This window comes from Schistocerca piceifrons, chromosome X, assembly GCF_021461385.2.
Source record: "Schistocerca piceifrons isolate TAMUIC-IGC-003096 chromosome X, iqSchPice1.1, whole genome shotgun sequence".
Lineage (NCBI taxonomy): Eukaryota > Metazoa > Arthropoda > Insecta > Orthoptera > Acrididae > Schistocerca > Schistocerca piceifrons.
The window spans coordinates 972,226,517-972,298,605 of NC_060149.1; the positions used below are offsets into that span (position 1 = coordinate 972,226,517).

The 72,089-nt window shown below is 41.2% G+C and overlaps 1 protein-coding gene across 1 annotated transcript; it reads right to left on the reverse strand.

The window, feature by feature from the left end:
• Nucleotides 1–22,795: 22,795 nt before the first annotated feature.
• On the reverse strand, nucleotides 22,796–54,141 carry LOC124722826 (sex-regulated protein janus-A-like). The gene is made up of 3 exons (XM_047247949.1): nucleotides 53,556–54,141; nucleotides 45,886–46,021; nucleotides 22,796–22,888 (listed from the first exon to the last, which is right to left on the reverse strand). Exons 1-3 carry the CDS (start codon nucleotides 53,585–53,587, stop codon nucleotides 22,796–22,798), a joined length of 261 nt encoding a protein of 86 aa, XP_047103905.1. The 5' UTR covers nucleotides 53,588–54,141.
• Nucleotides 54,142–72,089: the final 17,948 nt, after the last annotated feature.

Below are 72,089 nucleotides of genomic sequence, written 5' to 3' on the forward strand. Positions count from 1 at the left end.
CCTGCACCTGTCGAGTCAGGAAGACGAAAGTTTTAAGGTCAGGTTGACAAAACAGATTTTTAATACTCTTGGAAACAACCCTAAAGTTTCTGACGTAGTTCAGGGGAATGACAAAGGGATCTTTGACAGGCTGGATTAAATCTAGGCGGCGTCTCAGACCGACCAGAGTTACAACTTTAAAGGCTTCTACGCTGAGCAAATACAACGGGCTGTTGGAGGAAGAATGCAAAGGCAGCTTCTAGTAATGGGCAATTGCTATTCTGCATGGTCTTTAAGGGCCATTATCAAATTTTAAAAAATTAAGAATAACAATAACACAGTACACAACAGGAAGGGTACAGCAGACTTTCCCTGATAGTTCCTTACATTACCTTTCCTTGATTTTTTTTTTTTTTTAAATGATAATGTTTCTAAGTCTTTCCTGGTTTCCATTGAAAGGTTTGGATTGTTTCAAAGATTAATTTACACATTTTTTAATATTTTAATGTATTCTAGGACAGGAACTCAAAGAGCACAAGTATAAAAAAACTGCATGTAGGACATTCATGTAAAGCTTCCCATTTTTAACTGCAAGGTAATGCCAGTCTATTTTGTTACAAGAAAATGAATCGGGACTTAGTTCTCCAGAGCTGATACTATTATAAGGAGTTGTGATGGAAGAACATGAGTTCCAAACAATGGATGCCTTGGATCTGTTTGCTGCTGCTTCTTTTTAATCTCTGCTGCTAATCCCATGAGTGAAAGATCTCTACCAATGAAAAAGTAGATTTGAATGACATCAAGTTTCTTCTCTTGTCGATAGTTGTTTCTACTGAAGAGAAATGAGTCTGGTCATCTTTGTCCATTTGCAGTAATTCAAAGGTGTCGTGGCACCTGACATGTATGCTTGAAAATAACAAACGATCAATATTTTAATTAACAAAAGTACTGACAGCAGTAAGCTGTATTTATCACAATTCAAAAAGTTTGTAAAAGCTGTGGACTCTTGTTTTATCATGTCAATCCATTTGTGCCAATGGCTAACAGAGTACCATTCACGATCATGTCAAGTGGCAATAACAGTTTGCTTGCATCATAAATATTGAGTGTCAAAAGTTAATTCTAACAATATGAAATAGGACAGATTGCTACTCACCAGTTAGAGCAGGCAATGGGCAGCAGACAAGCATACTGAAAGAAAAAGAAACTGTCAGATACTATATACTCAAAAAAACACTTAGGTACTGAACGAATTATCCAAATACCAAATAGGGCTGAAATCAGTAAATGTGACATACATGTGAAGACAGAAAAATAATTACAGTTTCAGAAAAAACTGGACGATTTATTCAAGAGAAAGAGCATCACAAATTGGATGAGATGGTCCACCTCTGGCGCTTATACAAGCTTGGCTCTGGCTGATTGAGTTGTTGGATGTCCAACAGAGGGACATCATGCCAAATTCTATTCAAATGTCACGGTAGATAGTCAAAATCTCGAGGTGGTCTAATGGCCCTGCCCATAATGCTCCTTACATTCTCAATTGGGGAGAGATCCAGCAACTTTGCTGGCCAAGGTAGGGTTTGGCAAGCACAAGGACAAGCTGTGTGCGGACAGGCATTATCTTGCTGAAATGTAAGCAATGTATGGCTTGCCAAGAAGGGAAACAAAATAGGATGTACAGTATTGTTAACAGACGGCTATGCTGTAGGGGTGACATCCATGTCACACCTACAGCATAGTCGTCTGTTGACCAAAAGGGATCTGTTACGAAAAGAAATCGCACCCCAGATCATCAGTCCTGGTAGTTGGACCGTATGGGATGTGACATTCACGGTGGTATCCCACCGTCTGGGGCGTCTTCAGACACATCTGTGCTGATCATTGGGCCTCAGTTCATAGTGGGATTCATCACTGAAGCCAATTATATTCCAGTCAATGCAATTCCAGACCAGGGACGTGCCTGGGGACACACCAGATAGCAGTGCGATACCAACCGGGGTGCTGGCTGCCATACAGCCAAATGAGGACTGATGGTCTACTGTGCCATTTCTTTTCATAACAGGACCCCTTTGGTTGTCATCTGTGTCACCATTACAACACAGATATCTGTTCACGATATTACAAACCCCATTTTGTTTCTCTTCATGACAAGCCATCATTTGCTTACATTTCAGCAAGATAATGCCTGCCCACACACAATTCGTCTTCATACTTGCCACACGTTATCTTTGCCAGCAAGGTCACGGGATCTCTCCCCAACTGAGTATGTCTGGGGCATTATGGGCAGGGCCACCCAACCAGCTCATGATTTAGACAATACAATGCGCCACTTGGATAGAATTTGGCTTGATGTCCCTCAGTAGGACATCCAACAAATCTATCAATGCCAAGCTTGTTCAAGAGTCAGAGGTGGACCAACTTGCTCAATTTGTGAAGCTCTTTCTCTTGAATAAATGATTCAATTTTTCTGACATTGTAATTTTTTTTTTTTTGTCTGTGCACGTACATCACATCTACATATTTCCATCCCACACAGATAATTCTTTCATGCTGCATAATGTTTATTTTTATCTTACGAGTGTAATGTAATGGACAGAGCCCACCTCAGCATAGGGAGTCTCTGCTGGTTGGGAGTGTGGAGGTGGACAGACAGAGAGAGGTGTACTAGGGGGACAGTAACAGTGTGTGAGGTTGGAATGGGAGCAGGGGAGGGCATTGAGGTGTGGGGCCACAGGAACGAAGCCTAGAAACTCTAGCTGCGACATATTCTTCACTCCTGTAAACCCCCGTTACCTAAACCTTTGCTAGTCTCTCTGTCTCACATATCTAGGCCTTTACCTGCTCCCACCCCAGCCTCACACCACCACACCTGCTTGATGAGGACTGTCCCATACTTTCTAATATCTAAACATCTTCCTTCAATGCGCCAGTCTGCCACTCAGTGTCTCCTCTAGGTGGGGAGCTGAAAGCTATCCTATTTCATATTATTGTTATTCCATCCCAGATTTCCCAATGCTTAAAAATTAATTTTAGGCTTGCCGTAAAGTATTACACAAACACTAAGTGGTTATTTTTTCTGATATTCAAATTATATTTTACTCTCATTTTTGTCCCTTTATCTAATCAACTTTGCAGTGTGACATTTCTGACAAAAGTACGAGTTATTCAGAAAGTAGGTAAAAAGTAGTGAATTCTTCCTTTGAATCACTCTCACTTTGTCTCAGGCGCGAGCAAATGTGTGTACCCGTATATGCGTTTAGCTGTATCAAATTATCTTCCCCAACACACAAAATGGGGGTCATTATTCAATTTATCTTGAAAGTATGTGTGAAACGCACTTTCCACAAAAATGCTCAGATGCATAACTCTCAAAATATGTGTTTGAACAATAGGTCTGGAATTTTTAAAGACAAGGTGAAGAAACCATTGGATTGTATAATTTTTTATTAATCACAAAGAAACAACATGATTCAAAGACATCAACAACAGCATTGGAAGTTCAAGTGAATTGTCTGCCTCCAATTCTGATCACAGAGAAACACTCCAATAGGAAAGAGGGCACAACACCCTGCTCCATTTTCAAAAGCTGCAATGTCAAATATTACAACCTGTAACAAAAAAAGGTCATGTGATAAATATTGTTTACATATCGATTACAGTAACAGAGGCATATATGGTCTAATAGGAAGGGGGAACAGAAGGGCAGGACATGGGGAACAATGAACAGATGAGATGTGAAACCACGGTAAGTTAATAGTGGCGATAATGCCAGTTAATGACATGTGTGGGAAAAGCAACCACTCTTGCAACTCAGAGCTACTCTTGTTTCTGCAACTGATCTTCCGTTCTTTCATTGTTCCTATATTTCTCATATTAATAATTCTAGTTATAGAAGGTTTTCTAACTAAAAGCTTATTAGCATTTTGTAATGAAACCGATAAACAATACAGTCTCATTCTCTAATGGAAGAACACAGTACATCGCGTTCGTAAATAACTTGATCCAACAAAACTTTTCATATGAGTATCTGGACATTCATTACATGTCATTTAATTTTAAGTATCAATACAAACACTTACATAAAACATTATTTACACTCAAAACCCATTATTCAAAACTGATGTCCATATGTGTAACTGTTTACAGTAGCAATTATTAATATAGTTACTATTGCTAGCTTTAATATGCATTGTTAAAACGTTTAGAACGTTAACTTAAAAATGAACTGTAAGCAAAATCTTTTCTGTTAAAAAGTTAATGTTGAAACCACTGGAGAAACATTATAATGTATTATTGTAGTCATCATGTACACTGAAATAAAAAAAAAAAAAAAAAAAAAAAAAATTTGCAACACCAATAAGTAATTAACGTAGAGTAATGAAATTTCAGGAACATATATGTCTAAGTAACTTATTTAAGTGATTAACGTTGCAAGATCACAGGATAATATAAGTGCGAGATACACCATTGCAAATGTGATACACTAATACATTGAAATCCAGTGTAACTGCCCGAATGTAAGGATGCAAACGTACATGCATTGTGCTGGATATGAGTTTGTGGGATGAAGTTCCATGCCTGTTTCACATTGTCATCAAAACAGGGATGGTTAATGCTGTTTTTGGGAGACACTGGAGTTCTTCGATGATGTCCCGTGTGCACTGAATTGGAGCCAGACCTGGTGTTTAAACAGGTCAAGGCAACATGTTGACATACTGTAGAGTATACACCCATGCCTCCATCTTTGCTACCCTCCCTGTTTACCTCTACCCTGTTGCTTCATAACCTGGGTTGTGAGTAACTGAATCCACTTTCTCTTCTTCCCCTTCTTTCCCCTCTCTCCTCCCCGATGAAGGAACAAAGTTCCAAAAGCTAGGATACGTAAATTTTCTGTTATGTTTTGTGTATCTATTGGATGTACTGGCCAGCCCCTCTATCTCTTTGTTAGTATTTGTTTCACGTCTTTATATGAGATTTTCCATCATCACAATAATGTTAGTTTATAATTTATGGACAGCCTAATCCATTATTTCCTGTCAAGGTTTGAAACTTTAGTAAATCATAATTTTTGTCTTGGTAAAATAAAGGTGATTAGATGTTTCCCTCATGCACATGTAAGAGACTGTCAGTTCACATCTACGTTTATAATCTGCAATCCACCAGGAGGTGCATGGTACAGGGTAAGTCCCATTGTACCAGTTATCAGGGTTTCTTGCTCTTTCATTCATGTATGGAGCGTGGAAGAATGATTGTCTGAATTTGTCTGAATGCCTCTGTGTGAGCAGTAATCATTCTAATCTTATCTTCACGACCTCTGTGAGAGCAATATGTGGGGGGCTGTAGTATATCCCTAGAGTAATCATTTAAAGACAGTTCTTGAAACTTTGCTAATACACTTTCTTGGGATAGTTTACAACTGTCTTCAACAGTCTGCCATTTCAGTTCCTTCAGTATCTCTGTGACACTCTCCCATGGATTAAGCAAACCTGTGACCATGCTGCCTTTCTTTGTATACATTCAATGTCTCCTGCTAGTCTCATCTGGTACAAGTCCCACACACTTTAGCAATAGTCTAGGGGGGGTCACACGAATGACTTGTAAGCATCTCTTTAGTAGACTGATTGCACTTCCCCATTATTATACCAATAAACCAAAGTCTACAACCTGCTTTACCCACAACTGAACCTATGTCATCATGCCATTTCATATTCCTACAAAGTGTTACACACAGGTATTTGTGCGAGTTGGCAGATTCCGACAGTGACTCACCAATATTATAGTCACAGGATACTAAGTTTACACATTTCTAAACATTCAGAGCAAGTTGCCAATCACTGCACCATGTTGAAATCTCATCAAGATCTGACTGAATATATATATGCAGCTTCTATGAAATAGCACTTCATTACAGATAACTGCATCATCTGCAAAAATCCTGATTTACAGCAAGGTCATTAATGGACAAGAACTGCAAGGGCCCCAACACACTTCCCTGGGGCACACCTGAAGTTACTTCTACATCTAATGATGACTCTCCATCCAAGGTAACATGCTGTGTCCTTCCTATCAAAAAGTCCTCAATCCAGTCAATAATTTCACTTGATACGCCATATGATCATACTTTTCACAGACAGTGTAGGTGTGGAACAGAATCAAATACTGTTAGGAAATCAAGAAACACTATCTACCTGTTGCCTTGATCCAACGCTTTCAGCAAGTTATGTGAGAAAAGTGAGAGTTGGATTTCATATCATCTATGTTTTTGAAAACCGTGCTGGTTGATATTGAGAAGGTAGTTCCGTTCGAGATACCTCATTATGTTTGAGCTCAAAATATTTTCTAAGAATCTACAACAAATCGATGTCAAGGCTACTGGATGGTAGTTTTGTCACTCCTACAACCCTTCTTGCAGACAGGTGTGATCTGTAACTTTTTCCAAAAACTGGGTAAGGTTTTTTGGATAGATTACAGTGAGAAGAGAGGATAACTCAGCCACAAATTCAATATTGAATCTGACTGCGATTCCATCGGGGTCTGGAACTTTGTTTAATGATTTCAACTGTTTCTCAACACAACTGACACTAATACCTATTTCGTTCATTTTTTCAGTGTACGAGGATTGAACTGTGGCAGTTCTGGGTTTTTATTTGCAAAGGAACATTTGAAAAACGAGTTCAGAATTTCAGCTTTTACTTTGCTACCCTCAATTTCAGTTCCTGTCTCACTTGCTAGGGACTGGACACTAACTTTTGTGCCACTAACAGCCCTTACATACGACCAGAATTTATTTGGATTTTGTGAAATGTCATTTGACAATATTCTGCTACAGTAGTCATTGAAGGCTTCATGCATTGCTCTCTTGACAGCCAAACATGTTTCATCCAGCGTCTCTCAATCTATAATCCTACACTTTGTTTTACACTTATTATGCAGTAATCTCTGTTCCTTTAGAAGTTTTCTTTACAGTGACTGTATACCACGGAGGTTCCATCCCATTATGAACTGTTCTACTAGGAACCTATCTACTCAGTGCATGGTCAACTGTTCTTTTCAAGTAGAGGAAGAGCACCTCTACATGCTCCTGACCTGTGCTGAAAGTTTCAAGTTCCTCACTGAGATAAGATATTACTGATTTCTACTTAGTTAACTGAACGCATAATAAGAGGGAAACATTCCACGCAGGAAAATATATCTAAAACCAAAAATTTTATGACTTACCATACGAAAGCGCTGGCAGGTCGATAGACACACAAACAAACACAAACATACACACAAAATTCTAGCTTTCGCAACCAACGGTTGCTTCATCAGGAAAGAGGGAAAGACGAAAGGATGTGGGTTTTAAGGGAGAGGGTAAGGAGTCATTCCAATCTCGGGAGCGGAAAGACTTACCTTACGGGGAAAAAAGAACAGGTATACACTTGCACACACACCCATATCCAACCACACATACACAGACACAAGGAGACATTTGTAAAAGCAAAGAGATTCGGCAGAGATGTCAGTTGAGGCAGAAGTACAGCGGCAAAGATGTTGTTGAATGACAGGTGAGCTATGAGCAGCGGTAACTTGAAATTAGCAGAGGTTGAGGCCTGGCGGATAACGAGAAGAAAGGATATACTGAAGGGCAAGTTCCCATCTCCGGAGTTCTGTCAGGTTCGTGTTAGTGGGAAGTATCCAGATAACCCGGAGGGTGTAACACTGTGCCAAGATGTGCTGGCCATGCACCAACGCATGTTTAGCCACAGGGTGATCCTCATTACCAACAAACACTGTCTGCCTGTGTCCATTCATGCGAATGGACGGTTTGTTGCTGGTCATTCCCACATAGAAAGCTTCACAGTGTAGGCAGGTCAGTTGGTAAATCACGTGGGTGCCTTCACACGTGGCTCTGCCTTTGATCATGTACACCTTCGGGTTACAGGACTGGAGTAGGTGGTGGTAGGAGGGTGCATGGGACAGGTTTTACACCGGGGGCTGTTACAAGGGTAGGAGCCAGAGGGTAGGGAAGGTGGTTTGGGGACTTCATAGGGAACTAAGAGGTTACGAAGGTTAGGTGGACGGCGGAAAGACACTCTTGGTGGAGTGGGGAGGATTTCATGAAGGATGGATCTCATTTCAGGGCAGGATTTGAGGAAGTCGTATCCCTGCTGGAAAGCCACATTCAGAGTCTGATCCAGTCCTGGAAAGTATCCTGTTACAAGTGGGGCACTTTTGTGGTTCTTCTGTGGGAGGTTCTGGGTTTGAGGGGATGAGGAAGTGGCTCTGGTTATTTGCTTTTGTACTAGGTCGGGAGGGTATTGCGGGATGCGAAAGCTGTTTTCAGGTTGTTGGTATAATGGTTCAGGGATTCCGGACTGGAGCAGATTCGTCTGCCACGAAGACCTAGGCTGTAGGGAAGGGACCGTTTGATGTGGAATGGGTGGCAGCTGTCATAATGGAGGTACTGTTGCTTGTTGGTGGGTTTGATGTGGACGGACGTGTGAAGCTGGCCATTGGACAGATGGAGGTCAACATCAAGGAAAGTGGCATGGGATTTGGAGTAGGACCAGGTGAATCTGATGAAACCAAAGGAGTTGAGGTTGGAGAGGAACTTCTGTAGTTCTTCACTGAGAGTCCAGATCATGAAGATGTCATCAATAAATCTGTACCAAACTTTGGGTTGGCAGGCCTGGGTAACCAAGAAGGCTTCCTCTAAGCGACCCATGAACAGGTTAGCGTACAAGGGGGCCATCCTGGTACCCATGGCTGTTCCCTTTAATTGTTAGTATGTCTGGCCTTCAAAACTGAAGAAGTTGTGAGTCAGGATGAAGCTGGCTAAGGTAATGAGGAAAGAGGTTTTAGGTAGGGCAGCAGGTGATCGGCGTGAAATGAAGTGCTCCATCGCAGTGCGGCCCTGGACGTGCGGGATATTTGTGTATAAGGAAGTGGCATCAATGGTTACAAGGATCATCCCAGCCACCCCATGTCCCATGCACCCTCCCACCACCACCTCCTCCAGTCCTGTACCCCGGAAGGTGTACACGATCAAAGGCAGAGCCACGTGTGAAAGCACACACGTGATTTACCAACGAAACTGTCCATTCCCACGAATGGACACAGTTTGGTTGGTTTAAGGATGAAAGGGACCAAACTGCAGAGGTCATCGGTCCCTTTTTCCAAAATACTAAAAATACCCACAGAGATTAAAAAATGTTCAACAGAACAGGAGACAGACGACACAGAACAAAAGAAACGTAGACAAGGACCAGACAAAACGAAATAAAATCACACGGAGTGCGACGGTGGTCAGCCGACCATAGGAACAAAAAGAAGGAAAAGTCAACCACCGAAAACACATTAAAAACTGAGTTTAAAACCGTAGGCCAAAGGCCAAAATCAACAAATAAAACACACGCATTTATATTAAGCGATAAAATCCCCCTGCCTGAATAAAACGCAAAACTAAGTCCGCTATGGCAGAGTCGTCAGTTAAAAGCGCAGGGAGCCTATCAGGCAGCGCAAAAGTCTGCCTGAGCACAGTTAAAAGGGTGCACTCCAACAGAATATGGACCACCGTCAAGGACGCCCCACAACGACAAAGAGGTGGATCCTCACGACACAGTAAATAACTGTGCGTCAGTCGGGTGTGGACAATGCGGAGCCGACAAACGACGACTGAGTCCCTGCGGGTGGCTCGCAGGGATGACCGCCAAACAGTCGTCGTCTCCTTGATACGACGGAGTTTGTTTGGCACGGGCAGGTTGCGCCATTCAGTGTCCCAGAAATCGAAAACTTTGCGGCGTAATAGTGCCCGCAAATCAGTCGCCGGGAGGCCAATCTCCAGAGGTGGTTTACTGGTGGCCTCTTTCGCCAGGCGGTCAACATTCTCATTGCCGGGGATCCCAACATGGCCTGGGGTCCACACAAAGACCACAGAGCGGCCGCTACGTGCAAGAGTATGCAGGGACTCATGGACAGTCATCACCAGACGAAAACGAGGGAAATACTGGTCGAGAGCTCGTAAACTGCTCAGGGAATTGCTACAGATAACGAAGGACTCACCTGAGCAGGAGCGGATATACTCTAGGGCACAAAAGATGGCGACCAGCTCAGCTGTGTAAACGCTGCAGCCATCCAGCAAGGAACGTTGTTCAGAACGGTCCCCTAGAGTAAGCACATATCCGACACGACCAGCAACCATCGAACCATCAGTGTATACAACGCCAGAGCCCTGATACGTGGCCAAGATGGAATAAAAACGGCGGCGGAAGGCCTCTGGAGGGACGGAGTCCTTTGGGCCCTGTGCCAAGTCGAGCCGAAGGCAAGGGCGAGGAACACACCATGGGGGTGTCTGCAAAGTGGCCCGGAAAGGAGGTGGAACTGTAAAAACCCTAAGCCCGGAGAGAAGCTCTTTGACGCGGACCGCGATCGTACAACCTGACCGGGGCCGATGTTCAGGAAGATTGACAACCGATTGCGGGAACAGGAGACGATAGTTTGGATGCCCGGGCAAGCTAAAAACATGGGCAGCATAAGAGACCAGTAAATGTTGGCGCCTCAATCGCAGTGGAGGGACACCTGCCTCCACAAGTATGCTGTCCACAGGGCTGGAGCGGAATGCTCCTGTCGCCTGTCGAACCCCACAGTGGTGAACGGGGTCCGGCAGTTGCAACGCTGAGGGCGACGCTGAGCCATACGCCACACTCCCATAATCAATCCGGGACAGCACAAGGGCTTTGTAGAGCTGCAGCAGCATATTACGATCGGCACCCCAAGTTGTGTTGCTGAGGCAGCGAAGGGCATTCAGATGCTGCCAGCACTGACGCTTGAGCTGACGAATATGTGGAAGCCAAGTAAGCCGGGCATCAAACAGCAATCCCAGAAAATGGTAAGTGTCAACAACCCTGAGCATGGCATCCTGAAGATAGAGCTCAGGGTGGGGATGGACAGTTCGACACCGACAAAAGTGCATAAAACAAGTCTTCGCAGGAGAAAATTGAAACCCATGAGCTAGGGCCCATGCCTGCGCCTTGCGTATGGCTCCCTGCAACCTACGTTCTGCAACACTAATGGTGGAGGAGCTGAACAAGATGCAGAAATCGTCAGCATATAACGTGGGTGATACAGACGACCCTACTGCTGCTGCAAGGCCATTAATGGCCACAAGGAAAAGGGCCACGCTCAATACTGAGCCCTGTGGAACGCCGTTCTCCTGGATATGAAGTGAACTATGGGATGTGCCAATTAAAACGCGGAATGTCCGAACAGATAATAGATTCTGAATAAAAATGGGGGGAGAGCCCCGGAGACCCCATCCGTGCAACGTGGCGAGTATATAGTGCCGCCACGTCGTGTCATATGTTCTGGAGAGGTCGAAAAAGATGGAGACAAGGTGTTGGCGCCTGGAAAAAGCAGTGCGGATTGCAGACTCAAGAAAGACCAAAGTATCGGCGGTGGAACGGCCCTGACGGAAGCCGCTCTGGCACTGAGCCAGAAGACCCGAGACTCGAGCAGCCAACAGAGCCGTCGACTCACCATACGTTCCAGTAGCTTGCACAGAGTATTTGTCAAGCTGATGGGCCGATAGCTATCCACAGTAAGCGGGTCCTTACCAGGCTTCAGCACCGGAATGATGGTACTTTCTCGCCACTGCGACGGAAAGACACCATCGCCCCATATGCGGTTGAAGATGACAAGAACACATCGCTGACAGTCCGGGGACAGGTGTTTGAGCATCTGATTGTTGACGCCATCTGGCCCAGAGGCTGTATCGGGGCACTGTGCCAGGGCACTTTGGAGTTCCCACAAACTAAATGGGGCGTTATACGTCTCAGGGTGGCGAGAACCAAAAGAAAGCCGTTTGCCTTCCTCCTGGCGTTTAAGCGCGCGAAACGCAGGCGGGTAATTCCCCGACGCAGAGTCCCGAACATAGTGCTGTGCGAAATGCTCGGCGATTGCATCAGCATCGGTGGATACCGCCCCGTTGACGGTAAGCCCTGGGACACCTGTAGACTGCTGTACTCCAAAGATGCGCCGAATCTTCATCCACACCTGGGAGGGTGAAGTACGGGAACCAATGGTGGAAACGTACCTCTCCCAGCACTCCTGTTTCCGCCTCTTGATGAGCCGCCGTGCCTGAGCACTGAGACATTTGAAAAAAATGAGGTTCTCCAAAGACGAGTGCCGCTTATGTCGCTGAAGAGCCCGCCGACGTTCTTTAATGGCTTCAGCGACCTCCGGAGACCACCAAGGCACTGCCTTTCACCGGGGGCACCCTAACAAACGAGGAATGGTACGTTCCGCAGCGGAAACAATTGCTGCAGTCAGTGTCTCAACCGCCACATCGATGGTACCGTGGGGGAGAGATGCAACAGTGGCAGCAGAGGAGAATGTTTCCCAGTTTGCCTTGCTAAATGCCCATCTAGGCAGGCGTTCATGGGATCGACACTGGGGTAGTGAAAGGAAGATGGGAAAATGGTCACTGCCACACAAATCGTCATGGACTCTCCAGTGGACCGATGGTACAAGCCCTGGGCTGCCCAACGACAGATCTATGGCCTAGAACGTGCCATGCGCCACACTGAAATGCGTGGCAGCGCCAGTGTTTAAGAGGCAGAGGTCGAGTTGGGAGATGAGATTCTCGACATCTCTGCCTTGGCCAGTAATCTTCGATCCACCCCACAGGGGATTGTGGGCGTTAAAATCCCCAAGGAGAAGAAAAGGCGTGGGAAGTTGGGCGACAAGTGCAGCCAATTCGGTCAGGGAGACTGTACCACCTGGAGGGAGATAGACACTGCAGACGGTTATGTCCTGGGTAGTCCTTATGCGGACAGCCACAGCTTCCAAAGATGTTTGAAGGGGCACAGGAGCTCTATATACAGAGGTAAGGACATACACGCAGGCTCCACCTGACACACTATTGTAAGTGCTACGGTTGCAGTAATAACCCCTGTATCCACAGAGGACAGGGGTCCGCATTGCCAGGAAACAGGTTTCCTGGAGAGCAATGCATAAAGCAGGTGTCATGCTTACAAGCTGACATAGCTCAGGTAGATGGCTAAAATAAGCACCACAATTCCACTGGAGGATTGTACAAAGCGTGTCCTGTACAAGCATTCAGGCACTGAAAATGCAAATTACTGGGCAGGGTCACATGCTGCCACCGACTGAGTGACGGACGTCGCTACGGCCATCATTTCTGAGGAGACGGCGAGACCCAGGTCATCAGGGGACGCAAAGAGCTCGACCTCATCCTCAGAGGCTGAGCTGACAGGAAGTGTTGGTGCGGGAACCACTGGGTCCTTATCCTTCTTGGAGAGCTTCCTCTTCTCTCTCTTGTCTTTGGGAGGAGGGTTGGCATGCTGGGAGGGCTTTTCTGACGCATTATCAGGAACAGAGGAAGAGCGTGAAGCCCTTCGACCAGCAGCTGGTGGCTTCTTCAGCCACTGGCTAGTGTCTTGTGAGACACTGGGGAAGTCCTTGGAAGGGACTCCCCCAAGGGATCCCTTCCGAACAAGTGAGGCCGGAGGAGGCTGTTAAGGCTCCGGCTGAGCAGCCGGAGAGAGCTGTCGCTTCCCCGGCTGAGGAGCCGGAGAGGGCTGTCGCCACTCTGGCTGAGAGGTGGGGACCGACGTCCCCGGTTGCTTGGGGCGCACTGCTCCCAAACTGGGTGTTTTGGGAGCAGTGGAAGAGAGAGTGGCCCCCACCGGTGGTGGAGCAGGCGAAACGTGACTGTTCGGTGGGCCAACTGTGAAAGGAGTCTTTGCAGGAACTGGTGGCTGCAGTGTTACAGCAGCATAACTCTTCAACATAGATGTGGGGTTGAGTCATTCTAATTTCTTCCTCGCCTCTTGGTAAGTTAAACGGTCCAGGGTCTTAATTTCTTGTATCTTCCGCTCTCGTTGGTAGGCTGCACAGTCTGGCGAGCAGGGAGAATGATGCTCCCCACAGTTAACGCAGGTGGGAGGTGGAGCACACGGAGCATTTGGATGCGAAGGTCGTCCACAATCGCGACACGTGGGGCTGGCAGTGCATCTGGAGGACACGTGTCCGAATTTCCAGCACTGGAAGCATCGCATAGGGGGCGGGACATAGGGCTTGAAATCGCACCGGTAGATCATGACCTTGACCTTCTCAGGCAAGCAGTCGCCCTCGAAGGCCAGGATGAAAGCACCGGTAGCGATCCTATTATCCTTGGGTCCCCTAAAGACACGACGAACGAAGTGTGCACCTCGTCGTGCCAGGTTCTCCCGTAGCTCGTCATCAGACGGTAGCAGAAGATCTTTATGAAAGATAATCCCCTGGACCAAATTTAGTGACTTATGGGGAGTGACGTTAACAGGTATGTCACCAAGCTTCTCACAGGCGAGCAACGCCCTTGACTGTGCAGAGGAAGGTGCTTGTATCAAAATGGCCCCGCTCCGCATTTTGGAAAGAGAGGCCACTTCCCCGAACTTATCTTCAAGATGGGTCACAAAGAACAGAGGCTTAGTCCCCAAAAATGAATCCCCATCAGTTCTGCTGCACACAAGATATCGCGGTGAATATGGCTCCTGTCTGTCCGCAGCCCTGCGTCCCTCCCAGGGCGTGGCTAGGGAAGGGAACGATTTGGGGTTATATGCCACAGCGTTAAAGTCTACTTTACCGCGCTTAGAGACGTTGGTGGTCGTGCTACCACCGGATTGAGATTGTACCCGCTTCATTGCGGGGTATCCGCCCCGATGCCACCCACTCCGACCAGGGGCTCTCCCCACGGGTGCCATCCAGCCACAGCAAAGGCCACCTAGCAGGATGGCCGTTGCCGGGAGTCCTGATGCCCCGGAGAGACGGGCATCTACTCCTTGGCTTACGTGGGGAGCCGGCAGCGCAGGCATCGGCAGTAAGAACCCTGTGTTGTCAGGGGCTACAACCTAGAGGGTACATGACGACCCCACCACAACGGGCTGGCTACCGTGCTGGATTTTGGGTGCCATGGGTAGTCCATAGTGATCGTGGGTGCAGATTATGATGCACTAAGGGCGTAACTTACACAATCCATCAGGTGTGTATGCCCAAAATGAGGGATGGAGGGGGCAGTTACGACACCCAGACGATAAAGATTGCCAAGGTCTTAGGGCACAGAGGACTGATGGTGCACCACGTAAGGGGTCCTTCCCCAAAAGGCTCTTACTTCTGTTGAATTTGGAAAAATGGAGGTCAAACCCTAATGGGGACCATCACATTAAAGGCCGAAACAGTTGAGACTCCTTTTAGTCGCCTCTTACGACAGGCAGGAATACCGCGGGCCTATTCTAACCCCCGAACCCGCATGGGGGAAATGGACACAGACAGACAGTGATTGTTGGTAATGAGGATCACCCTGTGGCTAAACATGCCTTGGTGCACGGCCAGCACATCTTGGCACAGTGTTACACTGTCCGGGTTATCTGGATACTTCCCACTAACACCAACCTGTCAGAACTCCGGAGATGGGAACTTGCCCTTCAGTATATCCTCTCTTCTCGTTATCCGCCAGGCCTCAACCTCCGCTAATTTCAAGTTGCCGCCACTCGTACCTCACCTGTCTTTCAACATCATTTTTGCCTCTGTACTTCTGCCTCGACTGACATCTCTGCCCAAACTCTTTGTCTTTAAATATGTCTGCTTGTGTCTGTGTATGTGTGGTTGGATATGGGTGTGTGTGCAAGTGTATACCTGTTCTTTTTCCCCCTAAGGTAAGTCTTTCCGCTCCGGGGATTGGAATGACTCCTTACCCTCTCCCTTAAAACCCACATCTCTTCGTCTTTCCCTCTCCTTCCCTCTTTCCTGATGAAGCAATCGTTGGCTGTATATCTATACACACACACACACACACACACACACACACACACACACACAAAGATGTAGTGACTTACCAAATGAAAGTGCTGGCAGGTCAAAAGACACACAAACAAACACAAACATACACACGAAATTCAAGCTTTCGCAACAAACTGTTGCCTCATCAGGAAAGAGGGAAGGAGAGGGAAAGACGAAAGGATGTGGGTTTTAAGGGAGAGGGTAAGGAGTCATTCCAATCCCGGGAGCGGAAAGACTTACCTTAGGGGGAAAAAAGGACGGGTATACACTCGCACACACACACATATCCATCCACACATATACAGACACAAGCAGACATATTTAAAGACAAAGAGTTTGGGCAGAGATGTCAGTCGAGGCAGAGGCAAAGATGTTATTGAATGACAGGTGAGGTATGAGTGGCGGCAACTTGAAATTAGCGGAGATTGAGGCCTGGTGGATAAGGGGAAGAGAGGATGTATTGAAGAGCAAGTTCCCATCACCGGAGTTCGGATAGGTTGGTGTTAGTGGGAAGTATCCAGATAACCTGGACGGTGTAACACTGTGCCAAGATGTGCTGGCCGTGCACCAAGGCATGTTTAGCCACAGGGTGATCCTCATTACCAACAAACACTGTCTGCCTGTGTCCATTCATGCGAATGGACAGTTTGTTGCTGGTCATTCCCACATAGAATGCGTCACAGTGTAGGCAGGTCAGTTGGTAGATCACGTGGGTGCTTTCACACGTGGCTCTGCCTTTGATCGTGTACACCTTCGGGTTACAGGACTGGAGTAGGTGGTGGTGGGAGGGTGCATGGGACAGGTTTTACACCGGGGGCGGTTACAAGGGTAGGAGCCAGAGGGTAGGGAAGGTGGTTTGGGGATTTCATAGGGATGAACTAACAGGTTACGAAGGTTAGGTGGACGGCGGAAAGACACTCTTGGTGGAGTGGGGAGGATTTCATGAAGGATGGATCTCATTTCAGGGCAGGATTTGAGGAAGTAGTATCCCTGCTGGAGAGCCACATTCAGAATCTGATCCAGTCCCGGAAAGTATCCTGTCACAAGTGGGGCACTTTTGTGGTTCTTCTGTGGGAGGTTCTGGGTTTGAGAGGATGAGGAAGTGGCTCTGGTTATTTGCTTCTGTACCAGGTCGGGAGGGTAGTTGCGGGATGTGAAAGCTGTTTTCAGGTTGTTGGTATAATGGTTCAGGGATTCCGGACTGGAGCAGATTCGTCTGCCACGAAGACCTAGGCTGTAGGGAAGGGACCGTTTGATTTGGAATGGGTGGCAGCTGTCATAATGGAGGTACTGTTGCTTGTTGGTGGGTTTGATGTGGACGGACGTGTGAAGCTGGCCATTGGACAGATGGAGGTCAACATCAAGGAAAGTGGCATGGGATTTGGAGTAGGACCAGGTGAATCTGATGGAACCAAAGGAGTTGAGGTTGGAGAGGAAATTCTGGAGTTCTTCTTCACTGTGAGTCCAGATCATGAAGATGTCATCAATAAATCTGTACCAAACTTTGGGTTGGCAGGCCTGGGTAACCAAGAAGGCTTCCTCTAAGCGACCCATGAATAGGTTGGCGTACGAAGGGGCCATCCTGGTACCCATGGCTGTTCCCTTTAATTGTTGGTATGTCTGGCCTTCAAAAGTGAAGTAGTTGTGGGTCAGGATGAAGCTGGCTAAGGTAATGAGGAAAGAGGTTTTAGGTAGGGTGGCAGGTGATCGGCGTGAAAGGAAGTGCTCCATCGCAGCGAGGCCCTGGACGTGCGGGATATTTGTGTATAAGGAAGTGGCATCAATGGTTACAAAGATGGTTTCTGGGGGTAACGGATTGGGTAAGGATTCCAGGCGTTCAAGAAAGTGGTTGGTGTCTTTGATGAAGGATGGGAGACTGCACGTAACGGGTTGAAGGTGTTGATCTACGTAGGCAGAGATACGTTCTGTGGGGGCTTGGTAACCAGCTACAATGGGGCGGCCGGGATGATTGGGTTTGTGAATTTTAGGAAGAAGGTAGAAGGTAGGGGTGCGGGGTGTCGGTGGGGTCAGGAGGCGGATGGAGTCAGGTGAAAGGTATTGTATGGGGCCTAAGGTTCTGAGGATTCCTTGAAGCTCCGCCTGGACTTCAGGAATGGGATTACCTTGGCAAACTTTGTATGTGGTGTTGTCTGAAAGCTGACGCAGTCCCTCAGCCACATACTCCCGACGATAAAGTACCACGGTCGTGGAACCCTTGTCCGCCGGAAGAATGACGATGGACCGGTCAGCCTTCAGATCACGGATAGCCTGGGCTTCAGCAGTGGTGATGTTGGGAGTAGGATTAAGGTTTTTTAAGAAGGATTGAGAGGCAAGGCTGGAAGTCAGAAATTCCTGGAAGGTTTGGAGAGGGTGATTTTGAGGAAGAGGAGGTGGGTCCCACTGTGACGGAGGACGGAACTGTTCCAGGCAGGGTTCAATTTGGATAGTGTCTTGGGGAGTTGGATCATTAGGGGTAGGATTAGCTGAGATGAAGTTAATGCTACAGTTGTACATCCAGAAGCCAAAAGAAGGAAAGCGTTGGGAGGTGGAGGAGAAAGTGGTATGTTATCTACAAAAAAATATAAATGTAAGTGGTATAAATGTCAACAACGTACACAAACAATAGTGAACCAGGGAAGAGCAACAAACATTATGATGCGGAATGTCTAGCAAGTAACACAGTGCCCCAGGTGTTTGAGGATTTTTTTTTTTCTGAGAAACTAATGGATACTATTATTGAACAAAGCGAAATTTATGCTTGCCAACATAACAGAATAAATTTTCTGCTAACCAAAGAAGAACTAAAATTATTTATTGGCGTACTACTTCTGAGTGGTTATCATAAGCTTCCCCACAAGAATAAGTACTGGGAACAGGTTCCTGATGTCGGTGTTCCTTTAGTCTTCAACTCCGGGTCAAGAAATAGGTTTTGGGAAATAAAGAGATTCATTCATCTCAATGACAACTCCAAAATAGACAGAAACGACAAGATGTACAAACTGAGGTTATAATTTGAAATGCTGAAATAGGAATTTGGTAAATTTGGCGTATTTCATTCAGAACTCTCAACTGATGAAATAATGGTACATTATTATGGCAAACATTCAGCTAAAATGTTTCTGAGGGGAAAGCCTATCAAATTTGGATATAAAATTTGGTGTCTTACAAGTTCCAATGGCTTTCTTTATAATTTTTCACCATACCGTGGCAAGACTGACAACAAACAGGAGCCCTTAGGATTGACAGTCTGTCACGCTGACCACTCAGCTACCAGGGCGGACAGCAAATTGATGGGAGGACGGGTGAGCACAGATGTACGACTAGATCCAGGAAATCATTTCTTTGTGCCAAGTAAAACACAGAAGAGATGTGCTTACTGCAAGAAAAAAAACAACAAAAATTTGTGATAGGTGCAATGTTGGTGTACATGACAAGTATTTTGCTTCATTTCATACTGAATATGCATTCCATAATATTAAAATATTCTTTATTTAATGTTTGTGTTGCTTCTTACAATATTATGCATGGAGAATAAGATTGTGAATCTGGATAGTGCATTTGGCCAATGTCCCAAAAATGGGACGTCTGTAGTTTTTGTTCTAATAAACTGAAACTTTTCAAAACAACTTTTTATTCAATTTATCACTCAATGTAACATATTTATGTATAAAAGTTTGCAAAAAAAAAGATCCAATAGTGTTCTGGCCGGTAGAGCGTTAAGGGAAAACCAGATGTAACACAAAATGTCTGGCAGAAAATCTGCTACAGGAACTACATCACAAACCCCGACTGCTCACAGATTATGCAAAGGACAATGGTAACTTCCGAAAATTCTCAAAAATACACATTTATTTGCATTGATATACAATGAAATTCAGGGGTGATGTATACTTTGGCTGAGCTGTGAACCACAAAGCATTGATTTGCTACGTAAATTACGTATACAAAACACTGGTAGCACTAACTTACAAAGTATAGTTTTGCAGGCATCTCAAAATTCTGAAACTAAACTATTTCTCACATAATTGGACAACAAAATAAGAGACAGACTATTGTGAATGAGGATGATAGGCATACTGTTCTAAAAATTTTTGAAAGAGCACAATTTAGTTTAAGCCTACAATTGACGCTAATAGTACTAGTTTATCACGGGATTCCCAAATGTTTGAAATTTCACAACATATCAGAATTCAAACAAGTATCGATACAATCAATGAAAAATTACGCAGAAGTGACATGAACAGCAAAATATACTAATATAGAACTTCAAATAGACACATTATCTAGTACAAACAGTCCCCACATAAGGGAAAATTCCTAAGTCAGCTTTATTTAAATGGGTAAATAAAATAAATAACAAAACTGGAAATTGTCCCTCCTCTTGCAATGGATTGCTACTGGACAACTGCTTTTGTACATTAAATGGAGAGTACAGTACACATCTAATTAACACCAATGGATTTATTTTCACAGAATAACAATCTTTGGATACTGTACTGCATAGTGTGGGAATTCTGAGACATTCTGGGTTGCTGCAGAGTGATTCATTTTCTAAAATAGACAGTGTAGTGGTGTACACTGTTAACACACTAGGCATATTACACGGGCCACTTGTTCACTCCTTTTGTACACACATCAGTTAGACTGAGGTAGCAATGGAGTTTAAAAGAAGACATTGATACATGGCACTGAATTTAAGATAGAAGTGAATTTAAAGCAGTATTTGGAATCTCTTCATGCAATAAACCAACAGTCTGCTGCTGATGTAATGATTTCTGAGACACACTCTTGAAGACTGAAGTCAATAATGACAGCCACTACTGAAGGAAACTAGCTTCACCTCTGGATAATGATGACTGAAGAGGACAGCTCCCCACTGTCTCTACCAACAAAATGAATGCAATCTTTGAATCAGATCAGAACTAGTTTGTTGAGTTCCTGCATGGCAATCTTCAGATCAGAAAAATAGTTGTGAAGATCAGAAAAATAGTTGTTAGATACAACACCTTTTAACACTTGAGTAAAAAAACTTGCTGCAAAATCCTGATATTAAACAGTTGAAAAATTTGATTCTCAGTGGTCAAAAGCAGCATACAATAACTAATGACAGAAAACAACTGTACCAATCTTAGAAACAAACATGTGATAGACCTTCTCAGAACACACCCATATGGCAAAAGTGAAAAAGAGGACACAAAAATTATTAATGTCATTGGATGAAAATGATACTTTTCAACTTAAGATAATATAGTTACTAAAAATATTTTTAGTTAAGCAACTAGTTTCAGCTCGAAAAGCCATTTTTTGGTTTACACACATAGCGAGGTCTCACAGAAATAAAAAGACAGCAAACTCACACTATGTGCTACTGTTCATCATGGCTTACAAATTACAGTAGAAATGCTACTGTTTGTTGTACTTTAAAAACATTTAAAATGGCTTTTTGGGCCAGAACTAACTGTACAGGGTGATTCAAAAAGAATACCACAACTTTAAAAATGTGTATTTAATGAAAGAAACATAATATAACCTTCTGTTATACATCATTACAAAGAGTATTTAAAAAGGTTTTTTTTCACTCAAAAACGAGTTCAGAGATGTTCAATATGGCCCCCTCCAGACACTCGAGCAATATCAACCCGATACTCCAACTCGTTCCACACTCTCTGTAGCATATCAGGCGTAACAGTTTGGATAGCTGCTGTTATTTCTCGTTTCAAATCATCAATGGTGGCTGGGAGAGGTGGCCAAAACACCATATCCTTAACATACCCCCATTAAAAAAAAAAAAAAATAAATAAATAAAAAAAATCAAAAAAAAATCGCAGGGGGTAAGATCAGCGCTTCTTGGAGGCCAGTGATGAAGTGCTCTGTCACGGGCTGCCTGGCGGCCGATCCATCGCCTCGGGTAGTTGACGTTCAGGTAGTTACGGACAGATAAGTGCCAATGTGGTGGCGCTCCATCCTGCTGAAATACGAATTATTGTGCTTCTTGTTCGAGCTGAGGGAACAGCCAATTCTCTAACATCTCCAGATACTGTAGTCCAGTTACAGTAGCACCTTCGAAGAAAAAGGGACCAAAATCTTTATTGGCTGAAATGGCACAGAAAACGTTCACCTTAGGCGAGTCACGTTCATACTGAGTTGTTTCCCGCGGATTCTCAGTGCCCCATATACAGACATTGTGATGGTTGACTTTCCCGTTAGTGTGGAAAGTTGCTTCATCACTAAACACAATCTTTGAAACGAAAGATTCATCTGTTTCCATTTGAGCAAGGATAAAATCACAGAAATCGATTCTTTTAATCTTATCAGCTGCAGACAGTGCTTGAACCAATTTCAGACGATAAGGTTTCATAACTAACCTTTTTCGTAGGACTCTCCATACAGTTGAATGTGGAATTTGCAGCTCTCTGCTAGCTCTGCAAGTCGATTTTCCTGGGCTGCGAACAAATGCTTGCTGGATGCGTGCTACATTTTCATCACTCGTTTTCGGCCGTCCAGAACTTTTCCCTTTGTACAAACACCCATTCTCTGTAAACTGTTTATACCAACGTTTAATACACCACCTATCAGGAGGTTTAACACCATACTTCATTCAAAATGCACGCTGAACAACTGTCGTCGATTCACTTCTGCCGTACTCAATAACACAAAAAGCTTTCTGTTGAGCGGTCACCATCTTAGCATCAACTGACGCTGACGCCTAGTCAACAGCGCCTCAAGCGAACAAATGTACAATTAAATGAAACTTTATAGCTCCCTTAATTCGCCGACAGATAGTGCTTAGCTCTGCCTTTTGTCGTTGCAGAGTTTTAAATTCCTAAAGTTGTGGTATTCTTTTTGAATCACCCTGTATAATTAAGGAGAGGTCTTATTAAAATACAACAGCTTAAATGGAAAAAATATCACCTTCATTCATTATGAAGGTTGTCGTAATGTCAGAGACATTTTGAATGTATCACACATATGTAAATTTAATTACCTGAGCAGATCAGTATCCTTCATCACTCCAAGTAATGTTGTAAACAGGATATGCAGTCTTCAGAATTTCTACAGTCTTGCTGTGGTCTGCCTTCCCAAACCCCTGAAATGAAGCAGTCCTTGGGTATTTTAAAACTAAAGTACAATTAAACAGTGTGCTACATATCACAATAATAATTAAACACTAAAACGAGAACTCTTAACTACAACTACATCATAAGTAAACAATGTGCTTGTACGTACACTAAAACTGCATCTAATACAGAGCACATGAAACCGTAAAGCAATCTGAAATTTTCTACACCACACATCACAACACAAAAGCAGCAGAAAAAGGGAGTGTGTAAAGACCATCAGAACAGATGTGCAAGATGCAGCATCAGAATTAATTTTTCTATTGATGGGTCTGGCATTGTACACAACACTGAAACACAAGCAGCAGTAACCGTGCAAAAAAATTAAACACGTACCCACAATCTGCAACTGTATTAACTGTGTTAAATGAAACAGGTAGGTCACAAAATGTGTGAAACACAGTCTGAAAAGTATAAAATAGGTGCGAGGGGTACAGAGGAATCATTTGGTCTGCTCCAAGTGCAAGGAATTGTTGATTTGAGTAATTATGACAACTGTCCTGGCAACTGGAAAAAGTCTTGTAAAAACACCAGGCTCACCACAATTCATGTGCTGCCGTAACTATACTCAATCAAAAGATACAGAAGCTGGTAATAATAATAATAATAATAATAATAATGTCATAAAATTATGGGACAGAAGATCCTCTCTCTCTCTCTCTCTCTCTCTCTCTCTCTCGCTACATATACAACTCTCTCTCGCTAAATATACAAGTGGAAGCAAGGATTGTGGCCTCAAAAGTAATCTGAAAGGTGTAAGAAAAAATCCTGAATCAGATTGAACAGCACAGTTGGTATCAGCCTTGTCCACGGAAGGCAAGGTTTCAGGATGTAGGCCTGGCCCGGCACATAGTTTTAATTTGTCAGGAAGTTTCATAATCATGGCTGCTACCCAGAACAACAGTAGCCATTTCAACCATAACACTTGTCCACAACACCACGCCCAAATTATTGTACACGGTTGTAAGAAGCATGATGATGATTTACAGGTATTAACATCTGGTGACATTTACTTCTGACCATCTAACAAGGTATTCTATAATTTGTGCCATGTAACCAAAGCAGAAACTGCTTTCCCATGGAGGAGCTTGGCGTATAACATTCTTAAAAGCTTTAAAAATACTTGAATTATAGGGCACACAACGTATGAACAGAAACTTCACTGTTCTTAAAATACTTTTTGTTAACTGTGGTCTGCAGCTTATACGAATTGTAGAAATGACATCATGTAACACTTTAAGCTGTTGATAATTTTTTTTTACGATGCAACCAGTTTTGGTCAAAGACCATTTTCGAGCACCTGTTGTTCCCACAGCATAGAAACAGGAAAAATTCAGGCAAAAAGGATATTTCAAAATTGTAGTAACAATACATACAATGCTTGTGGATATTTAATTTATATTTCTGACATTGTATTCTTTTGATATATAAAGTTTTTGCTGGTAATCAAATTCTGTAAGTGTTGCTTGTATTGTTACTATAATTTTCAAACATTCTTTTCATCCCAAATTTTCCCGTATCCGCGATGTATATACAACAGGTGCCTGAAAATGGTCTTCAACTGAAACCATTATGGTCTTCAACTGAAACCAGTCACACAGTAAAAAATTAAGTTGAATAACAGCTCAAGATGACACATACTGTCATTTCTACAACTCACTGCTTTTGGTACTACCTGTGAGTAGCTGTACACTTTGATGACCTCGGCACTGGGGTCACGCTGTATTCTGCCACCACCAGTGCACTCTGTATCAACGCCGAGGCCTTTCACCCTGTCCATCGTCTCATCGTAGACGTCCGAATGGAAGCCAACTCACTTGTATCCTCGCACCTAGTAACAGGAACCATAGTCAAACTTTGAACAAAATGTATCAAGAGTACTAAGCAAGAAGAAAACACAAAAGTAGCAACGTGAGTGGAAATTGTGGCATCAAAAATAATCTGAAAACATAACTTAAAGGAGCTGTTGTTATATCCACTATCTATAGGAAACACACACAGGAGCTTCTGTTTCTTTTTTTTTTTCCCCCCCCCCATACCTACTGCAAATGCAAATGAAAGCTTTTGTATATTCGGACATGTGTTCTCTCGGAAAACACTGAACATAACGTAAATCATCTAGCTGACAAGGTAGTTGGCAACATCAGCACATGGCTTTTGGAGAACGGATTAATACTTCACTGCCAACAACTGAACTCTTGTAAAATAGAAATAGTCTTGTCCTGAGCTGGTCGAACAGACATTTTAAATTCTTAAGACTGAAGATAGATGAAAAGCTCTCTCAGAAGTATCATGTTCAACACCTTAAGCAGAAAATGAACACTTCTGTCTTCACTATACACTATGTCTTGGACACAAACACAAAAGCTTGTTTACTTTTGCTCTGTTATCTCATATGGTGTTATAGTTTGGGGCAATTCTGTGCACTTGACAAGAATATTCTCATCCCTGAAAAATGCAGTCAGCAAGCTCTGCAGTGTCAGCTTGTGAACATTCAGGGTTGCCGCAAGTTTCCCCAAGTGACGTTCCCCGATTTCCAGCAAGTTTTAGCATTTTTCCCTGACAAATTTCAAGGTCTCAAGGGCAAGTAAAGACAAGTTCAAAAAAAAAAAAAAATTGTAAGGACTTCTGTATTTCTTCCCCTCATGAGCAAAAATCTTAAGTACTAATTTCAGCATCTTTTGTAATGAACAGTTTTTAGATGGAGAAAGAAAGACAATGGTATATAATATTCCATTAAGACCACTGATGTTATTTTATTTCAATAAAACTAAACATATTTGGTGACACAAACACGCATTTCCTTGGAGTCACAAGACAGATTTAAAATACCTACACTGATTTCAGAAATAACCTCAGAAAAAAGTAGGCCTATTGAAAGAAGTATATAAGGCAGGCCAAAATATACAGGTACATAGCATACAAACCGCCTGTGACTGCCACAAGTTGTTCTTCCTATCGCTCATACTTTCTAATATACAGGGTGTACATTACATCTGGGAACACTTTCAATTATTTATTGCACAAGAACCAAACATAGCACAGATATCACACACGTCATTTTGAAGAGAAACCCTGAAAGTTCTTTTTCATGTATACCACCACAGCATACTTTGGTGGTTTGCCGATAGCACCAGTCATAAATATGGCAAGTTCAGGTGCGGAGCGAACTTTCTGTGTGTTGGAGTTCGACAAAAAAAGTGTGTGCTACAGCTGTTCAATGGATGTTTAGAACAAAGTACGGTAAGAAACCACCAACAAGGAAGGCACAACAAATTTATTATGACGGGTTGCTTGTGCCCAGCACAGAGAACCAGACATCCCAGTGTGAGTGAAGTGAATTTGGATTGCATACGAGAGACATTCATAAGGAGTCCAAAGAAATTGGTGCGTCGTGCATCCCATGAACTCGAAATGGCTCCACTGACTGTGGCAAGTCATGCGACAGAAGTTGTCTATGAAACCATTCAAATTGGAGCTAGGGTAGAAGGTCAATAACGACGACAAAGACAAGTGTTTTGAGTTTTGTTCACAGTTGCAACAATTGAATAAGGACGGGGATGGAATTTTGATCGCTTAAGTTTTAGCAATGAAGCCACTTTTGACACTAATGGGAAAGTGTACAGGCATAATTGTCGAATCTGGGGTACAAAGCATCCACACGAATGCATTGAATTTGGGTGTGATTCGCTAAATGTAAATGTTTTTTTGTGCTTTGTCGTGTCGAAAACTGTACGGGCCATTCTTCTTCGCCAAGAGCATTGTCACTGGATATTCCTACTCGGATATGTTGCAGCAATGGCTGATGCCTCAGATGCAATTGGGCTCTCCGTTCATCTTTTAGCAGGATGGGGCTCCACCCCATTTTCATCGTGAAGTTTGTGGGTACCTGAATACGGAGCTGCCGCATCGATGAACTGGCCGTGCTACAGAAGGGAACAGCTGTTTCATGAAATGGCCTCCCTGATCACCAGATCTCACTCCGTGTGACTTTTTTTCTGTGGGGACACATTAAAGATCCGGTGTATGTATGGTCTCTACCACGTGATGTAGCGGAGCTCCGGGAGAGAATACGAGAAACAAATATCACAATTGACGATGCCATGCTGGGACAGGTATGACACGAATTCGATTACTGTATTGATGTCTGCCGGGTCACTCATGTTTCGCGTACTGAATGTTCGTAAAAAAGAAAAAGATATGTACATCCTGTATAAATTATTTTCTAAGCCCCAAAATGTACTAGAATAAATAAAATGTTTATAAAACAATGTACCGCATAATGTACTTGCAGTGAGAAAGTCACAATTCCTGAACTCCATCGCCCGTGGCCTCTGGCCTGCCGAGGAGCACCACAGTCCTGAGTCCGCGGATAAATCACGAAAACCCACTGCGTTATACCACACACAAACAGAGCCGGCCTGGGAGCAGATCGGCGAGACTAGATCCGATGGGCAGGGCTTGCACATTATTGGGAAACGATTGGCTTCAAATCGGCAGCCCCAATCCGTTAGAGAGACCCACAGAAATGGCCTGTGGTTTTGGCCCATCATGGAAGTCCATTCATGTGGCCAGCTTTACACAAGTCACTGACATTATGTTGACGAAATGAGATGGTGGTGATAAATCCATCAATTTGTGCAAATACTCTGAGAATTAATGCTAATGAAGATAGGTAGCAACTCACCGTAAAGACGATCGCTGAACCATGGACAGACACGTAGAAAAGACAATCACACTCTCACAACTAAATTTTCGGCCATAGCCTTTCTTAGAAAATAACACACACACACACACACACACACACACACACACACACACACACACACACACATTCACACAATCACTCAGACACAACTCGTGCACATATGACCGTTGTCTCCAGCCACTGGGTCAACAATCTCCAAGAATCATATCAAAACAAACCACCCCTCACGCCTCCCATCGGCAGCTACTAGGCTAGTGGCAAGAAGTGGTGGCAGCACTGACTGCAAGCTGAGGGGAGTGGTAGGAAGTGGAGAAGCAGTAAGAATGAGGGAGTAGGGAAGCGGTGCATGTATTAAGCTGCATCCAGCCAGCGACGATGCAGGAAATCCCAGTAAACAAACTGTTTCATCTACTGAGACAAAAAACAAGATTTCTCCAGGTTTTTTTTTTTCCAAATTTCCCAGCAGGGCAGAAAAAAAGAGTGATACATGTAAGTATTCAAATCCACACACAAAGGTTACCTTGTGGTATGCTACAATTCTGCACAAGAGACCCTCACAATACATGAGAACTTCTCTATGCAACATGTAATTTATCCTAATTTCTCTTAATTTCATATTTTATTAATTCTGTAATTTTTTGTTTATAAATTTTATATTCAGCTTTCTGTAAACTAGGTACCACCTCATCCCACGAGCTTTGGCTCAAAGTCTCAAGATACGTGATAAAAAAAATAAATGTCAATCCCAAAACCTCACACGCCAATATAATGATCTGCATGCAATCATTCTGTTGATAATGGCACATTAAATTTGGAAAAAAAAAACTGATGCCCTTGATAATTCAAAGCTGTCATTTAAAGTCACAATTGTATGTATTATAGAACACTGTACAGGAAAAATGGAGTTGTAAATGTAGCTGTGTTTTAGTGAAAACGACGTTTTTTCAAATGATGGAGAACCAATGGAATACTTGTTGGTAACATCTGCTCTATACCATAAACCAGCACAGTACGGCACTTTATGAAGTTTAGTCAAAGGCCTGTTTTGTGAGATAATTTCTGTCTGGAAGTTGAATGCATTGCTTCCGTCACCAAAGCAGGCGTAAAAAAAAAAAAAAAAAATTTGCATTCAGCCCCCTCACATCATTACATCATCAGTGCAAACCAGACGATATTTCTCGTGTAAATCTACACGGCTATCTGGCAGTTCACACTTAAGGATACAGGGCATTTTTCCAGCTCAATATTATATTTCTTTCAGGCACTGTTTATAATATATATGTTTCAAGATTTTTTGTTGATATCAGGTAATAGAGCACACTTTTTAAACAAATTAGAAGTATTTTGAATATTTTTGAACCTGCTTAGAGTTATTTAAAAAAAGTAACAAGGAAATTCTTCCTCAAACTGAGGTACCATTTAATCCAATGTTATACATTTGAAGGAGACCAAATTTTTACCAGACATTCATGACATGGCTGAGATACTAGACCTATTTAATTCCACCTATTACGTATATTACAAGGACAAAAAAGTATCACATCTTACATTTTAATATTTATAATTTTTTCCAAATAAAAATGTTATTTTTTCTATGATTTAGCTGATTCTGCAATAAAGCTTAGGTCTACTACATAAGTATGGACTACCAAAAGTTACAGAAAAAATTAGAGCAATGCTTTATAAACTTTAGGAAATATTTGTACCTGAATTCTGAAGAAAACAACTAGCGGGAAATTGCGAATGAACATATGAGTCCAATTAAACTGTGCCTCAGAACATTCCTGAAGCATAGTCTACATCCTGCAGCCTTTCTTCATCTTCAAGCTTCCTCTTGGCATTCCTTTTAGCACTTCTTGCTTCTTTGGTAACTTGAAGAGCGAATCTTTCAGCTTCATGCACCCGTTGTCTGTCACGCAGAAGAAATTGATCTTTCATATTAGAGCCACATTTTATGCCTAAATTTCTCAGGACTTCCTACCTTCCTATCACTCCGTCATTGAAACATAGCACACCATCTAGTACACCAACTTTTAATGTATTTAGTCCTACAAAAACATTCTTGAGTAATCTTTCCCGTATGGAATGGTTGAAACTTTCATTTGTATTCTGAGTGCCCCCATGAAGACATTTACTGTATTTACTCGAATCTGAGCCGCACTTATTTTCCGGTTTTTGTAATCCAAAAAACAGCCTGCAGCTTAGAATCGAGTGCAAAGTAAGCAGAAGTTCTGGAAACTGTTGGTAGGTGCCGCCACAACTAACTTCTGCTGTCGAATATATGTAGCACTACACAGGCATGCTTTGCAGGCACAAAGATAAATACTGGCGCCAAACCCTCTGCATGAGTGCATTAAAAAAAAGGGGGGGGGGTGGCAGACAAGTTTTTCCTCCGTCTCGAGTTTCGACCACTGCATTTTCATACATTATCCAACGAAGTAAATACAAATTCCGTATTGTGCACCTTTGAATGTAGCAGCATTTCAATGCACTTCGAAAATCCGACTGGCAAGACTGTTTGGGATGTTTGTCAATATGGCCAACTCTACGTTCTGAATTTTTTCCTAACTGTGAGAAGAGATGGTTCCTTATAGGAACTTTTATGAATTGTGAATAGCATGCAGTATTCTCTTCACATAAGAATAATTAGAATATAAACATTTTGCCATGTATTCTTTCGTGTTTGCTGCTAACTCATTTAAATCCTGTCTGCCTAATAAACTACGAAACTAGAGTGAGACAACAGCAAATGCGGAAAAATATAGATATCATCCCATGTTTATATTTGTATTATTCTTATGCCTAATAGTGATACAGTCAGAAATGAAGCACGGCAATTGACTAGATTTTTAAATCTAAGATGACTAATTTCAGTGCAGAATGTAATGTACTAAAGAGGTGCCTGCAAAGATTTTCAAACGGAGAAAAATTTTCGCTAAACTCCCGTTCAGAATATCTTCTATCATACGCTGTCTATTATTTGGTTCTTGTTGATCATTCTCAATGAAAGCAGGAGTGTAGGTAACAGCAAATAGCTGTCTCTTGCCATTGTTTCGCTAACGAAGTACGCGAAAGAGGAAGGGTACCCGTATAATACGGACGGAGCGCCTGACGCATAGCAATGGCTACCTGGTAAAGCTTAACTACTGAGCTTACGACTCGAACCAAACTACTGTAGCTGTATCGTCATTCATTTGACCTAAATTGTGTCTCATATTACAATGGACCAAGTTTGTTTCGATTTGGAGGTGCGGCCTAAACTTTTCTCTCCCCTTGAGTTTCAAGTCTCAAATTTCAGGTGCGGCTTAGATTCGGGAAAATTTTTTTTCCTGGATTTCGAGTCTCATTTTTCAGGTGCGTCTTAGATTCGAGTAAATGTGGTACTAAGCAAAACGGGGTCCACTCAGGGCTCTAAAAATTGGTTTTATTTCATTCATAACAGGCTCAAGAAGATAATGCTTATGATATTTTGATAGTATATTTGACCACTTTCCTTTGCTTTTTGGTAACCACACCTAAGAATCTGCTCCTTTAGGGCAAAGTCCATGAACAGTGTGGTCATCTGTGGACAACTTATGAAAGTAGGTGGCCCATACAGCTTTCCTCATTGCTGTATCATCATTCAGAGGTGCATTTTGTCTAATGGCCAGTCCTTAATACCTCTGAAGGAGGTCTATTTCAGTTTCTGTCAATCTGTCTCAGCCAGACAGAGATTTTCAATCAGATAGCAATTTTCCTTTCATTTCTCTTCTTAGCTTCCTCAATCTAGCACCCATCCTCTTTTGCACATGTCCACAACACTCCAGTTTTGTTACGAAGCTATCACCATAAACATTCAACTCATTAATTTTATTGAAAGCTTTAGAGTACCCATCACCTAGGTACTTTGTATATCTAACGTTATAAACGGGCACTGACCTCTGAAATAATTTTAGAGCTCCATCACACTCCATACCTCTACTGTAACCATCATAATTATTATAACACTGATGTTCAATATGTCCTTCAGTGTTACTATGTCAGATGTGGCAATAATTAGATATGCACTCAACATCAACAACTTTTCCATTCTCCACAGAAGTAGCACTTAAAACACCATTCAAGGAACGATGTCCTCGATGTTGTCATGTCCCATCAAGTGCAACAGCAATGTCCCTTGTTTCACTAATATTAACAATTTTTTCTGCTGCACATTTCATAGATGCTTTAGACACAACCGTCAAGGCACCTAAAAGTATTCTTATGTACTTGCTGAACCTACTGGGAGGAGGAAGGTCAATCAAATGACAAAACGTTTGTGCAGCCTTTTTTTCCTTTTCCTATTGCACGCATTGCGTACACTAACCTCAAATTCACATCATATGAATTATGCACAATGTTCAAAGTCATTTTCGAGGTAGATTTATTGCAGGATCTACACAGACCAACTAATTTTGACGCTAAACCCTTCCTGCTACTTTGTTGTTCAGTTATTTCCAGACAGCCTACACCATCACATTGTTTACATTTTTCCACTTCCTTTATCAAAGAAGATAAGATACCCACACCAACAACAACAAATCCACTACAAACAGCGTCATTTTTAACACAAAAATTTGAATCACCAGGAGGCGTGCCATGTGCGAATTTCTTCACTGAAGAACTGACACGTAGGTTACTTTCAACAGTGTGGCTTGTTTTGTTTGTGAACTGGTTACCACAGAATTTCCTTTCATTGAATTTCTTGATGTGTGGCACACTAACAAATATGTATTTTCACAAATATATGTAGCGCTTGGGAAACAAACGTTTATTAACATGTGAACAAACTGCTTCAGAACACAAAAGTAAATACTCGCAAAGATAATCATTTACAGATGCTAGAAACCTGCACTGTTACCAACATATACAATGTATCATACACATAATCGCTGGAAACAGAAAGAAAGTGCACAGTTCTTTTCAAAATAATACTAGTTTCTGTAACAGAAATAAAGGGGGCATGGCAGTATACAAGGTGTGAATGTAAAGTAATGACACTGATGTGAAAAAAAATGTTGCTTACAGTTTTAGTCAATTTTCGTGTTGTCTCCTTCAAAGTTCCCTTCTGATTGCACACACTTTTTTTAGCACTTCTGCCATTGATGGTAACATTTCTGGAACTCATCTTCTGTAATATCCTCCAAGACCTTCGTCACAGCTTTTGGGACATCTTGTGTTGTTTGAAAATGGTGTCCTTGACCGCCATTTTGATTCTTGGACAGAGAAAAAAGTTGCACGGAGCAATATTTGGTGAATAAGGTGGCTCTGGCAGTATCGAAATTTGTTTTGAGGTAAAAAATTACTGTACTGACAGAGCAGTATGGGATGGTGCATTATCGTGATGCAGAATCCAATTATCAGCAATGTTATTATTAGACAAACCGTTCCTCGATTGATGTGCAGTTCTCCTGCAATCATTTTCATGGATAACCTTCTATCAGATTTTATGAGTTCATGCACCCTGGCCAAGTTGACATCCGTCCATGAGGTTGACAGTCGTCCACTGCAGTCTTCATCTTCAACATTTGTTCTGCCTTCACTAAACATTTTATGCCAATCAAAAACTTGAGCTTTTGACAGAACCTCCTCTCCAAAAGCCTTCTTAAGCTTACCGTAAGTTGTCATCGCGTTTTCACTCAATTTAATGCAAAAAGAAATGGCATACTGTTGCGCAATATTATGCAGTTCCATTTCCGTGATGAGAGACACTAACACGTGTTAACTTATTACAGCACAACTAATGACTGAGCAGTTGCTTCAACATGCCGCTTGAACTAGAAGCGGCTTATAGACCAAGGTCACAGATATTGTGCCTACGCAAGCCTGCAGGGGTGCCACATCTTGCAAAGAAAATCAGTCTCATTACTTTATTGTCGCACCTCGTACATGACCGTAACTTTAAAATTTGGTATGTATAGGTCATTTTTCATTTCAAACCCTACAGTGTATATATCAATGTAATCAGGAAAGACTATAGAATTTAATAAAGTCATTAAAAAAATTTTGATTTTTCCACCATTTATAAGTATCCTGTATCCTTAAGTGTTCGGCAGAGGATTCATCGAAAAGCCTTCAGACTATTTCTGTAACATTCCCCTCTTCAACAGCTTCTGTGGGAGCTCTGATTTCTCTTACTTTATCACGATAATAATTTCTCCTTATGTAGGTGGGTGCCAACAAAATATTTTGCCATTCAGAGGAAATTTCTTGAAAACATCTCATCATAACAAAAAACACCTTTGTTTTAATGACTGTCACCCCAACTTGTATATCATGTCAGGGTATATGCGGACAAGGAAAAAAAATTCCCAGATTTCTCAGTCAAAAATACACTTTCCCCCAAGTGAAAACATACTTTTTCCCTGTTAACTGACGGTATATTTTCTCTTGGAACTGTATAACTTATAAGTCCTTTGATTATGGTTTTATACACGGGCGTAGAATTTCCTGGCGCTTTAAGAAAAAAAAACACGCATTTTGGAAAGATCTTTGATGTGCAGCAACATGTATGCTGCATATTTTTGTATTAGGAAAGTATAAACTCGAATTCCACCAAACACCGCATGTTACTTTCCAAAGCATTGAAATGGAGATTGGGATGCGCTTTTGTAAGTTAGTCATAGCTCATTTCATGCGATTTCGCCAGCCGATCACAGCAGGTATTCAGAGCTTAGGACACGTGATGTAGTCAACCAACAGCAACATCACTGTTAAGTAGCGCGAACACACAAACAGAAAAAGTTAATGGCTCAAATTAATGTAAATAGTGTTGCTAAACGAAACGCAAAGCCTTCACATATAATATTGGTCTATCAGATTAATACGCTGCAAGAGAAGCTAAGCTTTCTCATAAAATGTTGGTCTTTTATGCGCGTATTACAATTTAAGATGTATCACACAAAGGTGCCAGTAAAATTTTTAATAACGACATAAATGTCTGATCTTCCAGGCTCAAAATTCATCTAAATGGCTCATCATCAAAGAGTTGATTTTTAAATGAGAGTCAAACACTTTGTGATTTAAGAAATTCATCGTACATTATCTCACATAGTTCTGGTGTAACTGCTAGAATGGTACTTTGATGGTAACGATTTTCAACCCACCATTCGAAATATTTTCCCACGACCTGTTAGAAATAGGTTCGTTTCTGCAGTTGCCAGAGAGCGCCAGATGACAGGCGTCACCGCGCAAGCGCAGCTACGATGTCGTAGGGAGCCCGCATGTTCGTACGTGTGAAACATTAAAAGATCTTACATTATGTAAGAAACAAGACATCAGAGGATACTCCAAGAGAATCGGAATTTCGTGACCCATACTAAAATGTTCACATTTAAAGTGCAAATTTGTATGTCCAGAATCCCACGACCTGTTATTAAGCTTTTCTATGTGGTTTTTGGGATGTAAATTTTCTTGGAGTACCAGTACTGTCCTGTCTCATGTTTGGTTCTTTATTATGGCGTAATGCCAAATGTGCTAGAAGTTGAAAATGTGCACTTGAAATGCAGCAAACACAGTGTGTGGAATTAAACACTTTGTCTCAAATATATTGTCTGCCTTAGTGGAAAAGATTAATGAAAGAAAATTTCTTTGGCAAACCAACAAAAATAACTTCATTGTTCTAAAAGGCAATTAACGCTTGACTGTCAGAAAGATGGAAATAAAATAAAATCTGCAACTAATAACACAGTTTAGCCTTCCATTATTATGTGAATGTATTTTAATTCACTTGATAGCTCCCGGCCACAGAAATCTGTTTTGTCTTCATTTGATGTGGGAGCAGTAAATGAAGAGGAAACACCAAAAACACTAAATGTAAAAATGGGTCACGTGTAGACTACCCACTTCCCAACTGTAATTCAGACTGTTCTGCGCATCAGTCCCGGATCTAGGGGGAAAAAGGGACGGGTATACACTCGCACACACACACATATCCATCCACACATATACAGACACAAGCAGACATATTTAAAGACCTATTTTGTGGGGGTGTTGTGAGGGTTTTTTTTTTTTTTTTTTTTTTTTTTTTTGTGGTTTTAGGGCGCAAAACTTCTATGGTCATTAGCGCCCAGCCCGTGACGTAGAAAACAGGAAAAAAACGAAATTTAAAATCAGCAGCAATGGGAACAAAGTCATAAAATTTAAGAAACTAAAGGCAGAAGGAATGCTTAAAAATCCACTATAGAAAGGGGTTGGTTGTCCCCCCAAAAAAAAGGCTTCAAATGACTGACGTCATTTCACTGTCACTGATAAACTGTAGAACGCGGTCAGCTGAGCGCGTGTCATCTGCTAAAATCGACGATAGATCAGGCGATAGTTGTAGACGGGAGCGTAACGGATTAAAATAGGGGCATTCAATTAAAAGGTGTCTGACCGTCCACGGCTGAGAGCAGTGGGGACAGAGTGGGGGAGGATCACCGCTTAAAAGATGTCGATGACTAAAAAGACAGTGCCCTATCCGGAGTCTAGCTAAAATTACCTCCTCCCGACGACGCGATCGGGAGGAAGAGGTCCAAGCGCAAGGAAGGGCTTTCACTTCCCGCAATTTATTATGGGGAAGTGTTGACCAATGCGCATGCCATAAATGAGCAACTTGGCGACATAAACCGCTCCGTAGATCGGTAAACGGAAGAGACTGAATAGCTGGCCGAGGAAGAGAGACTGCAGCCTTGGCCGCTATATCGGCCGCCTCATTTCCACAGATACCAGCGTGTCCTGGGAGCCAGAGGAACGCCACTGAGACGCCCCCCAGGTGGAGCAAGCGCAGACAGTCCTGAATCCGGTGGACCAGAGGGTGCACAGGGTAAAGAGCTTGGAGACTTAGGAGAGAGCTGAGAGAATCTGAGCAGATTACGTACTGTATCCGCTGATGGCGGCGGATGTAGTGGACAGCCTGGAGAATAGCGTAAAGCTCCGCAGTATAAACCGAACACTGGTCGGGAAGCCGAAAGTGATTTGGGGTGTCGCCAACAATATAGGCACTCCCTACACCTAACGATGTTTTCGAGCCATCGGTGTAAATAAATGTGGCTTCCGTCATTTGTGCACATAGAGCAGCAAATGCCCGACGGTAAACAAGTGTAGGGGTACCATCCTTGGGAAATTGACATAGGTCTCTGAGCAAGTCGATCCGGGGACGGAGCCAAGGCGGTGCTGTACCCCAAGTTGTCAAGAAGGTTTTAGGAAAGCGGAAGGAAAGAGAATGGAGCAGTTGACGGAAGCGGACTCCCGGGGGTAGTAGGGAGGAGGAGCGGCCTGCATACCCGACATCAAGGGAGGCGTCGAAAAAAAGGTCATGGGCTGGATTAGCAGGCATGGAAGACAAATGGCTAGCATAACGACTCAGAAGGACTGCCCGCCGATTGGATAGCGGAGGTTCAGCAGTCTCAGCATAAAGGCTTTCCACAGGGCTGGTGTAAAAAGCTCCAGACACTAAACGTAATCCACGGTGGTGGATAGAGTCGAGACACCGAAGAATAGACGGCCGAGCAGAGGAGTAGACTATGCTTCCATAATCCAATTTCGAGCGCACTAAGGCGCGATAGAGGCGGAGAAGGACCACTCGGTCCGCTCCCCAAGAGGTGCCATTCAGGACACGGAGGGTGTTAAGGGAACGCAGACAGCGAGCCGAAAGATAGGAAACGTGGGAGGACCAGCACAGTTTTCTGTCAAACATAAGACCCAAGAATTTAGCGACGTCGGAGAACAGAAGGTTGACAGGACCTAGATGTAAGGAGGGCGGAAGAAACTCCTTACGTCGCCAAAAATTAACACAAACGGTCTTACTGGGTGAGAAACGGAAGCCGGTTTCGATGCTCCACGAGTGGAGGCGATCGAGACATCCTTGAAGACGTCTTTCAAGAAGGCTGGTCCGTTGAGAGCTGTAGTAGATCGCAAAATCGTCCACAAAGAGGGAGCCCGAGACATCAGGAAGGAGTCAATCCATAATTGGATTAATGGCAATGGCAAACAGTACAACACTCAGCACGGAGCCCTGGGGTACCCCGTTTTCTTGGGAGAAAATACGGGATAGAGTAGTGTTCACCCGCACCCTAAATGTGCGCTCTGCCATAAATTCGCGAAGAAAAAGGGGCAGCCGGCCTCGAAAGCCCCAAGAGAACAGTGTGCGGAGGATGCCTGTCCTCCAACAGGTATCGTATGCTCTCTCCAGATCAAAAAATATTGCTACCGTTTGGCGTTTCCGGAGGAAATTGTTCATGATATAAGTGGAGAGAGCAACAAGATGGTCAACGGCAGAACGATGTTGTCGGAATCCGCATTGGGCTGGTGTTAAAAGACTGCGGGATTCCAGCCACCAAGCTAAACGGTAATTCACCATACGCTCCAAAACCTTACAGACACTACTCGTGAGAGAAATGGGGCGATAGCTAGAGGGGAGATGTTTGTCCTTTCCAGGTTTCGGAACGGGAACGACAATAGCTTCCCGCCATCGCCTGGGAAAGGTACTGTCGGTCCAAATTCGATTATAAAGGCGAAGGAGGTAGCGCAGGCTATGGGTTGATAAATGCAGCAACATTTGGACATGGATACCATCCAGTCCTGGGGCGGAGGAGCGAGAAGAAGAGAGTGCATGTTGGAGTTCGCGCATGGAGAAAACAGTATTGTAGCTTTCGCGATTTTGAGAGGAGAAAGCAAGATGTCGCACTTCCGCTGCACGTTTCTTCGGGAGAAACGCTGGCGGGTAATTGGAAGAGCTCGAAATCTCAGCAAAGTGCTGACCCAATGAGTTAGAAATTGCGACGGGGTCCACTAAGGTATCATGCGCGACAGTGAGCCCAGAGACCGGGGAGAAACTAGGCGCGCCTGAGAACCGTCGAAGCCGACTCCAAACTTCCGAGGAGGGAGTGAAGGTGTTAAATGAGCTAATAAAGAATTGCCAGCTTGCCTTCTTGCTATCGCGGATGACGCGACGGCATCGCGCACGGAGCTGCTTATATCGGATACAGTTGGCCAAAGTTGGATGGTGACGGAAAATGCGAAGAGCACGTCGCCGCTCACGTATTGCGTCACGGCATGCCTCGTTCCACCAAGGAACTGGGGGGCGCCGGGGCAATTCGGAGGTGCGTGGCATTGAACGTTCCGCAGCTGTGAGAATAACGTCGGTAAAATGTGTGACCTCAACGTCGACGCTGGGAAAGCGACGGTCATCGAATGTCGCTAGAGACGAAAAAAGTGTCCAATCGGCTTGGGCAAACTTCCAGCGTCGCGAGCGCAGATATGGCAGTTGAGGCTGCAGTCGAAGGACACATGGAAAGTGGTCACTCGAGTGTGTATCACCAAGGGCGAACCATTCGAAGCGCCGGGCTAGCGGAACAGTACCGACCGCAAGGTCCAAATGAGACAAATTTGCCGTGGAGGCAGACAAAAACGTGGGGACCCCAGTGTTGAGGCAGACTAGATCCGCTTGGTGGAAGACATCTAGCAATAGTGAGCCACGTGGACAAGGATGTGGAGATCCCCAAAGCGGGTGGTGGGCATTGAAGTCCCCAACCAGCAAATACGGGGGTGGAAGCTGATCAAGAAGATGAAGGAGATCAGCTCGTGCCAGTGGTGTAGACGATGGAATGTATACCGTACATAGAGAGAACGTGTATCCAGAAAGGGAAAGACGGACGGCGACAGCTTGGAAGGAACTGTTTAAGGGGATTGGGTGATAATGGAGAGTATCATGGAGCAGAATCATGAGTCTTCCATGGGCTGGAGTGCCTTCAACGGAGGGGAGGTCATGTCGGACGGACTGAAAATGAGGGAGAACAAAGCGGTCATGGGGACGCAGCTGTGTTTCCTGAAGACAGAAGATGACCGGCGAGTAGGATCGTAAGAGGATCGACAATTCATCCCGATTGGCGCGAATGCCGCGGATATTCCAGTGGATAATGGACATAGGGTGAACAGAAAATGGAGAAACGTGACCAAGGGTGCTGTCAACTCAACGACTGCTCAGAGCTTGCGACCGACAGCATGGAATGGCATTCAGTCGAAGGCAGAAGATCCTGATCCATAGGTTGGTCAGGAGCAGCTCCTGCCACCAACGATCGGCCAGTTGACCGGCCACCAGCAGTGCGCCTCGGCGACACGGAAGATGGCCGAGGGCGATTTCCGCCAGGTGGTGCTGTAGTTGGGACACGCCTTGGCGGAGAAGGAGAGGAACTGTGTTTCTTCGTAGCCTTCTTGGAGGTATGATGTTTAGATGAAGGAGGAACCGATGGTTGTGAAGTTGCAGTACGTAAAAACTCTTCACGAGAATGCTCTTTTTTCGAAGACTTTGCGTCTGACTTTTGGGCTCGAGATTTAGCCGAACCCGACAAAGGGTGAGCCATAGAGTGGGCAGGCGAAAGTGGTGAGGTTGAACGGGCGATCTTTGCGCTGGCCGATCTGACGACCGTGGTACTAAATGTGAGGTCGCAAGTCTGCGTGGCCGCCTCCTTTGTTGGCCGAGGAGAAGCAAGGACAGTGCTGTATTTTCCTTTCTGAGGCACGGTGGGCTGTCGACTAGCGAGTAACTTTCGAGCAGCAAAGGTCGACACCTTTTCCTTCACTCTTATTTCCTGGATGAGCTTTTCATCCTTAAAAACGGGGCAATCTCGAGAGGAAGCAGCGTGGTCACCCATACAGTTGATGCAGTGTGGGGATGGAGGTGGACAAGCACCCTCATGGGCATCCTTGCCACACGTAACACATTTGGCCGGATTGGAACAGGACTGGCTGGTGTGATTGAACCGCTGACATCGATAGCAACGCGTAGGGTTTGGGACATAAGGGCGAACGGAAATTATCTCATAGCCTGCTTTGATTTTTGATGGGAGTTGAACTTTGTCGAATGTCAAGAAGACAGTGCGGGTTGGAATGATGTTCGAGTCAACCCTTTTCATAACCCGATGAACAGCTGTGACGCCCTGGTCAGACAGGTAGTGCTGAATTTCTTCGTCAGACAATCCATCGAGGGAGCGTGTATAAACGACTCCACGCGAGGAATTTAAGGTACGGTGCGGTTCCACCCGGACAGGGAAGGTGTGGAGCAGAGAAGTACGCAGCAATTTTTGAGCCTGGAGGGCACTGTGTGTTTCTAACAACAGGGTACCATTCCGTAATCTGGAACAAGACTTTACAGGACCCGCAATTGCGTCGACACCTTTCTGAATAATGAAAGGGTTGACCGTGGAAAAGTCGTGACCTTCGTCAGACCGAGAAACAACAAGGAACTGTGGCAACGATGGAAGAACCGTCTGTGGCTGAGACTCAGTGAACTTACGTTTGTGAGCAGACATAGTGGAAGGTGAGGAAACCATTGCGGAAGAATCCCCCATGATTACCGGCGTCTCCGATGGCGCGCTCCTCCCTTGTGGGGGCCCTCACCGAGGGCACACCCGCCTTAGGTGATTGTTCACACCTCAGGTCACACCTCCCGACAACCGGACGGAGGGACCAATCGGCACTTTCGGAAGGTATCAGCTCGGGTAATCACCCCTCCCTGGGCCTGGCCTTTACCAGGGGGTACGTACGTGTCCTACCTGTCTACCCGGGGCGGGGAATTACGCGTTACCCCGTCACCGGCTACGCATGGAAGTGCGTGGGTCGGCCTTCAGACACGCACAGGGAGGAAGAAAGAGAAAGGGAAAGGAAAGAAGAGTGGGTCTCAAACGCCGCAGCGGAGAAAAGGGTAAAGAGAAGAGGTAAGGAAAGGAGAAGGACAAAGGAAGGAAGAAGACATACAAGCAAGGAAGAAGAAGAATGCGGTACATTTACAAGCGTCCGTCTCCGGACGTAGGCGCAAACCATACTCCCAGAGGGGGAGAAAGTGAAGGAAAGAGCCAGAGGTGAGGGAGGGGGGGTGAAGACAGGGGATGGGGAAGGATGCGGAAAGGGAAGGTATGCAGCCCGGAAAGGAAAGAAGGCCACATTAGCTCGGGGCCCCGTGCTCGCTACGCACGTATCCACAAAAGGGTTGTGGATCCCCTGGGGGGTGTTGTGAGGGTGACATGGTATTAGAAGGTGGAAAGTGTAACATGAGGTTGAAATGAAAATGAAAGATAAAAATATATGGGGAGAGATAAAGGTGAACTAGAAAGCAACTGGAAATCTGGTATGAAAAAAGGCGAAAAAGTGTTGGTTAAGTTGATCCTGTGGTGAACTTGGGTTGGTAGACAGCGATGTGCATAAAGGTTAGGTGGTTGTGTTGCCGCTAAAACACGTTAAAGGACGGAGAAATTCGGGAAAATTTCAAAAAAACGTGTAAATGTATTAAAAGGAGTGGTGTTGTGGTGAAAGATTACGAAAATGGGGCTAACAATTGTCTGACGAAGAAATAATGACGTTAAAACCTGTGGGGAGCGGCTAAAAATGATCAGTGATGTGCAAAAATGGAAGTGGAAATAAAGTGAAAGTTCTTAGAACTAGCCGAAATGGTTGTTTAATACGTGAAAGCAGCTGTTATTGAACTAGAAACGGTGGATTTTATAGCAGCAGTAGTGTTGAAAGCGGAAAATAAAATTTTTTTGGTTATGTTTTGGAAGTGGGTTACATATTATTGAGTATATATAGGCGGGATAAAATTGTATAGTAGATTACGGTAAAAAGGGGAAGGTGAATACAAAGTGAGACTACTGGTAAAAACAGAAAGAGAAAATAAAGGAAAATAAGACGACAGGAAAGATTTCGAAATGCAACAGCGACAATAACAAACGTAATTGTTGGCTTCAAATTAATGATATGGTTATAATAGAGGGAAACATTCCACGTAGGAAAAATATATCTAAATACAAAGATGATGTGACTTACCAAATGAAAGTGCTGGCAGGTTGACAGACACACAAACAAACACAAACATACACACAAAATTCAAGCTTACGCAACAAACTGTTGCCTCATCAGGAAAGAGGGAAGGAGAGGGAAAGACGAAAGGATGTGGGTTTTAAGGGAGAGGGGTAAGGAGTCATTCCAATCCCGGGAGCAGAAAGACTTACCTTAGGGGGAAAAAAGGACGGGTATACACTCGCGCACACACACATATCCATCCACACATATACAGACACAAGCAGATATATTTAAAGACCATTTTTTTTTGTGGGTGTGTTGTGAGGGTGACATGGTATTAGAAGGTGGAAAGTGTAACATGAGGTTGAAATGAAAATGAAAGATAAAAATATATGGGGAGAGATAAAGGTGAACTAGAAAGCAACTGGAGATCTGGTATGAAAAAAGGCGAAAAAGTGTTGGTTAAGTTGATCCTGTGGTGAACTTGGGTTGGTAGACAGCGATGTGCATCAAGGTTAGGTGGTTGTGTTGCCGCTAAAACACGTTAAAGGACGGAGAAATTCGGGAAAATTTCGAAAAAACGTGTAATATATCTGCTTGTGTCTGTATATGTGTGGATGGATATGTGTGTGTGTGCGCGCGAGTGTATACCCGTCCTTTTTTCCCCCTAAGGTAAGTCTTGCCGCTCCCGGGATTGGAATGACTCCTTACCCTCTCCCTTAAAACCCACATCCTTTCGTCTTTCCCTCTTTCCTGATGAAGCAACAGTTTGTTGCGAAAGCTTGAATTTTGTGTGTATGTTTGTGTGTCTGTCGACCTGCCAGCACTTTCATTTGGTAAGTCACATCATCTTTGTTTTTTTTTATTTTTATATATATATATATATTCCAAAAATATGTTCATTTTGTAGTGCACGTCTTTCTGAAGGGTCTGATGCATGCAACATGTGTGTTTGAGGAAATGTAAGACATGTCATAAGTGTGCCAAAGTGCAGTGTCTCGTCTCCTCACACAGCATTCTCCTATCGCACGTCACTGTACTTCGCTCTGTGGAATTGAAATGTGTATATTTTGTAATGGATGCCATCAAACCATATTCAGGACAGTGGAAATTAAAATGTCCTGTGGTGCCTCTCCTGTTTACAGTTGGCCGGTTTGACATTCTGTCCCTCTTTTTTTAAAAAAAAGAACTCTTCAGAAAATGTGCACTCTTTGTTCCCTATCAGCTAACAACTTGCTGCTTTGTGTGACATAAAATTAAATATAGGATATATAAACCCAGTAAAGACATGAGACAAGCAAGACAATACATGTTTCTTCAATCCTTAGCTCCTAGAATTTTTTACCCTCTAATCTTGGTACAGCTTTACATGGAGTGCTTTCCTTCTGTGAAAGAATCTATTACCTCATCAAAGTTCGTCAAACATTTTGCTACACGAAAAGTCAAAATGTCGTTGTCTAATACTGAAAAAGCTGTTAATACAAATAGGACCCAAGACTGGGGTTGTTTCCCGATCTGATTACACCTATTTTGTCACTGTCTGCTAGATAAAACAAAATAGGCCTTTCTAATACTACAACAATTGTAATACACACTAAATAAATGAGACTGTTTTGGCACAAACGGTCTGTTTTGTAAGGACAGAAAATAATTCACAAAGTACCAATATCAAATGCCTATTAGGCCAACTACAAGCAAAAAGCTTTACGTTAGGAAATAGTTTCACACTTCATTCATACACTCCAGTTCCTCAAGCACGAGATCGAAAAGTAGTAGTATGAAATTTTTATACGAACTTGGAATCGTCATATTGTTCCATAATTTGTGTGATGCCCCCATTTCTTCTCCTTCATCATTCTAACAAACAGTCTTGTTATCGCTAATTCTGTAGCTATTCCTGCCAATGCCAAAGCTTATTTGCAGGTTAACTTCATTAACTCTACCAGAATCACCGGTTTAGCTATCGCGTGATTATTCTCCGGTTAGGCGTTGTTACATGGTCGTACAACACATTTTCCGTGCTTCTTCCAGAACAGAACTTACAGTAGCTGCTACCTGGGGACTGTACAACTCGCCCTTACTAGTATAGCGATCTGCCCAAAAATTTTTTGTCAAAATTTCATTTTCTTGTATACACCGCGAAGGTAATACGTAATCATTCTTACGTGTTATTCGTTTATTTCCACTCCTGTAGTCTGAATCTATGGATTCCGCTAGTAATTACAACAACGCTCATCATTCGCAAACACAATCAACCACACAATCAGACAGCGGTTGGTATTCATCCGTTCAGCCTTACTTCGCTCAGCTCTGTCAGATTCCACTGACAGAGGAAACATGTACACTACGCACGCATTCACAAATCAACTTACGATTCATTCAAAATCAACTTAGAATGTGTTAAAAATGTTCAAAAACCGACAGGGATGAGTTTCAAAGTAATATGAATAATCGATAAACTAACGAACTAACGTGCGCTGGATGCGAGTCGCTTTGTGAAATAAGGTTTCCTCCCCCCCCCCCTCAAGAATATGAATTTGCCCCCCCCCCCCCCCTAGATTTGGACCTCCTGCGCATGTATAAATCTAGCGGCTTGGGCGCTCCAGTAAAATTTTTCCCGGTAGCATCTAGCTGCTTGCTGCGACTGCTTACACAGCCAACAATTTCTGTAGCCAGAAGCGGGAGAAGGTACTACTCAACTGTGCATGCGCATGATCGAGCTCGTAACTGCTAAAATGAATTTAATGTAAACAGTTGTGACGTCACGCTCAGCGGAGGCAATTTGCTGTTACGAAGCATTGCACAGTCTTCCTAAAGCCTTTGACACATTTTACTGTTGGCGGACACTTGTATGAGCACTGTTTTGTTGCTGTATATGGTGCATTTCCCTTGAAAGTTAAGTTTTATTTTCGTTTTTTCTCTTGTTCATGTTTTATTGCTGCAGTATTGAGACACAGTAATATCCTTGTTAGAGTATCGGTTCTTACCAATCAAAATTACAAAAATTTAACTGAAAACAAAAACAATGAAAAATTTCCCGGGTTTTTCCCCGGATCTTCCGGGTCGTATACACCCTGCATGTCCATGGCGCACTCCCCCTTCTTAGCTATAAAACAACATAAGTTGCTCTTCTTTGAATGCTTTTTTATGTCCTCTGTCAACACTATCTGGCAAAGATACCATAGCACACAGGGCCATAACTGTAGTTCAACAGTGTTTCAGTGAAAATCTTTTGTGCGTTTTCAGTTGTATCGCCATCCACCATCTCACTTCCAATTTAACAGTAAACACTGAAACACTATGTTATGCAGATAACAACCAACCTTAGGCTACAATTCCCCATTGCAAGTCACCGACATCAGAAGAAAAATTCAACTGAGAAAACTGAAAAATGATGCTAACGACTGTCTCTCAAATAATAATGTATCACAAAGTTGACCAAATATTAGTTTACCAGTTACTGACCACTAATTTGCTCGGTTCTTTGCCATCAGGACCCTCTGGACCAAAGACACGTATTAGAACATACTTAAATGTTCCTTCTGGGTCGATATCCACATCATGAACAGCGGCAAGCTTCTCTGCTGCTGTCATTAGTGTCCTGTTAAACAGATGTTAAAATTATTCCAGGAATATTTATATACAACAGGTGAGAGAAGAATAGTGCTGCAGTCACAATGTAAACAATACAATTCTGCATCTAGGATTTATACTGGAAACAATGTTTCCTTCAGAGAAATAATGATCTAATATTTGGATTTTGAAACGTGTGCCTATTAAGTAAATACAAGCATTCCGTGGATGATCGTACACCATCCAAACCATAAAACTATCAATTAATTGTATCCAAAGGGAAACATACTTGAGAAAGCCATAAAATTACAAAGAGAGACAACTGCATTCTCGTAGAAAGAATTCGCTGGGTGAATTCCTTCATGTTTGGTGGACTCAAAAATATTTTTTAAAAACATTTATTGGTTATCGTTTAGAAAGAGCAGCCATTTTTGTTTCAGGCTTTCTTACACTTTTATAAGCGTCTGTGGTTTTTTAAATTATTCAGTAATGGATTGCCCCAGACCTTTCATACAAGAGGTATTTATTTCAGCAGACACTGGGCTATAGATTAAAACCATGATCACCCTGCTGAATGTATTAGGGAATACACTTTTAATGTCTCAAAGTTGTTGGTTGTAAATTTAAAAAACCCATTTTTAATACTATCTTTCCAAAGAGTAGTTTCTTAGCCTTAATACATTTTGTGGTATTACACTACTCAGTACAGATACTTTTTTTTTTTTTTTTTTTTTTTTTAGAGAAACAATTATGACAAGCTTATACTTAGAAACACTTTAAAAACAAATCTTTTGAAGTTTTTCATTCTTTGGTCTGCAAATCTTTGTTAATGGACCAGATATAAATCTGAAAATTACACATTTAATAGACCTTTATGATATCAAACTTCTGTATAAATTTCAACCTTGAGATTCCATGGACAAAAAAAATTTCAAATATGAGTAAAAAATATGTTTCTTACTGTTTGCAATATCTGGGCTGATGGAAACAGTGTATAAATTACATAATTTAAAAATATCTAGGATAACTCTTTAAAAAATGAGACAATTCATTACATTATCCCGTTCTCAACTTGTTTGTTTTTGCTACGTTGTTTATTGAACAACAGAGATATTTCTTCACTCATGTTGGGCACAGAGTTAAATGTTCGCCTAGTCACAGTCATAAATTCCAGGGGAGAAGACAACTCCTTTAATGCATTTTTAACGGGCCTCTCGTGTTGATCCTTTTAAAATTTTTTAAATGGGGTTCTTGGTGCTGGTAAAATGTAACATCCATATCTTGGTTTTGACGAGCAATGTTACCAACTTTGGCAATCCACCACTGTTCATCATAGACACAAGCCACTATGTCCTTACTTTGAAGTGTCAGTGGTACAAGTTTTCCACAGTGATGACATTCACTATCAGAGGATGTCGATGTGAACTTACAGTTGAGCAAGTTGTATGACTGAGGTATAAAACAATGAAAAGATCGGGTGCCTTTAATCTTCTGACAAGTTTTGAATCTTTCCTCCAAGACATTGGCATAGAGTTCTGATATTTCCTCACATTTAATGAAACATCCGTAATCCCTTTTACCTGTTCTTTACAGAATTTGAACATTTCTTGACGTGTCCAGATTTGGTTCTCATAGGTCCGTTGCAGACTAGCTTTTGTGACAGCTCGCTTTGTTGTACCCTTTATGCCATCACACTCATTCTTCCCAGGACATGATGCAAAAAAGTGCTATTCTGCACCGAGCCAACAGTCTTTTTTTCTTTGAGAAAGGAGATATTAATATTTGTTTGCTTTTATATTGGCTTGCAGCACCATCAGAGAAGTTCATCAGTTTGTTTATGGAACTGTCGTGCTGTTTTACGTAGTTTGTTAACTGCAGGTGAAAAGCATGCACTGCTGTAGCTTTGTGCTCAAAGTAATCATTTGCAACACAAAAACTATGACTCTAGTCTATCTGGATCTTTATAACAGAACACAAATGGACAAACTGTGGCCTGTTTGTTTACCCAGTGGCGCCCTTGTATTTCACTTGAACAACAAAGGAATAGTTTTCAGAAAAGTCAGCAAGAGCAAGAACTATACATTCATCAACTGCCAAGGTTTGCTTTTGCCCTTCAGAAATTTATCCTGACTTTGGCAATTAAATGACACACTATTGAGTTTTCAAGGTTAGTAACCAACACTTAGAAAAACTATTCTCGTTATTTTGAGACTCCATTGCTCAACTGCACACTTCAAGGGCCCATTATTAACTAAGTGTGAGTGAACAGATGTTGGTGGAAGGGGGATGACAACACACAGATTTGTACAGGCTTGTCTACATCTACATGGATACTCTGCAAATCACATTTAAGTGCCTAGCAGAGGGTTCATCGAACCACCTTCGCAGTTCTCTATTATTCCAATCTCGTATAGAGCGCAGAAAGAAGGAACACCTATATCTTTCCATTCGAGCTCTGATTTCCCTTATTCTATTGTGGTGATCGTTTCTCCCTATGTAGGTCAGTGTCAACAAAATATTTTCACATTCAGAGGAGAAAGTTGGTGATTGGAATTTTATGAGAAGATTCTGTTGCAACAAAAAATGCCTTCCTTTTAATGATGTCCAGCCCAAATCCATTATCATTTCTGTGACACTCTCTCTCATATTTCGCAATAATACAAAATGTGCTGCCCTTCTTTGAACTTTTTCAATGTACTTCTGTCAGTCCTATGTGGCAAGGATCCCACACCGCGCAACAGAATTCTAAAAGAGGACGGACAAGCGTAGTGTAGGCAATCTCCTTAGTACTGCCAATAAATTGCAGTCTTTGGTTAGCCTTCCCCACAATATTTTCTGTTTGTTACTTCCAATTTAAGTTTGATATCATGAAGATCCATTAAGTGTGTAATTTTCAGACTTTTATCTGCTCTCCTTACGAAGATATTGTAGGTCAAAGAATGAAAAAATTCAAAAAATCAATTTTTTAAAATAGTGTACATTTTGTGTAAGCTTCTCACTATAAGAAGTAGTTATACTGTATAGTGTAATAGCACAATAAATATTAGGGCTGAGAAATTACTCTTACTTTGGAAAAATACAATTAGGATTGATAAAAAATCTACTCACCAAGTGGCAGCAGAACTCGCACATAAAAGACGGAAGAGGGGTGAAGGAAGAGAACTGGAGAGGTCTAGGAAAATTGGTAGATATCGGGAAAGTCACCCAGAACAGCGGGTCAGAGGAGACTTACCGTAAGTAATGTCTTTCCTTCTCATCCCGTACGGTAAGTCTCCTCTGACCCGCGGTTCTGGGTGACTTAACCAATATCTACCCCTTTTCCTAGACCTCTCCAGTCTTTCTCCTTCACTCGATTACTTCCCCTTCCACCCTTCTGCCTGAAGAAGGAGCCACTGGCTCCAAAAGCTTGCCAATTACAGCTGTCTTTTATGTATGTGTTCCGCCGCTGCTTGATGAGTAGAATTTTTATCTATCCAATTAAATAGTTTAAAGAATACGCTTTTTTAGCTTGCAATCAACAAGTTTGAGCCATTAAAAGTAGGGCCTATATTAAGGAATACATTCAGCATGGTTATCATGGTTTTTAATTTATAGTCCAGTTAATGATTCTTCAACTCAGTACTGAATAATTTAAAAAAAAAAAAAAGGAAAAGAAAAAAAAGAAAAACAGATGCCTGTAAAAGCAAAAAATAGCCACTGTTTCTAAATGTTGAGAATAAAATTTTTTAAAAAATGTCTTTAAACCCATTAAACATTCGGGAATTCATCCAGCAAATATCAATTTTTTTCTGAAATCAGTGCGCCCAACAACCTATATTTTTCTGTTGAGGCTGTCCGTTTTGAAGTATCGTATATTACTGCGTGTGCCAAAATGGCGAGAAATTTTCCAGATTTGAGCGACTTTGTAATGGAAGATTTATACCATGTTATGGAGAACACCCGAAGCTCAATACAATGGGCTAGGCAACAAGATCTTATGAAGAACGATATGGTGTGTGAAAATGGGTATTGTGTTGGATACAACGAGATGAAGCTGGAGAAAACTACAGGGAAAGATGGCGAAATTTGGAGCTGCTCCATTGGCAGGGACTGTAGAAAGAAATGTTCAATCAGGAAAATGTCATTTTTTGCTGGCAGTCATTTAGACATTTCTAAAATTTTGCAACTGTCTTACATGTGGGTTTTCGAACTCAATAGGCAAAAGTTTTTAATGAGGGAGCTCAAAATTGGCACTGAGCACACTGTGGTCGATTGGTGCCAATTTTGTAGAGATATCTGCCACGAATATTTCTTAATTGAGCCAATAGTTTTGGGCGGCCCTGGCCATACTGTTGAAATAGACGAGAGCTGCTTCGTCAGCACCATCGAAGTCATAGGTGCGAGAGCAATGGGTCTTTGGTGGTTATGACGTTGAGACAAAGCAAAGCTTTATGGTTGCTGTGCCACAACGTGATGCTACCCATTTGCTGCCAATTTTGCAACAGTATGTTTTGCTACTGGAACCACAGCAGTTTCTGATTTGTGGCAACTTACAACACCATAGGTAACTTGGGCTACAATAATCTGGCTGTTAATCATTCGCTTTATTTTCTCGATCCCTTTACAAACGCAACCACAAATCACATGAAGTCAGTCTGGCAAAAAGCTAAAGAAAAAAATCCTATAAGGCCTTTCAGAACTCACCGTGCTATGCTGAATAACTACCTGGCGGAATTTCTCTGGCGTCAATGTTTTGGGAAAATCCATTCCACAATTTTGTTATTAATTCCACCTTTCTTGAAGAGAGAGAGAGAGGAAAAAAAAAATTAAATTCCGTGCATACATATGCAATATGTCATTTTTGATCCAAAAACAAAATTTGAGACAGTTAACTGATTTTTTTTTTTTTTGCATCCAACTGAAAAATAAGTACTTTTTTGGTGAAGAGCGCGTCAGATATGACTGTAACACTCAAGTTTTGAAATAAAAAAATTTTTGGTATTCAGCGCATATATATGCTTATATCTTCAGAAATACGTGTTTCCTTCAAAAATAGGTACTTTTCTCGTGATCAGCGCATGTACTCCCTAGACTGCATAAGTGCCACGAAAAGCAGGATCAGATGTTTTCCTCGACCTATACAGCTGAAAGGAAGCCCAGATACCAAGGAACCAATAGCTACAACCCGAAGAGTGGAATCAGACATTTCCCTTGACCTATGTAGCTCAAATGCAGCTCTCAATACCTACCAGCAATAATAATAATAATGAAAACAATGTAAACTTCACACACCAACATAACTCAAAAAACACCACAAAAACCAAAACCTTCAACAACTTGAAAACGCAAAAACTTGTATATACACCAGATCAATTAAAACCAACCAAAGTACGATAAATGTAAAACAGACAGAACATCAGAATTACTACAGATTAAAACAAAAATAAAAGTTTATTACCAACAAAAGCATGCAACAAAATCACCTAGGTTGACCGCCGCTACCAGTACGTACGTACACGTACACACACACACACACACACACACACACACACACACACACACACACACAAAACTAATCAAACCTAACAAAATGCCACACACATAAATAACCATCACTGAAAAATGAAGATTTCCAAATCCACATTGCAGCACTGGCTACCCAGACTCAAATAAACCCATGTTACCATAGTGATAATGAACCCAATATCACATGTTAAACTCAACAAACACAAACCAATTCAAAAACACACACACAACACCATTATCTCATGGGTCAAAGGAGACAGGTGGAATAGAACACTTCCAATGGCCCCTTAACTTAGTTCCTACCTCACACAGACAGACAGGATGTGAGGACAAGAATGAATAGTTCTGAAAAATAAGATTAGTGTTTCACTTTTAAAAGTGTTGATCAGCAGTAGGGCCTCCTGGGATCTTGCTTCCTTGACTATCAGTAGTGACCAGCCATACTGTTTCTTTATAAAACAATTCCTTAATAACTTCATTGTTTAATATTTGGATTCTTGCACTGATGTCACCTCACGTGTAAGATTGTTCCCCCTATTGTTATCTAGACAACAAACTTCAACTCTAAGACATGATATCACGGTACATAAAAAGATTTTTACACGTTAGTCTGAGAACGTGGACAGTGACCAAGAAGGCATACCCTAAAATTGCACTTACTTTAAGTTTTCAAAATGTCACAACCCCTTTCTTCTGTCATTTATCACTCTTTAACCTCTGGCAACAATCTGTTAATATAAAAACTGCACTGTTTTTAGAGTTCATGTTAAACCACAGACCTCTCTATAACTGACTGGTTGGAGAAAGGCAAGACAAAGAACTGGTTATGAACTGTTGTGTCCAAATCAATCTTTGAAATGCCAACAACAGGATTAGTTAAAAATGTGATACCAAGCTTATGAACGACAACACCCTTAACGTGGTGGAGATATAAGACACAGAACTGATCAACTGCTCACATAACTAATAATACGAAAACATTAGCGAAATAAAATGCTAGAGACTAACAGGATCTCTGTGAGAAAAGGTAGTTTTGGGCCCATGATGTTCTTTCTATTAGTCCTTCAAATATATTAAAAACTTGAAAATACCAGACCACAATTCGAAAATGGAGCCTCACATAGGTACTTAAATGTATCTATGGAATGACCTACCTTAAATGTATCTGTGGAATGACCTACCAACCCAACCTATCCTAGATATATGTTTACACTAGTCTACAGATCAGCCTGTCAATGTAAATGAACACATATATACATCTTGTATGCCACAAGCATTCCCCCAGTCGAACACCATCTCCAGTAGGCCTAGACTTAAAGTACACCTAGCAAACAATACAGTCTAAGCTACCAGCCACAAAAAATAAACTTCATATTATGATCAAAACACACACTCAAAATATTTCACTGAAACAAACAAAATATCATAGATGCCATATGACATCACAGTTCATATAGACTACCTATGGCTCATGTTGTTCACTGGACTCCAAACACGTTTATTTTTTCACACACAAGCATTTATTGCTTAGTCCAGTTTCTTGAATAAGTATCATGAGGCTATCATGGTTAAGTTTGTCAAATTAACTCCCAAAAACATCTTTTTGATAGCAATATTCTTGAATACTGGTTGTTTCTCAGATTCCACACCCCCTTCAGAATACCAGCTTGGTGCTTTCTGGGGTTTAGATATTAGCTACACAGTCATGGTTACGCTACAATTAAAACAAAACTTATTCACAATTCCAATTACAATATCTACACATTTCATGTACCGGTATTCGTAAGTACAGATCTTTACATACTTGGTTTAGGTGAAATAATGCCAATGCGTCACAATTATTTCGATGTGAGCAATGAAACTTCACGTAAAACATGACTGCGATACAATGCATAATAAAATAAATATACCGAGGTCTAGAAATAAGCATGATTACACATAAAAGGGATGATTAATACAGTTCAATACTAAAAAATCTGTATTCAACAAAACCGTAGTCCTACAGAACTGGAGGGGTGCGACGGTAATGGTTTTATTTTATCAGTGAAATTACATACCAGTACTGGATGTTACTAATGCTCCAAAACATCAGACAGTATATACAATAATGGTATGCGACAACGAAGGGAGATTATTTTAGGACGTATTTTCATCAATTTTGAGATGTTATGACTCGTAATAGCCCTGGAGACGTCTTTTACAACAATCGAATAATTTGTAGCAGTACACCGATAAAAATAACTGCTTGCAACTAGCAAGTAATCGCGCAACGCGCAACCAAACTTCGAACACACAAATAACTTCTTAACCCGATACGATTACATGACAATGGACACCATACGCATACTCAAAATAACAAACCTAGATAAACACAGCACTGTATTTCGTACGCCTCCAAACAAACTGCTTTTCAGAGATTGTATTTTAATAACACACAGGAATCACTCAAATCAGCCATCCACTGGTTCACATCCAATAAATTACTGTGTAACTCAGAGAAAACACAACAGCTTCTCTTAGGGTTACCCAAAACCATAGAAAACAAAACTGTAAAACTATTAGGAATGCATATTGATTCCAAACTTAATTGGGAAGAACACGTAAATCAGGTTTGCAAAAAGCTTTCAAGAGTCTCCTATCTCCTTTGGAAACTTAGGGACATGATTAGCATGAACTTTCTGAGAACAATGTACTGTGGACTCTTCCAGTCACATATTACATATGGCCTTCTCATATGGGGGCACAGCTCTCACAGTAACAAAATTTTGTTGATGCAGAAAAGAATGCTGCGCATAATGTGTAAAGTCGGTCCCACGGAGCACTGTCGTCCTCTCTTTATAAGGCTAAGACTGTTGACCATTGTAAACTTGTATATTTATATCTGTGTGTTACACATTAAAAACAATGGTATGGAAGGTGTTGTCAGGGAAGAAATTCATAACTACAACACTAGAAGGAAGGCAGATTATGATATACCAAGACACAGACTAACAAAAAGTAGTAACTCACACAAAGCGAATACCTTAAAAATATTCAACAAACTACCGCAATCTGCTCGGGACATGCCCACAAAAATTCTTAAACAAAATTTGTACAATTGGTTATCTGACAATCCATTTTATTCTATGCAAGAATATTATGATCTGAGTAGCACAGAGATAAACCTGTAATTGCATAATTAACTTAATTAACTACTATGTATACTGTTACAAAATATTTCATATCTAATACCTTTGTATTTCAACTGTGTTAGGTAACTACTTTATTTGCCAGTGTTATGATGTGTTACGTAACTACTGTGTTTGCTACTACAATGTAACTCATTTTTGGTACCTTTGTATGTATCTGAAACAAGAATATGTATTAAGCATTGTAGTCACCTGCTTAAGGTTTATGTTATTTGTAAGTTACTCATATGCTAATTATATCTATGCCTTATATATAGTGTCTGGAATATTAATATTATTTTATGTACTGACGAAGCCTATTTCATCTTGCATGATCAATGGCTAATAAAGAATCTTGAATCTTGAATCTTGAGCGGATTTTAATAATGCCGACAACCAAAGACAACAAAGCAACAGAACTACGCACTAGAACAAGCCAGTTTATTTGATTAATTTAAAATGTGAAGGAAACAGCAGAGTTGTTATTTGCTGACATGAATCCATGGCTTTTTAGATTAAAGTACTGACTTCGAAAGTGGGGGCATTTGATGACAGAATGAAAAATCATTATTGACAAAGCCAATCCAATCCAATAGAGACCGTAGATCTTACACTAATAACTAAACAAGAAATTTCCAGAAACTTACCTCCGCTTATAAAAATGTCCACAGTGTGCGTTAGAAAAATGTGTAGAAGAATGAAACTCAAGGAGAAAATACGAATTGCTTTGGAAGTAAAGGATACTTATTATAAATGTCACTATCTTTATAGTAAATTTTGCATATGATTTTTTCGGCTTAATTCTTTGGTTGCTATTATTGGCTCATTGTAACACGAGAGTTTCTTATTTAAATTTGAACAAAACCATTAAACAGAGGCACATTTTCGAAGTGTTGTTTGACTGTTTTAGTCACGCAGTACAAAACACCTTCCTATACTCTTTACTAGTTTCAAAAAATGGTTCAAAAGGCTCTGAGCACTATGGGACTTAACTTCTGAGGTCATCAGTCCCCTAGAACTACTTAAACCTAACTAACCTAAGGACATCACACACACCCGTGCTCGAGGCAGGATTCGAACTTGCGATCGTAGCGGTGGTCTGATCACTGAAAATATTACTGCAACTTTTCTGAAGTGTATAATCCTCGACTCATTTGCCAGATTTATGCATTCTGTAATCTCACTAAATAACTCAAGGAAAATAACAGAGACAGTTCTATCCTTCTCCAATCCGTGCATGTATCATGTCTTCAGTGAATTCGGCACCGACAGGACATTACGAATTTTACTTTTTTAAATGTCCAACCACACATGCATATTTCCTTGTCCAGCAGTTCATTCGGTTGGGCAGTCTCCAGTATACGTTTCCTTCTGTGTTTTGATTGTACAGCACCAATCATTCACATAGATTTTAGCTTATTTTTTTGCCAGTGCACTGTTAGTATCTGCGAAAACAAAAACTGCTGCACAAGCTCTGCAAACAACAAATGTGATCTTACAAAACATCAAACAATGGTTCTTCGACAATAAAATGAAAACAAATGAAGAAATAACACAACAAAATCTTACATGTAGCCTTACAAATGTTGCATACCCCGATAATATGGAGGCTATCAAACTGCTGGGATTCCTGGTTGACAGCAAATTAATAATGAATGAACAAACAGTGTATGTGTGCTCCCAGCTCTCCGATGTACTGTCTGCAGAAAGTAAGTTGACACTCGGCGCCGTGGCTTATGGGAATGACTGTAAATGGGAGATGCCTCCACTGTCACTCGCTTCAGCCACCGCGCCGAGTGTCAACTTAGTTTGTGTGTACAGTAATATACCTTCTGAGGAGAACAGGTGTATTAGCTGACCCATACCTTATAACAGTGCATTATGCAATATTTAATAGCCACATCAATCATGGGCTACTGTTATGGGGATATTCTGAAGACTGCAAGAATGTGGCAGTGCTACATAAAAAAAGTAGTCAGAATCTTTGCATCAAGCTAAAGACTGCAGCACTGCAAGCCTATGTTCACCCAATTAGGAATAATGAAATCTACATCCATTACGTGTTTTTATACCACATCAGAGTAAAAGAAAACCAAGGTGTTATCTGCATGAGGCAGGACATGCATAATCATGAAAGGAACATTGATACAATGGTTGCTTTAAAAATATTCAACTCATTGCCCCAGAAGTGCAGTTCCTGTCACCAGGACCGTTCAAAAGGACAACTGCACAAGATATCAAAGAGTAATCTTCTCTCTCTCTCTCTCTCTCTCACACACACACACACACACACACACACACACACACACACACACACACATACACCGAAGCGCCAAGGAAACTGGCATAGGCATGTGATTTCAAATACAGAGATATATAAACAGACAGAATATGGCAATGCCTATGTAAGACAAGAAGTGTCTGGAGCAATTATCAGATCGGTACCTACTGCTACAATGGCAGCTTATCAAGATTTAAGTGAGTTTGAACATGGTGTTATAGTCAGTGCAAGAGAGATGGAATACAGCAGATCTGAGGTAGCGATGAAGTAGTGATTTCCCCATATGACCATTTCTCGAGCATATGGTGAATATAAGAAATCCAGTAAAACATCAAATTTACGACATCGCTGTAGCTGGAAAAAATCTTACAAGAATGGGAGAAACGACGACTGAAGAGAAGCATTCAGTGTGACAGAAGTGTAACCCCTCTGCAAATTGCTGCAGATTTCAATGCTGGGCCATCAGTGTGCAAACCATTCAATGAAACAGCATCAATATGGGCTTTCGCAGTCGAAGGCCCACTTGTGTATCATTGACAACTGCACAACACAAAGATTTACACCTCGCCAGGGCCCGTCAACAATGACTGATACCATGTTGCCTCTTTTCAAATTGTATCGAACGGATGGACATGTATGAGTATGGAGACAACCTCATGAATTCATGGACCCTGCATGTCAGCAGGCGACTGTTCGACCTGGTGGAGGCTCTGTAATGGTGTGGGACGTGTGTAGTTGGAATTAAATGGGACCCCTTATACTTCTAGATACGATTCTGACAGGTGACATATATGTAAACATCATGTCTACCTGCCTCCATTCATGTCCATTGTGCATTCCGACGGACTTGGAAAAATCCAGCAGGTCAATCCTACACCCCAAACGTCCAGCACTTCCGCTGGCCTCCAAACTCTCCAGACATGAACATGTTTGGGCATACCTGGGATGCCTTGCAACAAGCTGTTCAGAACAGATTCGACCCCCTTCTACTCTAGCAGACTTATGGGCAGCACTGCAGGATTCATGGTGTCATTCCTTCCATGACTACTTTAGACATTAGTTGAGTCCATGCCACGTCATGCTGCAAAACTTCTGCATACTCGCGGGGGCCCTACCCGATATTAGGCAGGTGTACCAGTTTCTTTGGCTCTTCAGTGTGTGTATCATATATATTTCCTTATATATATGAAAAATGATAAATAACTCTTGCATATTTAATCTTCACACAGTCCGTCCAATCATGACTGGTAAACGACGCAGATCCAGAAATTAAAAACATCAAGTTACTGGTATTTCTATAGATACGTTTACTTGGCACACCTTATGTTATGGAAGTAAGAGCTCTGGAAACCAAGGGGCTGTTAGTTCTGTTTTGCATATATATCTACTTGATTAGTTCTCATTAGTGGGAAAATAATATTGTGGAAATATGAAACCTACCACCCCAAGAAACGACAGTGAGAAGATGGATGTCATGTAAAAATAAGCAAACACTGCAGAAAGTGCTAGATTCCCAATTTCTGGAATAGACAGTAAGATTTATGGGTCTCTACGTCAGCGGAACATAACAAATAGAATAGTTTGGTAAATTCTATAAATGGATATAAGTCTGCCACAGCAGCCTGTATTCGAGATGACTGTAACTGCAAAATCATCTGAAAGGAAAAAAGATCAAGGTCAATTACAAATACACACTTTCTATCTAATCATGTGCTTCAGATGAAGGATGTTTCATTTATTTATTTATTATACACCTTTAAAAATGCAACCAACATAATCTTTTGTGTACACAGACATAGCAATACAATTACATAAATAACAAGCACAGACTAAAAAATATTTTACGTAATTACTATTCGACATTAAATTGTCCATCATACTGCGCATGATGTATTCTGTAGAATCACATACATAAGTTTAATGTAATGAAACTATATTACCGTCTGAGATAATTTTTAAAGCCTATTTCGAACTCTTCTATTGTATAAAATGCTTTATCTCTCAAAGCCACATCTGTGCGACGTCTTTAAACATATTGGTGACACATTGTGTACCTGTAGTGACAACATACTAAACTGTTTTACCCTCATGTATTTGTAACTGTCTAGAGTTTCCTTAAGTCTAGCGACTGTGATGTCTGTCTTCTGTTTTAGGTGTGTATTATATTGACGGACCACATGGCTACACCACCGCGGGGTCGAGGCACCTTGCCACAGTTCCTTCAGCTCCCTCCCCCCCCCCCCCCATCAGAGGTTCGGATCCTCCCTCGGGCATGGATGGGTGTGTTATCCTTAGCGTGAGATAGTTATAGATTAAGTAGTGTGTAAACCAATGACCTCATGACCTAAGCAGTTTGTCCCAATAGGAACGTACCACAAATTTCCAAAATAACATCAATGGGTAGAGTGTTTTAGTTTGTAATAATGCTAGTTTTCTTTTGTATGTATTAGACAACTTAATATGAAGAGGAATGTAGCTGTTGGTATTTTTTTTTTTTAATAGGGTTTCCAAGACTCATTATTTATAGCCCCACAGATGCATCTGAACTCCTTATTTTTGCCAAATGTGATCTTTTTTTGCTCCAGGGAAATTCCTCAATAACACAATGGCATGTCAATTGTGCTTGGAAAAAGGTATAGTATGCATTTAGCAATAGCTTATCATTAACACATGACCTTAGTTTACCTAACAAATATGTAACACATACTAAGTTAGTAGAGATATATTTGGTATAATTCTTCCATGTTAATTTCGTGTGAAGACAGAAGTCAAGAAGTTTAGCTGAAGCAGTTATTGCCATCCTCTTTAATTGATAAGGTAAAGAGAATATTTACAGTTTGTCAGTATTAATACAAAATTCAGTGAGATGGAACCACTTACTGGCTGCACTGAAATGATCCCTACTTTACTGCTTTAATGCTCCTCAATTTTTACCAGCTGAAACAACAGTGGTACCATCATAACATAAATTTTCACATACTAATCACTGGTTATGACATAACGTATCGTTAGTCACTAAAATTAGGAAGTATTATGTTATGTGGCTGGCATTTGGCTGAAATCAGAAATTAGTGGCTAGTGTTTGGTTGAAATCAGAAATCGGTCATGTGACATTCCCCACTCACTAATTTTGAGACACAGTATTGTATCCATCATATTTCGTTGTTTCCATGTTATAACTTGGATTTTTTGACAGTATGCAATTTGAAGGCAACGTCAAATAGAAGATTTATCACAAACACATCACTCTATATACGATTTGTTATAATTAAATATCTCTTAAGCCCGGTCCACACGCAACGATCTGTCTGCGCAGACATCGGCGCAGATGTCTGTACATGCAAAAGATCGCTGCAAATGTGGTGTGTTCACACGACACAAACCCCAATCTACTACTCGCCCGCCATCTGTCGGTGTAGAAATGAAATATCAGTGGCAAGCGACTACGCTCCCCGTAAACGTCAAAATTTAATTCAGTTATTTTGAAATATAGAAATGGAGGAAGTTCTGTTGTGGTCTGTGGTCGCAATTTGTGTTGCAAAAAACATTCAGACCAACCGCAGGAAACAGAGAAAGCGGTCAAAATGGTGTAGACAGTGGCTGCTAAAGCGAAAGCAGTTTTCTCACGTAAATTTACTGCGAGAGTTGCAGGGCGAACCAGTTTTGTGTTACATTACCTCGTGTTCCATTTCCTCGCACATTGGCACTCCAATTTCATCTTCAATTGTACTCCTGCTTGGTCTTGGTGTTTCTTGATCACTAAGAAAGACAAGCAGATCAAAATACCATAACGTTGGCTGGTATACTTGATCTACTCCTACACAAGATCTTCTAGATTTCTCAACTTTGGATAACTCTTTTCGGTAAACAATTCGCTGACAGACTTAATTTACTTGACTTGCCTTCATGAACTAATCCTTCAGGAAAGCGTAAATAGCTTCACATCCGTTGGGTATTATTTCACTCAATGCTTGTTTCGACATTGCAGATGAAAATTCCAAATCCTTGTAGCTCCTTCCTGTTGCTAGGAATCTGAATGTTACCGCCAGCCGTTCATGAGGAGAAATTGCCCTTCTCATACAAGTATTTTTTCTTATAATATGAGGGGTTACAAGCTTTGAGAGATAATTTTAAGTTTCGACATCCATCCGCAAATAATTTCGCCAGTTCGCAACGTTTCTTTTTATTTTTTATTACCGTTTCTCTGTTTACCGAGACGTCAACTGCCCGCATTTTTTCAATTTGAGCATTGTATGCGGCTGTCTTTTTGTCTCGGTCACTATGTTCTTTACTTTTAATCTTCCACAAACATGCGTGATTTCTATATATTTCAATGAATTCACTTATAAACTCTCGAGAACACTGACGAGTACCAGCCATTTTAATGCCCTGTGCGCACAAATATAAACACTAGACTGAGCAAACAGCTGTTTCGCGCCAGATTTGCGGCGATCTCCTGTCCACACGCTCCAACTTGTCTGCGCAGATGTGGTTTGAACCCACAGATTTGAGAGGTTTCGTTCAAACCTCCAACTCCAACTTCCAGGTTTGCACACACCTCAGGTTGGTGCAAATCTTCTGTCCACACGCAACGATCTGTCTGCGCACATGTGATGTGCACAGACATTTGCGCAGACAGATCGTTGCGTGTGGACCAGCCTTTAGACACATCAGTCCTTAAGAGATTTCAAGATGAAATGCATTCACTGTGGTTAGAGACGTATTGTTACAGAACTGAAAGAAGTAGGATAATATCCTAGAACACATTAATACCTTTTCTCTCCAGCTTTGCTTTTGTAACACGTTCTGGGTCTTCTTATTTATGTAATAGAAGCATGTCCCACAATATTCGATGTTATTTACATGAAATGAGTTTCTTCTCTTTCATGGCTTCAAGCTTAAAAAATGAACGATGAAACTGCTGCTAGTGAAACAAGCAGTAAAGACATTTACATCATATGAAATTTATATTTTTTCTTATCACAAATACTTGACCTTTTTTAATATGTCATGATTCCTGAGGGTGTGGTTAGGTGGGAACCTACAAGTAAAGCTTAAGTTACTGCGAGTGAAACGAGCAGCAATCATATGTATAGTCTTGCTTGTTACCAATACTTTGTGGTTTCTTTGAAATAAGCCACGATTTTTGAGAGTGTGGTTGTACACAAACCAAAGAGCACAGCTTAAATTGGTGCAAATGAAATGAGCAGCAACCATATTTATAGTTTTGCTTGTCATAAATGCTGCTTGGGATTGGCCGAGCGGTCTAAGGCGCTGCAGTCATGGACTGTGCGGCTGATCCCGGCGGAGGTTCGAGACCTCCCTCGGGCATGGGTGTGTGTGTTTGTCCTTAGGATAATTTAAGTTAAGTAGTGTGTAAGCTTAGGGACTGATGACGTTAGCAGTTAAGTCCCATAAGATTTCACACATATTTGAACGTTTTGTCATAAATATTTAGTCATGATCGAATCTTTAGCGGCGCTTTCATAAATGTGGTAGTCAAGACAAAGAGCACATTACACTGTGGGAGAAAGACATCATGTCACAGTCTGATTTCATGCAAATGCCAGTCACACACTGTGGTACTTCCTGATTTCAGTCACTCATAGCATAAGAAACAGTCCCTAATACAACATAAAAATGCTATCAAGATATTGTGTCTTTTCATATAAATCTTTTCACTTATATCTACTTTATCAGCTTTCACTTTGCAATTTAAGTTTTCTTATTTAGAAACTATCATCAGAATTACTAACACTTAGTGGAAATCAGAACCACCCACAGTAACATTATGTGTGTGGAGGATGGCTTCTATGGACTAATCCCACTAACTCTGATACGAAAGTGTGTTTCACTTTGCTTTTTGGTACTTTTGTTAAATATAGTTTTTAAGCATATGAGATAGATTGATCAAACTGTGAGGTCAAAATGCCGTGATGGAAGTGATCTGATTAATCTAAAAGAAGATGTTTTAGTCATTATTAATTAACTAAAACAGAAATAAGGATGTAGCAGCAAATTTCGAGATAACTCAACCTTACAAAATCCGACGCCTAATACGTAATGTGCTAATCAGATACAGTCTTTTAATATACCAATTAAATTATGTACAATTTTGATTTTGTAGTAATTATTGTTTTCGTAACTTTTAGCCCTTCTGTCCCCACACCAAACCAGTTTAGTCAATATATTACAAACACGATTTGCCTCCAAACAACAGAGACAGAGTGTAAGGATACCTGAACATCATTTTGGTTGTCTTTGAAATTGTTTAAACGATAATTTGATTGAAAAGTCATTGTGTAATTATAACCTGACGCCATAAGAACGACATTACACATCACCATTGTAAAATTAGCTGTTATAGGCAGTTATCTACTAACCAACTAATAAGGGACACATTTGTTTGGTTTGACAGCTTCAGATGACAGTGTGTATTTTCTTTTCTGAGCTATGATATGGTGCAAACATTGATGGCAGCCATATTTAAATGCAGCAAACGTGGATGTTTGCAGAAATTTATTCAGGAGTGGTCAAGGTTTTAAAATTTTCGTATTTGATATGGCCCTCAGCAGACAATTATACCCTAAGAATAAATTGTAACATGGTATTATCAGTTTTATTGTATCTCAAAGCATTGGTAGTTGACTCAGTATATTTTGAAGAACACACTACTTTCATAACCCAAAAGGCAAGCATATTTCATAAATAAATGCAAAGTAAATCTTTTTGTACTAGTAATAATGAATATGGATACATTCTTTTCAATTAAACGATCGAAAATGACATCTGCATATGATTCAACAAATCGGGAAATTATGGCAGACAATATTCACTAAAGATATTTTCATTCATATAGTTATAATGTTTAGATTGTCACTGAATACTGCAATAGAACGAAAAAGTCAGACAGGCTACATAAACCTTGTTGAATATCACAAAAATAACAATAAAAAGTGACTGATTAAAATAGTAACTTTGAAGTCATCCGGCTTACAAAATGTAAAGTCTGATCATGTGAATGGATTTATTAGATTATTTTCACACAATCCAGTGTTTCGGGCTGACCTGCATAATTAAAGTAAAATGAAGATTCTTTTTTGGTTTGTTTGGATAATGTGCAACCCACAGTCAGCATTCTAAGCTCCCAAAAAATTCAAGTTAACCAGTAGAACTGACTTAACAGCCTAGAACTGAAGAAACAAGATGATACTCTAACCCCAGGTTGTCACAATATTGTGCAACATGCCTACTGCACTTCAGGGTTCATAACTCTATAGCTACATGTAGGCAATGGTTTTGCCACAGTGGTAACACCGATCCCCATTGGATGACCCAAGTTAAGCGCTGTAGAGCTTGGCTAGCACTCGGATGTGTCACTGTCCCTGTCTGCCAAGTGCTGTTTGCAAGTGGGGTTCATCAAGCAGGTAGTTTGGAGAATTTAAAAAGGGAAACGAATAGCTTGAAGACTGATATATTTGAAATTAGTGAAGTGCAGTGGCAGAAAGAACAGGACTTCTGGTCAGGTCGGTACGGGGTTATAAATACGAAATCAATTGGGGATAATGCTGGGATATGTCTAATGATGAAGTAGAAAATAAGGGTGTAGGTTAAGTTTCTATGAACAGCATAGTGAACACATTATCGTAGTCAAGAAAAAAATGAAGCCAACATCCACAACAAAATTACATGTTTATATCCCAACTAGCTTTGCACATGACGTACAGATTGAAAGAATTTATGATGAGATAAAATAAATTATTCTGATAGTTGAGGGAGAGTAAAATTTAACTTTGATGAGGATTGGAATTAGATAGCAGGAAAACGAAAAGAAGGGAAAAGAGTAGCAGGACAAGGACTGGGGGAAAGAATGAAAAATTCTGGTAGATTCTGCATGGATCATAATTTAATCATCACTAATAGATGGTTTAAAAATCATGAAATAAGGCTGTACACATGGCAAAGACTTGCAGACACAAGAAAGATTTCAAATACATTACCTGATGGTAGGATAGAGATCTCGAAACCAGATATTAAACTCAAAAAATTTCCAGGTGCAGGTATGGATTCTGCAAATATTTTTATTGGTTATGAATTGCACATTAAAACAGAGGAAACTGCAGAAAGGTAAGAAATTAACGTGATGGGACACAGATAAGTCGAAATAAGCAGAGGTTGATGAGAATTTCAAGGAAGAAGTAGGCAACTATCGACCGAAAGAAGCTTAAGAAACCCAACAGAAGGCAAATGGGTAACACTGAGAAATAAAATGGTGAAGATAGTAGAGTATCAAACAAGTAAAAAGAAAAGGACCAGTAGAAATAGCTGGATAATGCACGAGATATTGAAATGATTGACGAAGAAGAAAATATAAAAACACGGCAACTGCAGCCATGAAAAGGAAATACAGATGTCCAAAAAGAGAGATTGACAGCAAGTGCAAAATGGCTAAGCAGGACCTGCTATATGAGAAATGCAAGGATTAAGAAGCATGTATAACTAGGCAAAGATAAATTCCGCCCACAGAAAATTAAAGAGTCCTTTGGAGAAAGGGAAGCTGCTGTATAAATGTCAAGAACTTCAATGGCAAGCCAGTATTAATCAAAGAAGGCAAAGTTGAGAGGTGGAAGATATACACAGAAGAGCAATGCAGTGTAAATTATGTTGAAGGTAATGTTATGGAAAGGGAAAAGAAATTAGATGAAGATGAGCTGAAAATATAACACTGGAAGAAGAATTTTGGCAGAACACTGAGGACTTAAGTGGAAACAAGGGCCTTGTAGTGGACAATATTCAGTGTGGATTATTAGACGCTGTAGAGAGCCAACCATGACAAACTATTTTACCTTATGTGCAAGATGTAAGAGACAGGCGAAATACCTTGAGAATTCAAGAAGAATGTATTAATTCCAGTTTCAAAAGAGGCGGCTGCAGATAAGTCCGAATATTACCGAACCATCAATTATTTAGTCATGGTTGCAAAATACAGACACTAATATTCACAGAAGAATAGAAAAAACCATTAAAGCTGATATTGGGGAATATGTGTTTGGGTTCTGGAGTATGAAGGTACACACAAAGCAATACTGAGACTACGAATTATCTTAGAAGACAGTTTAAATGAAGATAAACCTACATTTACAATTTTGTAGACCCACAGAAAGCTTTCAACAATGTTGATTGGAATACAGTCTTTTAAATTCTAAAGGTAGCTGGGATAAAATACAGAGAGCAGAAGGTTATGTACTTCTAGCGAACACACCGTATTGCAGTTATGAAATCGAAGAGCATGAAACATAACTTTAAACGTAATTTTAAATCTTTGTTAAATTTTTTCTCCCTTACATGGTTAGTGTCAAATATTTAACACCTTACCTCATTCGCATATTAATCAGACGTTTGAAGGTGTTTCATACATATGAGTTTGAATCTTTAAAGAATTAGGTGATGGGTTTACTGATGAGGCACGTAAAAGTTTTAGTTGATTTTTGCTGTTTTGACAGCAAAGTAACTGAGGATGGCGGAAGCAGAGAGGATATAAAATGCAGACTGGTTGTAGCTAGAAACACATTTCTCAAGAAGCAGAATTTGTTAACATCTAATACAAATTTCAGTGTCAGGAAGTGTTCTCTGAAGCTATTTGTGTGGAGTGTAGCCTTCTACAGAAATGAAATGTGCATTACAAGCAGTTCAAATAAGAAGAGAATAGAAGTTTTCCAAATGTGGTACTACAGAATAATGCTGAAAATTAGATAGGTAGATCGAGTGTCTAATGAGGTGGTACTGAATCTAATTGGGGAGAAAAGAAATTTATAGAAGAATTTGACTAGAAGAAGGGACCACTTGGTACTACATGTCCTAAGGCATGAAGGTAGCGGTAGTTTGATAGTAGAGGGAAGTGTGCTGAGTAAAAATTGTAGAGGGAGGCCAAGCGATGAATACAGTTAAGCAGTTTCAATTAGAGGTTGCTGTATTTAGCCAACATGAGGAGGCTTGCACAGGATACAGTAAGGTGGAGAGCTGCACAAACCAGTCTTTGATTCAAGACCACATCAACAACTACATCACGTTTTATTGGTAGCATTATTATTATTATATTTTCCTTATTACTATGCTTGAGACGCTGGAAACAAAGGGAATGGATACCGCTACTAGCTTCACAGTTGTGTTAGGCTTTAACCATAAAGATTGCACTGTCTGAGAGGCTAATTTTGCATTGTTGAATTGATGTGTTAATCCGAGAATGTTATTAAAATTGTATTTAGAGAAATACAATATCACTCTTTCCAACGATCTGTGTGCTGAGATGACGTGGATGCGACCACACCCTGCTCTGTACTGCTATGAGAGTATCACGCCACTTCAAGGCAGCCAATTCCGTGTCAGCACGTCACCACGTGACCGACGGAATGACGACAGCTTACGGGAGTTTGTTCTTCCTGTTTCTTTTGCGCAGTACTCTTGCCATACGACTGGGCAAGCTGACGCATTGGTTAGCTCACTGTACTCGCATTTGGGAGGACGACGGTTTAAACCCGCGTTCGGCCTTCCTGATTGAAGTTTCTGTGATCTCCCTAAATCGTTTCAGGCAAATGCCGGGGTGACAGCTTTGAAAGGGCACGGCCGACTACCTCCCCCGTCCTTCCCTAATCCGATGCGACCACCGATGATCTCGCTATTTGGTCCCCTCACCCCAAATCAACTCAAACCCTCTTACCAAATGAGGCAACATAAAAGAAATCTATTGCTTCTATTAGTGAAAACACGATTTCTCGAAAGTTTTTAAAAAAATGTTAATCATGACAAATAACAACCATCCTGTGGTTTTCCACACTCATGCAGCATATTTGTTTGCAGAACCATTATAGCCGTAGTTACGGCATGAGTGAATAAACACCAAGTATGAAGAAAAAATTACGACTAATCGTGGTAATTTAGAAATCTGATAATTTCCGGTATGAAAAACTGTCATCATACCCACTCCTGCGTGTGAGCTTCGTCTGAGGCGAAACGACGGGAAACTCAAAGCGGTCACAAGTCAGTGTAGTGCGATTTAGGTTTAACAATAAGTTGTAAAACGAAGGGCAGCAGCGATCGAGTATTCGCTGCTGCATGGTGGTCTTACGTAGCAGCGGCGTGCGAGACGAAAGTGGAGGAGGCTGGCAAAGAAGGCGTGGCCAATATCTTATTCACAATCTCTCGACGTCAGCTATTATCGACTGATCGAGAAAAAGAAGTAGTCCATCTTTAGGCAAAGCCCTTACAAACTATTTCATTATGCCTAACTTTATATGTAGAGGTGGCAGGAGGACGTTATTTGGATCTACAAGGTTTTGTGTAGTATGTTCTTCTCACCAGGGTTTAAAGACTTCCTCACAGACGAGTTCTTTCTGTACCAGTGTTCATCCCTAGCCCTACTGTCCCATTCACACAAGAAACATGGAAATTTGGTAAAGCCACCTTGCTGACCAAGGAGCATGCATGTTACTTTTAGATCGCCACATATCATCCAACCATGAGCAGAATAGCCTATTTTATTTAACATTATTTCTAGATTTTCATAGCTTTTTTTCATGTGTACAGAATGTCCAACAGGTATAGATGCATACATGTTACAATTGTCTAATAAAACAGCCTTAAAACTAGTTTTGGATGAATCAATAAACATCCTCCAGTCTTCCTTGTTGTATTCAATACCAAACTCATTCATCAGACCTGGAATGTCTGAGCAGTGCACTAAATCACCTTCTTGTTGAAAAAAGTTGGAAAATTGCTGTTCACTCTTTCTATGCATGTATATGCTGGTTTCAACTGCTAGTAAGTTCTTTTCTTTTAATCTAAAGCCAAGCAATTCAACTTTTTCTTTCATTAAGCCCAGATCCCTAACCAAATCGTTAAGCTCGGTCTCAGTAAACAATTTGGGCTCTAGACTTTCTGTATTACATTGGAATTCATCATCATCTGGTTCATCTAAATCACATTGTGCATCAGAAAATACTTCTGTTAGAACAGAATTTAAATCATCTGGTGGGTCAGGAAACAGCAAATCTACACCATACCTTACTGGTCGGATGGCAGATGAAAGGTTAGAGTAGCTTATTACCTTTTTTGTTTTCCGCATAATGACCAGTAATATCAACACTGCAAAAGTAGCAATCATCGGAATGATTTCTTGGCTTCCTCCATATCATGGGAACAGCAAATCTAAAGGCTTTTCTCTCCTTTTTGAACCATTTTCTCAGGTCTCCAACACACACACAATATGCCTTGTGTGGCGCCTAAAATTTATCTTGATCACCAAGTTTAGATCGAAAGTATGATAGATAAACCTTTTTCAAAAAGTCAACAATGTTTCTTTGGTGTTTTTAATCACAAATTCAACACAAATATAACAAAAACTGTCAGCAGAGTTTTTACAACCACGATTAAACACTGTATTGAGCACATGTACAGGAAACGAGAAAGTGAAGTCAGATTGAGAGTATACAAACCACCATCTGTTAACACAAAAATAGAATTGACCTTCTGTGCCAGCAAATGTTTCTCATCTACATTTATTACACCTCATTTTAAATTATTTTAACTATACAAAAGCTGTTAAATTCTTTAAAAAATCGCTTAATTTAATGAATTTAACTGTAAAGTGTGAAGAAATGGTGGATGATACAGTTTTTGAAGTATCATATTTAGATTTCCCATCCTAACAATAAAAAGAATAAGGTATTTTCACCAAAAAGTTTTCCATTGTTGGTCTGTGTAATTATTTGTTAATATGGATTTCTCTTCACTGTAACTTTTCTGGTGCTTTAAGCTGTATATTTTTCTCAAATTAGTAACTTTCTGCTAATTAGGAGATAGCATTTCTTTGGAAGTACAATTGTACTGACCATTCATATATGATGCAAAAACACTTGATAAAGGTTTGTTTTCAAATATGAGCTGTAACGTTACATGCATTCTGCTTAACCTTCATGAAAGTTATCTTAATCCATTTTGACATATAAAAAATGTTTGTTTTGTTTTTTTCTCTGCATGCAATAATTCATATTGTCACAGAGTATGCAGTTTCATGGCTAGTCACATCTCCGATGGAATAAACAGCCGAACCAGCAAGTACCACAAAAGTAAAGTAAAGCAGCTGCCATCATTCCACCTTGCAGACATGTGGCGCCCATCCTTACCCATGTACATGCACAGACAGTCATAAACTTCCAAACAACATGCTATTCTAGAACAACAAACTTATAAAAAACCGGTATGCTCACTATGATACTCATCATTTGTCGGCCTGGTAGACATTGTGCAACACATTACCTTACCCAAGTGGTATGTTATACTGTATGTCACCTTTTTGTGTATGTAAATGATGTCATCACAACCACAGGACATAGAGAAATAAATAATACTGCTAGTTCAGATTGTACATTTGTCTTCAGAAACGAAAATTGTTAAAACTTTGTAAAATAAAAACCCTTTACTTATGGTATTTGAACTAAGTAATATTTCATATAATTCCATTTCAAAACATCTTTACTCATGATATAGCCCTAACCTTACTTAATGATTACTTGTGGATTACTTACAAAGACTCAGTAAAAATTTATCATTTCAATGTATCTGATCTCAAATACTATGCTTGAGGTCGGATAAACACTGGTGCAAAGTAACCATTCTTCAATAGGAATTTGAATTCTTGAAGTAAGTTACAGTCTTAAAATGTTATGACCATATATTATTTTTTCATTGTCTCTATTTATGTATGTGGACCAGCCACAATGGTGGCTGGTAAACCAGCTGTACCTCTGTTTTAATTATCAATGGTCTATTCAGACACAGTGAGTATTCATAGCCTAGTCATGCTGACTGGACATGGAGTAATTATTAATTCCTATTATGAATTGATCATAGTTGTATCTTCATCTGGATTACCAACTAAACTTGTGAGGAAACGTAGGCTTAGGAGCCTCATTTCTTATTTCCTCTACACTTCCTTCAAGTAGGATAAGTGAAGCAGGCAGTTAACCTACTTATTCTAAGTTAAGCTAACATTCCCTAAAAATGTGTATAAACTAAATCATGTGATTTAACCATCCAAAATAAGTAAAAATTCCCCTCGTAAAAAGCTCCTAGCAAACAAAGATACTGCTAACCATAAGAAAAGTACGAAACATTCTAAGGAATAGTTGTGAAACACGCAAACATCCCAAGTCGTTGGATGTATCCATTCAGTTCTGACAGCAAATTATAGTTTTCCATAGACACTTCGAGCTTTTCGGAGTTTATATATTAATCTGTCAATTCCAAACAATCAAATGTAATAAATGTTGAGAACAACTAGTGTAGTAAACTCGTTAACTTCCTACTTTCTGTGTTAAGAGCAGCACACAAAGTTAAGACAATTCTGTCCTAGTTATCCATTTCTGAAATGAGTATAAGAATTAGACCACAAAACTCAGGTTCGTTCCTATATTTTGCAACTTTGGAGTAATCCTCAAAGCTAATAGTCTCCTACTTCTGCAGAAACCCATAAATACTCCTCCTCCTACAGAAAAATCCTTCATAAAGACCATTCAAATTTTATAGCTATATTGGCCCTATATATATGCCTCCATTTTTCCTCCATTTAGACTTAAGTAATACTCCCTTTATCCCACCTGCACTATTCATAATATAATTCATGTATATATGCGTATCATAGCCTGTTCATTATTACATCACTCCCATTAAACCACTATTTTCTCGTCTTCCCTCTTATAACTTTAGTTACCTTAATTCTATTGTATTTTGAACCCATACCTTATTACTGAGCTTCCTCTTAAATATACTACTGTCTCTTAAATATACGACTGTCTCTTAAATATACTACTCTTTGTTCAACTCAGCATGAGCAAGAAACATTATTTTGAGTAAAGTCATCCAGACCGATATTAAGATTTTCTTCATTTATTACACCACTTCAGCTCCTGCCACTATCAGAGATCGAAAAGCTTAGAACTTACAGAACAAGGTTGTCCTTGACAAAATATATGTTGTTCCTTTTACAGAGTAGCCTTTTTGGACTTAGAATGTAATCTGGATATTCTTGCCATTTATTACCAACTCTCTATGTGGTGATGGCTATGCATGTAAGAGAGAATCTATTC

Excerpts from the sequence above, each read along its gene's own strand:
- LOC124722826 (XM_047247949.1), bottom strand. The coding sequence starts at position 53,587 with ATGTTTTGGAGCATTAGTAACATCCAGTACTG. Across the intron at positions 46,022-53,555 it reads ATTAGTAACATCCAGTACTG|GACACTAATGACAGCAGCAG; the intron begins GTATGTAATTTC and ends TCTGTTTAACAG. Across the intron at positions 22,889-45,885 it reads AAGAACCGAGCAAATTAGTG|GGGTTTGGGAAGGCAGACCA; the intron begins GTCAGTAACTGG and ends GCTTCATTTCAG.